Raw genomic sequence first — 70,260 nt, forward strand, 5'->3', positions numbered from 1 at the left:
CTAACATTGATTGCATTGTACTTGTGTGTTCATATTATGTAACGGTGGCAGAGCTGATTCCGATTGGATGACATATAGTCATGGTTCATTCTGGTAAGTTACATTTGATTTCCTCACGATTGTGGAGATGAGGCATTTACAAGTAACCTCATAATCCGTTGATAAATAAAGGAAGGTAGGTTGAGTTGATCCCTTTGGCGTGGCTAAGAGTTTGGGGGCATATTGATTTGCTATCATTGACTGCATTGTTTTATTGGTTCTTACTTGATACTTGATAAGTGGTTTGAGTCTGGTGTCCATTGCGGGTGTGTGTTGATTGAGTCTAATCGGTAAATTACTAGTATGTTAAAGTAAGGAGGAAAAAGGCAAGAATTAGTGGTCTCACTGAGTGTCGGTTGATAGAAGGGTTGAGGTTTGTCCTTATAAATTTTCGAGGTTAAATTGGTTCAGGAGTCTGTCTCGAAAATAACTGTTGTTGTCCGTTAGTCCTTACCTTCTAGTGTTGCATTGATATGATGATGGAATACGAGCATGTTTATGTCAGAACTGTGTAAGTATAGGTACGATGTAAGAAGGTGTTTGACTGTACCCATCTGTTTATTATGTTTGATTTTATATCGCGTTGCGTGAACTAATCTTAGTCGCCCTGTGATGCTTACCAGTACATGTGGTGTACTGATACTACTCTTGCTACATCCTTTGTGGGGTGTAGATGTGTTTCAGGTTATTGCTTGAAGGTTTCATTTAGTTGCAGTGGTGAAGATCTTCCTACAGCTTCTGTGTATCTCGCTCCAAGGCAGAAGTTGTGTCATTTTACTTTAAGTCTATTCCTATGTATTGTAGAAGCTCTTGTACACGTCTAGACTAGGTCCCGGGAAGTTGTAATTTTTCTAAATTTTAAAGAAAGGTAGTTATGTTTCATACTTACTATTCATTATGGTCTGTTGCATTTTGTCAAATGATTTCATTAATGGGTTGGTTGGTGAGGGTTCGCCTACTAGGAGATAATCAGGCAGGTGCCCGCACGATCTGTAATTTGGGTCTTGGCATCAATATCCTCTTTCTCATTTTCTTTCTTACTCTCGCATATCTTTAGAACATTGTACCTTTTTAGCTAACATTACAGGTCACACAGAACCTTCATCATATGCTCAGGCTATTCTTGATCCAAATTGGCGACAAGCCATGAATGCAGATTTAGAAGCATTAACACAAAATAAGACTTGGAGCTTAGTTCCACTCCCTGCTGGTCAGAAACCCATCGGATGCAAATGGGTCTATAAAATCAAATACTAATCAGATGGAATGATTGAGCATTATAAGGCTCATCTTGTCGCATAGGGATATACTCAGATAGAGGGAATCTATTATCAAGAAACTTTTTCTCCTACAGCAAAACTCACGACACTTTGTTGTCTTCTTACAGTTATTTATGCTAGGAATTGCTTCACCCATCAATTGGATGTCCAAAATGCATTTCTTCGCGGAGCCCTACATGAAGAGGTGTATATGGAACCTCCACCAGGTCTTTGCCGACAAGGGGAGAACACTGTTTGTCAGCTTCACAAATCCCTTTATGGCCTTATACAAGCATCGAGAAATTGGTTTCTCACTTTTTCAGAAGCTATTCATAAGGCTGGTTATCAACAATCAAAGGATGATTATTCCCTTTTCACCAAGGCCAAAGGTACATTATTCACAGTACTCCTTATCTATGTTGACGACATACTTCTCACGGGAAATGATCTTCAAGAAATTGTACGCATCAAAAGGTTTCTTCTCAGACGCTTCCGCATTAAAGATCTTGGAGACTTGAAATATTTGTTAGGTATTGAGTTTTCTCATTCAAAGAAAGGCATCTTTATGTCTCGGAGAAAATATGCAATAGACATTTTGCAAGATTCAGGAATCCTTGGAGCAAGGCCCGAAAAGTTTCCAATGGAACAAAATTTGAAGCTAACTTCTACGGATGGAATTCTACTCAATGATCCAACTAAATATAGAAGATCAGTTGGCAGATTGATTTATCTCACCGTCATAAGGCCTGACATTGTCTATTCTATTTGAACACTTAGTCAATTCATGCATGAGACTAGGAAACCTCATTGGGATGCTGCTGTGCAGATGCTCAAATATACGAAGGGTACTCCAGGTCCAGGTTTGTTATTCCCTTCCTTGAACAATCTTATTTTAAAGGCCTTTTGTGATTCAGATTGGGGTAGTTGTCGAGCCACAAGGAGGTCTGTCACAGGATACTGCATTTTTCCTGGAAATTCACTTATCTCATGGAAATCGAAGAAACAATTAGTTGTTTCCAGATCATCAGCAGAGGCAGAGTATCGAGCTATGGCAAACACTTGTTTGGAGCTCACATGGTTATGCTATATACTTCAAGACTTAAGGGTCTCACATGCAACTCCCGCAAAATTATTTTGTGACAATCAAGCTGCCTTACATATTGCGGCGAATCCAGTCTTTCATGAGTGAACAAAACATATTGAAATAGACTGTCACATAGTTCGAGAGAAGCTGCAAGCAAAGATGATAATTCCTTCATATGTTCCAACGCGCTTTCAATTAGCAGACATCTTTACAAAGGCTTTGGGAAAAGATCAATTTGTGACATTGCGCAACAAGTTGGGATTTCATGATATTCCCTCTCCAACTTGAAGGGGAATGTTGAGAAACATATCTTCTACATATATTCTTGTATATTTAGGTTCCATATTTGTAGATCGAATCCCACTAATTGGGGATCACGATTTTAGTTGCCTTAAAGATAGGCTAGATTGATTTGTATCATCTTGTATATAGTCAATCATCTGCGAATAAAATATACACTTCACCTAAATATATTATATTTCTCGTAAAGGTTGTTAACTAAAAATAACAAAACAAAGACAACACTTATATTTGAATCAACTGAACCCCAAACTTTGAACGCGGAGCCTAAATTTATATGTAAAAAATTATTAAAATTGCAATAAATAATAGATATGAACCCCTAGCTTTAAAAATATAATGAGTTCAATGCTAAAAATCTATAGATTGAACCCATAAAATTTAAATCCTGGATCTGCCTCTGAAGTGGACATGCAGGACAAAATTTGTAAGTTTGTTACTTTATATTAATACTTCATTAATTAACAAGTGGATGTTAGCACTATAATTCTTGATTCTGAAAGTGACATGGGGAAATCGATGGAGTACCAGGTGGAGAAAAAACGATAAAAGAGTAAAATGAGGACCAGTATTGAGGTGTTTTAAGAAAATCTAACCTTATAGTTCTTATTTTCTTTATCAATGATTGTCAATGACATCTCAAGATTAAGGAGGGATAAGGAAGCGAGGGTGGAGCATGTTCTGAGGGAAGGAAATGGCGCAGATTTTTTAACTATGTTTTTTATTTTGCAGGTGATCAGCATTTTAATAGTTTCAATTCACTTCCAAGGAAAGCAAGACAAATTTTGAATATAGAGAAAGCACAGATGCCATATGTTAGAATCAGACAAGCCAAGGATCATCAAATTCCTGGAGATTAGCAAGAACTTATGATGGATGCAGCAGCAATAAATCTGCATATCAGGAGCTATGAGCAGCAATATTCACATGAATGAAAACATTTTTGGCAGGGTTACAATGGTGGTATTAGCATTTCACATGCTCATTCTAATGTAACTCTTCTAAAGATAGTTTTCAGTCAAGGAAACGTAAGAACATGGCAACAAACTTATGATGGCACATGATCAATATTTCTGCAATACATTATCCATGAGCAGCAATGCACACTTGAAGGGAAATATTTTTGGTAGGGTTACACTTGTGGTATTAGCATGTTTACATGTTCATTCTATTGTAATTCTTCTAAAGATAATTTCCATTCAAGAAACTGAAGAACATGGCAACCAAACCACACTGATAGAGCATGGAGATAGTCACTCAACATGACAAACTGCTGGAAGAATTCTACTCCATCCTTGAAGCCTGAATTTTAATTCACTAGACTTTTGAGCCATAGCACCTGGTGAGAGCTTGTAGGTGTTTGAGATGGGATAAAGTCAAGGCCTGAGGATCTGCGGTAGACAAGCTTTTATGCATTCTTTATGTTTGGTTTCCACAATCACTAGTTTTATGACTGGTTTTTGTTTTTCTTTTCTTTTTTTTTCATTGTTTGTACAGAATTTTTTTATTTTTAATAAATCACTACCAAACAATTGTTTGGTGGTTTTGCTTAAAAAAAAAAAATCATTTCTTATTTTCTTAACAGGCCATTTAATTAGATTCTCTTCTCCATCAACGTTTACAGTGCAAAGTGGGATCTTTCTTTGGGTAAAACTCCGCAAAGATCGTACTAAACGTCAGAGACACTTGCTAATAATTTTGCCTCGAGAATATTGTATTATCACCATTATTAAAGGTGAGACTGCGTAATTAAATTTAATCTAATTGTGAGTACTATATCAAGCATGCATGTCACATCAACATGTTGAAAGAAAACCTTTTGACATTAACATTCATTCTGCTGTTGATTCTTTTTTCTTGCTTGATAATATATTATTAATAGTACTTGAGTCAGTACTTAGGAGATTTTTTCCTACGATTACTGTTACAAATCGGGACTCATATTATACGTTATTCCATTTGAGCCTCGCAAAAACACATCCAATACATCTGATAAACAAAAAATCTTCAGATTCTTGAAGCAGCACTGTGTTTAATATAAATGTATCAGAACTTTCTTTGTAGGGAGACATATATACACCATTTTTTAGGATTAAATGATGCACTATATAAGAGTATCTAATTAGAAAAATGGTAGTTTTATCATAAAATGAAGAAATATGGGAAATTATTCATGACGGGCATGTAACTTGCAGCACAATAGTTTACATTCTTGTTTGGATGGTTGTTACCTATTGTATTGTATTTGTTAGTTTAAATACAATGTTTGTTTTGATTGTTACTTTAATTTTGTTGTATTGTATAGTTAAATCTATGGTTACGTAACGACGAAAAGTCCAATTTTATGTAACGACTAATTTGGTGTTATTTCGTCGTTGCCTTATTTATTTTTTATCATTTTGTCTTTATTTATTATCTAATAATCATATTTTATCTTTTATCATATTTTTTTTATGATAACTTTACACTGTATTTTGCTTTTCTGGTATGTTTATCCTTCAAATTGTTGATGTCAAACATTATGTAACGACATGAAACGATACAATCTATCCAAGCATTATACTCATCAAAATAATACAATACAATAAAATATAATACAACACAATACGAAAATTAGCATAACATTTGAAAGCACGGGAAAAGCAAGTGTTACATGTTGGAATCCCAGGAAGTCTTCTCCCAAAGTAAAATGGGCAATTCGCAGGAATGCCCTTATTTTGGGGTGATCATTAATTTTTGCCCATTAAATTGGTAGTCTTTAATATTTGCCCTTCGCTTAATACCATGAGGTTTGGGGTTCGAATCCCGGCTCATTCAAAAAAAAAATCGCAAGACAGAGTTTGTAGCAAGTTAGGCCTCTGGCAGAGTTTTGAATGCAAAACTCTACATCAGGCAGAGGTTATGCCTACAGGTACCTCAGGCAGAGTTTGCAGCTAGAGTTTTGTATGCCTGCAAGTAGAGTTGGCATTCAAAATTCTATCTGAGGCATGCAAAACTCTACCTTGTGAATTCCAACTTATGCCTTGCGATTTTTTTTTTTTTAATTTTTGACTGAGCGAGTGTTCGAACCTGGAACCAAGGGGCTTCTAGCGAAGAGCAAAACTTAAAGACCATAAATTTAAGGGGCAAAACTTAAAGACCAGTGCTTTTGAAGGGCAATCCAAAAAAAATGAAGTAAAATGACACAAAAACAAATTCAATGAATTGCAAATTATGATTTCAGACACCTATTAGCCCAGCCCAACAGGCTTTTCATAATTTTCTCATAATCATAAGGATACATAGGATTGCAGGCCTGCACTCAAATTCTGATTTTGGATCCACAAACGCTACAACATGAAGGTCTTGTTCTATGGCCCAACTCTTGCAGGCCCAAGTAATAATAAGGGAAAAAACCTAAGTAGACAATAATATAAAAATATTTAGATATTGTTAACATATAAATGCAGTAATAAACATTTAGTAGCAGTTTAGTTAAGAGTTGTATAATAAAGCAACTTCCTATGTATAAGGAAACCTCCATATGTTCCTACTTTGTTGCTAGCATCTTCAAAAACAGTTACAGTCAAACCTCTTTATAATGGCAACGTTTGTCCGAAAATTTCATGGCTGCTATAGTGAGGTGTTGTTATGTATGTATACTGGCATTTCATGTTTAGATCGCATTTAGCTGTTATAAACAAAAATATGCAAAAAGTATTTTTTTTTTTCTGTACTCTTTATGTTATAAACGAAAACAAATACTTGTTAATTTTAAAATCTCAATTGATTTTCTTATTTTATTAATAAAAATTGAAAAGACTAAATACTCATAAATCCATAACTAGTTGTATTCTACCGATAAAAAATTAAAATCTAAGGAACATATGCATTTAAAATTAATTAATTAATATTTCAAGTTTAACGTAAAAATTATATAATTGTAGGTTGTTTCGTAAGTTTTAGTCTCTTAGTCATAATATAACGCTTGAATTGACGAAGATTTTTTTTCAAACTTTTAGTAAAAGGAAATTCAATAGCTTTCCCTTAAAGACTAGCTGTCTAAGAGCTTTTTTTAAAATCAAGCAATATATAATATTATTAAAATATCTCCAAATCTAATTCAATCAGCTCTTTGAAGAGCCAAATTGAGATTTTTCTGAGGGCGGAAACAGAAATATACATATAGCTTCTATTCCTATCTAAGAGTTTAACATACGACATACTCTTTTATTTCACCCCAAGTAGCATTAGGTTGAGGCTCTTCATCAGCAATTTTGCTGTCACCTTCTGCATTCGATGTCTCTTGTTCTTCTACTCCAATGACTTGTGCAATGGTCTCTTCATCAGTATAAGTTTCAAGGATTGGATGTGTTGTATCAAACTCCATATAAATGGTAGCATCCTATGTTTTTTTTTTTTTTTTTCGCAAAAGACAGCATCCTATGCTTGATTAGTGTTATGAGATGGGATTTGTGCTATATATATTTTTTTAATTTAGATATATGTAATTAAAATTTATCATATGCATGACATTAATAATGATTAATATAAATATTTTAACATTTTGCAGAGGCGGATGCAGGATTTAAATTCTAGGGGTTCGACCTTAAGATTTTTAGTATTGAACCCATTATATCTTTAAAGTTATGGGTTCAAATCTTCTATTTATTAGAATTTTCATAATTTCTTACACATCAATGTATACTCCGCATCGAAAGTTAGGGGTTCAATTGAACCCCCATTTATTATGCTAGATACGCCCCTGATATTTTGTATATATAATATATTTCCTACAAAATATTATTACACAATATTTGAGTATGACTGTTATAGATAATTAACTCTACAAAGAGTGTACCGCTATAATGAGTGTCATTGATGCTATGGGTAGAATACTGTCATAGAGAAGTAAAATATAACATAAAAAATCGGTTCCGGAGAAATCAAGTCGTTATAGTGAAATGTTGTTATAACGAAGGACAATTATAGAGAGATTTGACTGTACATCTAATTTCAATACTATTACTTCTTCGTCCTTATTAAATGCATAATAGGTATACAAAGCTTTATAATATACTCCATATAAAAAGAAAATTTTGATCTTATTTATATTGTATAAACGTATGATAAGTAATATTTTAAGCATATGCATGGTTGTAGTTAAAAAATGTACACAATATTGAGAATACACATGGCTGTAACTTTTTTGATTATATAAATATCATATAAGTAATGTTTTAAAATTAAATTTATATCAGAAATAAACTTATATAAAATATATATCATGAATATGTGAATTCTTTTGTAACTGCTTTTGATATCTTATATACATTTTATTATAACTTGTATAATAAAATTTATATACCTCGTATATTTTTGTATACATTTCATTAAACCATGTATACATTTCATATACCACGTATAATTTTATCATACCTTACAACAACAACAACAACAACAACATACCCAGTGAAATCTCACAAAGTGAGAATTTTATTATACCTTGTATAATTTTGTGTGTGCTCCAAATAATATTTATATATGCAATTATACCTGATATAATAATTATCTTTCAGATATGTTGTTTTGAAATATATTAGCTAGATAAAAAATTTAATAAATATTATTTTTAAAAAATTTCATAATTATTTTAACGTAAGTCAATATATGTTTTTCTAACCTTAGCCTTGCCTAAATCCTTGAAAACTCTCAACAACCAATACGGAAAAATGAAAATGAATAAGAACATGTAGTAGTAGTAGTTGAGGGGTGTATAAGAAAGAGAAGTGAGAAATGATATAATAGAGATGGGTTTATCCCTTAAAGAAGGGAGATAAATGATGATAATAAAAATGAGTAAATATTATTGAATCCCTAATAATTTAGGGGGATTCTTTTTCGTATAATATTTTCCTAAATATGGTATAAGGGTATAAAATCTGTTATTTTTGAAGAACTTTAAAAGTTATGCTATTTATGTGTCTAACTTTAAAAGCTTGTCTTATCGTATAATTTGCTCTAATAAATTTGTAGGAAAAATTACAACCCAATACCTTTAGGTGATCTAGTTTATAATATACATATCAATGTATATGTTTTGTTTATTTGGGCTACCGCCGATAATTAAGTTTGGCCTTAACTTGTCCACATTTGGAGCCACTAATGCTCCCACTAAATACTAGCTTAGCTACCTCCTGTCCGTATAATTGGCCTTTCAAAGTTTTGTGTACTTTTTAAAATATATTTGTCTGAAGTATCGTTAATCTCTTTTCTTAAGTATTTCGCTCTTGGTATCCCATTAATTAAGGCAGTAGGGTGAATTTTAAAAAATAAAATAGGATACTATTTGGTATATGAGGAGCAACTCATACAATTTTAGCACTATCGTGAAAGTTGACATCCATGTTTATATCAATTTTCAAAGATATTACCACTAGAATCTGAAAAGTTTACTTATCCAATTTAATATCAAAGAATATGTAATAACAATACGATACATTGCCCCTAACGTTGGACTTCTCGAATCGAATTCGGATTTAATCGATCCTAATACGAGTATCGGACACAAGATAAGAAATAAAAAATATATATATAATACATTCTTAGTTGAAACTACCTTGAGGAAAAAGAATGGTAGTTTAAGAACAAAAAGGGAAATTTATAAAATTCTAATATATTTCTATGGTTAGTGACTTAGCTATTACTATTTCTTTGGTTTTATTTACTCCATCTGTTTTTATCTGTTTGTCTTACTTTCTATTTTTGATTTGTTTAAAATATAATGTCTTTTTCTTAATTTGGTAATTGTTTAATTCCAACATTCCACAAGCATGTTTAAGAGCACAAGAACAAAGGGTATTTGGTACTTCACGCATATCTTTAGTTTAATACTATAAAATTCAAAAAAATTATTTACTTTTTTAAATTTTGTACCCAGTCAATTGAGAAAAACAAATTAAATAGGAGGAAGTATATATATGATATGATAGTGTTTGATCGGATATAAAGAAGATAGAGAGACTTTAAACATATACCAAAAGTAATCTTTGAGGTCTTGTACATATATAACATGATTTTTCTATGGTTACAAGAGCACGCTATTGATGATAAAATAAATATGATAGTGTTTGATTGGAAATAAAGAAGATAGAAAGACTTTAAACATATACCAAAAGTAATCTTTGAGGTCTTGTACATATATAATGTTTCTATGGTTATAAGAGCAAGTTATTGATGGTAAAATAACAAGCTTAAAGTTAATTCGAAGCTTCCATATATAAATATTGTCTTTTTTTTTCTTTCTTACCGGACTAAAATAAAGCATGTCATATCAAATATGCATGGAACATATAGAATATAATTCTTGAAAACTTATCCTAAATTAAATTAACTTTAGAAGTAAATCACCATTCCACCCTAGGTACTTCTTTTTAAGTCCTTTATATTGGAGATCAATTAATAGTGAAAAAGAAATGTGAAAGAAGGTATGGTACGCCATCGGAAACTAATCTTCTAGCTTATATACGTCGAAATGGTCTAAAGGGTCTTTTTAATTAAGTTACAGCCAACGTCTTTATCAAACTAGATTGATTTAACGTTATATTACACATAATTAAGCATAATTATGCTCATCCAAAACCTCATTTTCATCAGTTGGGGTCCATATTTGAAACATATATAATGTGAAAGAATACAAGGTGGGGTTGGCCGTCTTTTTGGTTGATTCTAACAAAAGGTTGCTTTCCTTATGTCTATAAGCTATTGGCTTGACCTCAATTTTGAAATATATGAGCTAGTTAATTATTCTTTAATCAGATAAAATTGTGGAAACTAATTAATAGCATATTGTGTCTGTCATTATCTGTATGTTCTTGTATTAGTTCCTCAAAAACATCGACATTATTCATCGATGAAATCCACGTTAATGCTTTGTCCATTGTCAAAGCACTACTTTTAGTTTTAGTAGAGGGAGAATAGGGTTTTGGGGATAACTAAATACAGAATATTTCATTACTATTGTCTTGACCAGAAATTCACTAATTTGAACATGTTCCTAATCCTAATTTCTGTCTTCTAGTTGCTTCCATTTTTTAGCCGAACTACTTGTTTCATATTTAGTAAATATCAACAAAAGAATTAATGTTGTACCCTTAAAAGTAGACTAGTAGTACTATTTATCTTGGTTCTAGCTTTCTCTAAATTTAATTGCATTGTTGGATTATATTATACTATCAGAAACAATAAGGCCATGACAAAGAAGAAAGATCGAAACAAAATCGAAACAAACGTACAAGTGCCGAATTTTATGATTGGTTACGTCTAGTCATGGAATATAATCTTTACGAACATTGATTTTTAATATTTCTCTGGTAACTTAATCAGTGTACACAAAATTTATGATTTTTTGGTGTCATAATTCATTTCAAATGGCTTTTAAGTTTTAACATTTGAATGATTCCACCAAGAAACCTGTGACTAAGTCGTCATCATTTGGATGGGATTCTCCATTTACACTATTACAAAGAGTGATATATTGAATTAATAATGAGTTACAATTTTGTGCTTTGACAATATAAGAGATCATTACATAATAAGATTACCTAATTAAAAGATAATTATTTATAACTACTATATTTTATAAGCATTAGCTAACAAGGTAATTAACCTGTAAAAGAGGTTAAGTTACATTGATGGAGTAACTTAAATTAAAATTGAAGTATTGTTGATTGATTGTTTTATTTTGAAAAGAGCAAAGAGGGAATTATTGGGTACCCATTTATTTCAACTCTTGTAATGTAAACTCGCGCGGAAAATATGAAGTAGAAGAAAGGAATATACCATCAAATATTGTGGCGGGATAAATAAGATTTTTTAATTTCTAATTAGTGTCTCCAATTCGACTCTTGACATAGAAAATTTTTTGGAGCCATAAAGCGAATGCCCGACACTGAGTGAGAAATTAAAAAAAAAAAGGTAATACACTATATTAATATTAGTGCTAGAGAGAATGTGGAACTAACTAATAGTCGCGCCACAATTATTACTGCTTGAATTTGATTAGTCAGAATTCAAATACTACTTCATTGTGATATTTTGCCACATTATTTGCTGGGTCACATCAAGAGGCACTGGCCCTAATAAGATAATTCTTTTTGATTATTTCTTCTAGGGTGAGATGTCTTTCACACTAAGAACTGATCCAAAATTTTGTTTTACTTTTATGTACTACTACTAGTTTTGGTGCTTTCTTCTTACCATTTTTTCTCTCTTGGTCTTAGAGCCAGTTTGAATGGGCTTAAAATAAGTAGTTTATAAACTGGAAATAGCTTATAAGTCAAAATAAGAACCCGTTTGGATTGGTTTATAAGTTGCTTATAAACTGTTTTCAGTTTTTTTGAGTGTTTGGCTGGCCAGCTTAAAGTCATTTTGTGCATAAAATAAGCCCAAAAAAATAGTTGGACCCATTTGGCTTAGCTTTTGTCTAAAGCAGCTTATAAGCTGAAACAGCTTATAAGCCAAAAAAAAAAGTTAGCCTATCCCAATTTTTTTTTTTTGGCTTATAAGCTGTTTCCAGCTTATAGGCTGTTTATTTTAAGCCCATCCAAACAGGCTCTAAATAAGTTGGGGTAGGCTAACTTATTTTTTTTTACTTGTAAATTGTTTTCAGCTTATAAGCTAAACCAAACGGACCCAATTATTTTTTTGGGCTTATTTTATGCACAAAATGACTTTAAGTTGGCCAACCAAACACTCAAAAAAACTAAAAACAGCTTATAAGTAACTTATAAGCCAATCCAAACGGGCTCTAATTCTCCCTAGGTATGTGATAATCAAGTTTTTTCTCTCATTTGCGCCAACAATTAGGATATCGCTTTTTGAATTATGATGCTATATTAATCATAATCATCATAATACTTAATAGTCATAATTAAGAAGAAGACACACACATACATGCACCCTTCGGAAAGGAATGTACTTTTCTGTTTTCCCATTTTCTTAAAGTTTTCCCTTTTTGGGTAAATTTTAGTCAATTTTGATTCTTTCCCTCAGATTTCTGTTTTCTTTTTTTAGTTTAAATTTAATACACTGATGAAGTAAACAATATATTTATACAACCAATTTATTTATAATATAATTACAAGTTATTTTATGATAAATATAAATAATCTATTAGTGACGGGATAAAAATGATAATTGAATTGCTATCACTGTTTAAAACATTAATACTATAAAAATATTTTTATATTGTGTTAGTATATATACTTTAATCTTTTTTGTTTTATTTGTTGGTCCTGCGGGAAAGAGGGTGGGTGGGGCACTATATAGAGGGGCGAAAGGGAGCTAATTAAGGCCTTATTGGTTTTTAATAAGATTAAAACGTCTGAATTTAAATACGCATTTGAATATTAAAATTTGTATTAAGATACAGTCGTCTAAATCTAAATATTAAAATGCTATATCAAGGTAAGAATATTAAATAATCAAAATTGTTTGTTTTCTCAACATCTAAACGTATAAAAGTTGTCTTCATTCAAAAATTACTACTAATATAAATCCATATAAAATACTTGGTATCTAATACTATATCAATAAATAAATATGTACAAAAATTATATGGTGGTGGTGGTGGTGATGCCTAAAGTTGGTGGTTGGGGGTGGTGATGGTGATGCCTAAAGCTGGTGGTAGTGTTGGATGATGGTGGTAGTTATGGTTAAGTAGTAGCTAGTAGTGATGGTGACTGACATTAGTGATTATGTTGGTGGTAGAAGATTGTAATTAATAGCAGTTGTGACTAGTAATTATGATAGATGATAGTGATAGCTAATCGTTGACATCAGATACCGGTGGTTGGCGGTATACAGTGATGGCTGATGGTGGTGATTGTCGTTGTTGTGGTAATTGTAGTTTGTGTTGATGATTATAAATTGTGGTTAGTGGTGGTGCAAATAATTCATGTGGTGATTGGTGAGGGTGGTGGCTAAGGATGGTGGTTGCGAGTGGCAGCTGGTGGTAGCTAATAATGGTTTGTGGCGAGGGTCAACAGTGAAAGTTGAGGGGGTAATGGTGAAATGTCATATTTACATATATCTTTGGATGTGTAACATCTTAATGATATTAAGACTTTGTAATATATCTTAATCATTCATATCCATTAACTGGTCATAATTTTTTTTTTAGAAAAAAAAATTAATGATTAAGATTTGAATTATGAAAATTCAAACTAAAAAACACACTTAATAATTAAGATTTGAATTATTAAGATTCAGACATTCACTAAATGCAAACAAATGAGACCTACATGGGTCTTAGGCAGTAGGGTGATTTACAAGAATGACCATGGAGTTGGGTGATCTTGAATCTTTGACCTCGCTTGCTTCATAAGCAAACATTCAAGTTTAACAAATTAATTTTGACCTTGAATATTTTGCCCATGGACAAGCTGTGGTCAAAAGTTATAGATCACCTATTTCTGATATCATTGAGTGTAATTTCCTGTAATATCAAGAATCTGAATTAATCGAGCCGGTGGATTTCAGTTAACTTATTGTTATTGAAAAAGAAAGCAGGTTAATGATTAATTGTAGTCGCAAAACGAAATTGTACAAAGTTAGGGGCCTTTCCACATCAATTGTCTCTACATCCACACTATATATATTAGTATAAGCCAAATAAGAAGACCACGGTTCCTAAGTTATTAATGTGCCAACAAGAGAGGGAATAGAGGAGAGAGTTCCCTGGTTCTTTGTCTCTCTCTACTCATAGCATATTCCTAGATTTAAGTAAATCCTTCAACCCCTTTTGCACCAACAACTAAACAAAAAGTTGGGAAATAACAAAGCAGAGTTTCTGAAAGCTAGCAGAGGAAAAAACAGACAAAATCTGATAATTGTTTCACCATTTATTGTTTGTTTCTAAATGTCAAATATATCAGGAGAAGAAGGCAGTTTCTCTTCAGGAAACACTGGAGAAGAATCCCATAAATTGCACACTTCAAATAACAATATTTCCTCTGTTACCGCTAGCAATGGTTCCAGCTCACAATCCCAACTGCATCAGAATAAGCCACCAGCTAAGAAGAAGAGAAATCTTCCTGGGAATCCTGGTAAAATACAATTATATGTACATCCAATTATTTGTGTTCTGTTGACTTTAGAACGGCAGATTCTTTCTTCAGTTTTGCTTCTTAAGTATTTTTTTCTAACAATTTCATGATCATATGTCAAACCGTAAAAGGTACATATTATATTAATGTTGCAGCTTAATTAGTTCAATTTGAATCTTGAATAGTACTTCTATGGATAATTAGTACTGTGTTTAATTTAACATGAAGTAGTGTTTTGATTCTTGAAATTGAACTAGCGAGCTTTAGTTAATTTATGTTAAGCACATTGAAGCTGCACAGATATACTGATGAATTATAACATTAATTGGTTTTCTGTGATCTAATGTGAACGTATAAGTAGAAACGTAACATATATTACTACGTACAAGAAATAGCTTAGCGTCATGATGGTGGTATCCTTGACTCTAAGCTCGTTTTAAATAGAGAAATCCTCGTCTTTCAAATGGGTCAATAATTGCTTGCAACTGTAACGAAATCCACTTTTTTCATTTTTCTTTTTTGGTGACCCACACGCCACTTAGAGAGATATATGTCTATGAGTAGTACGTGCACTTTCTAATCATTCGAGAAAATTTACTCCTCGTGGAATATTCGTTAATATCTAAATTGATTGTTTAATGTTCAAGAATTACAGAATCCAGTAATTTTTTTGTCGTGAATATCTAAACTGGTTATTTATTCTTCCAGAATTCTAGAATCCAATAATTTTTTATCGTGAATATCTGAGCTGGTTGTTTGTCGTTCAAAATTTCTAAAATTTAGTACTTCTTGGTCGTAAATATTTGAATTGGTTGTTTGTTGTTCAAAATTTTTAGAATCTAGTACTTCTTGATCATGAATATCTTAAGTCGTTGTTTGTTGTTCAAGAATTCTATTCAATGTGTGTAATTGATCGATTGATTCTCTTCTCGAAACTGTCCAGATCCTAATGCAGAAGTCATCGCGTTATCACCAACAACCCTTATGGCGACAAACAGATTCGTCTGTGAGATTTGCAACAAGGGATTCCAAAGGGACCAGAATTTGCAGTTGCATAGGAGGGGACACAATCTCCCTTGGAAGCTCAGGCAAAGAACAACGACCGAAGTGAGGAAACGCGTTTATATATGTCCAGAGCCAACTTGCGTGCACCACAATCCAGCTCGTGCATTGGGTGATCTTACTGGTATTAAGAAGCATTATAGCCGCAAACATGGAGAAAAGAAATGGAAATGTGATAAATGTTCCAAGAAGTATGCTGTGCAATCTGACTGGAAGGCTCACCAGAAGACTTGTGGAACAAGAGAATATAAATGTGACTGTGGTACCATTTTCTCCAGGTTAGTCTGTCTTCTCATATAATTCTTCAGTCATTTCTTAACTATGAACTAAAATGGAAAGCATTTCATGTTGATCCAACATTGTTACCTGCTAAAATGATCAACTACCTAGCTACTATGGTTTTGCTTAATAGATATATAATGCATTTATTCCTGTATATACAGAAAATATGCTTAATGATCTTAAGATCTTAAATGGTATCATTCTTGAGGGAGTTGCTCTAGTCATGACAAGTTTAACTTCTATATTGTAAAAGAACTTACACTATTATATGTATCACTACATGTAATTTGTTTGTTTATCGTGTAGGGTATAGGTGATGCTAGTTATCTGACAAATAAGACAGCAATCTAGCTACTGTTACATTTTAAATTATAATGATAAATGTATAAAATTATTTCCCATGACCTTTCTATAACGGCACCCGCATGTAACAGCATCTCTCTATACCAACTAAGATTTTTCGGAACCGATTTTTTATGTTATATTTTACTTCTGTATAACAGCATTTCACCTATAACAGCAACAGTCAACTTTATAGCAGTACGCTCTTTATAAAATTACCCCTCATATAACAGCTATCTTCTTTTTTTGGTAATATAATAATTAACCATCTTTATAAAAATAGAATATCTATGATTACCAATAATAAGAGTGGAAATTTTGACCAAATATTTGATCATTTAGTACACTATTTATGACAAAAAATATCATATGAATATATATATTTCATCATTAAATGATTTTCCTTCATTATACAAAGTGTGATTAAGCTTAGAATTTGACAATTAAAAATGAAAATTAGATTTTATGCATCTTTTTTGCCTATAACAGCGAAATATTATTTAAATGTCAATGCTGTTATAGGTGTATAACAGTCATTCTCTATAACAGCTGAAAAATTTCGGACCCAACCATGCTGTTATAGAGAGGTTTGACTGTATATAAAAGTTAAATCGTTTGTTTAATGATATGGGAGGTTTATTGATGTGCAGGAGGGACAGCTTTATCACCCATAGAGCTTTTTGTGATGCCTTGGCTGAAGAAAACAACAAACTGAACCAAGGGCTAATGAACAACATGGAACCCCATTCAAGTGGCCAAATGAATGACCTCATGTCATCCAATGCCTCCTTGGGATTATCCGAATTCAATAACTTTGATCCCAAAAACCCACTAAAATCACTCCCTCAAGAATTTCTTCCCATTCCATTCAAGTCCATGAACAATAATGTGGCTCAAGGTGGCATGTTCTCGACCCCTTCAGGTAGTTGTGTGACCATCTCATCTAAAAATTAAAACTTCGTTTCAGAACATTTTTATTTTTAAGTATGTTTTCAACACAGGTAATCTCTTTGGCAGCCCAAGAAGCGTAGCTTCATCATCCTCAGGGCTTCAACTTAGCTCCAATATCCCATCAAATTTCAATTATCTACAAGACAATGGCGAAAATGGGTCGGCTCAAGGGCAAGGCCAACTTTCTGGATCAACAGTTCCAATGTCAGCAACTGCGCTTTTGCAAAAAGCGGCCCAAATGGGGGCAACTGCTAGTAGCAGCATTAATTCCCCAATGATGCAAAAGAGTTTCGTAACAAGTGCAATGGCTGGTCCAGCTACTATAACAAGACCAACGCCATATGTTGGTCCCTCTCCCTATGAGAATTTCCAAACACAAGCAGATAATAACAATCATCATCCGCCAAATTTCGCAGCAGTGATGAGTGACATGGGAATTTACAGTGGGATACTAATGAGCGACGAACAAAACAATGGTGGATTTATCAAGAACGGAACGGAACATGATCACGAGAACAATAATACAAATAATAGCTCTAGTGGAAGAAGTCATGTGATGGGAATCAGGAACCAGACAGTGTTAGGGCAAAATGGAAATGACATGTTGACAGTTGATTTCTTAGGAGTTGGAGGAACTTCAAGGCCACCTATTAGTTTGCACGAGCAACAACAGCACCAAAGGATGCAAGCTGCTGCTATAAATCCCTTCCATCAACAGAATGTTAATTTGCATGGAAATGAAAAGCCCATATGGGATGTTTGATTTAGCACAAATGTTACAGCATATTGAAATCCAGTATTACACCAAATCAATGATGCTACAGTACGCTTTTATACATCATTTAATCATAGTTAAATTACACTCCCTCTGTCCCATTTTATGTGACACTCTTTCCTTTTTAGTTAGTTCAAAAAAGCATGACAACTTTTTTATATTTAGTAAGTATTAATTTATCTTTAAACTTCTTATTTTACTCTTAATGAAATGATTATCTATAGTTTATTTTGCACCGCAAGTTTCAAAAGTTTCCTTTCATTCTTGAACTATGTGCCCAGTTAAACATCTTTACATAAATTGGGAGGGATACTACTCCTATATTACTAAAACTTTAATTTGTAACTTTTGAGGTTAAATTGTAAGGTTTGGTGTAGATGCCGAATGACGAGTCTCAACAACCTGTAGACCATTACAAATCCATACGTTTAATTTCTCAGTGTATTATATTTTTCTTACCTGGAAATTAATATTTAGTATTAAAGTGCATGCATGATAGAATTTAATTTGTAGAAAACAGACTAGATATATATATTTCCCTTCCTTGTAGTTACTTGGGTGGCGGATCTAGAAATTATAAGTCAGTGGGTGCTTCACTGATTTTGGTATATATATAAATGATCATAAAAATTAAACATGGTGCTCGTGATCACTTTATGTACATTTTAAAATATATTTATGCATACATAATACAATTTCAAGCTCAATGGGTGTTTCAGCACCCATAATGAGTGCAGTAAATTAAACCAGTAATCAGTTCGGTTTTGTTTCTACTAGAATTTGAACATTTTGGTCTCTTATTAATTTCATCCTAGCTACCTCATTGAACGATAGGTTGCGATCCCAAAAATAAGAGTGTTTATTCTTAATATTTTTTTTATTTTTTTATTTTCCTTTTTCCCATTCTTCTCTTTTGTTCTTTCCTATTGCAATCTAGCAGTGGTCACTCCAAGCACAACCTTCTCTGCTGAAGTTGATTAAGAAAATTCGAAGAGAAAATACAGTTTTAGTGGAAATTGAACACTACAATTTTATTTTATTTTTAAAAAATCGTTTCGAATTTAATTTGTATTCCCATATTAATCAGGGTCAATGCATGGACGTCGTTGGTGCTTGACATTAATGGAGTTTGACCTACCTACCTATTCAAGTAACCATATATAACGGGTCGGTGCCTATCTTCCTTACTGATTTTGACTGCTTGACAAGCATGTCTTGTACGAAGTAAGAAAATTTCATTATTTGTCACTGTAATAATTGCATCTTGATTAAGAGAGCTACTTGCATGAATACTCACAAATGAAGAGTCATGATTTTTGTATATTGGATTGCTAATGTCTAAATCATTTTCAAAGAGCTAAATTTGTAGCAGCGAAAACAACGAAAAATCTGAAAGGAAAAGAGAACTTTTGAACAATTGAACAATACATGCAAATTTTATTATAAAAAAAATACATGCAAATTTTGTCATTCGGCCAGAACTTGTGAACAATTTAACAAGATAGGTAGAATGAAGATAGTTCATAATCTTACTAGTTTGTCAAAATTTGTGAACAATAGAACAACACAAGCAAGGTATGTTACGTTCATCAAACAACACTTGTGAAAACTTTTTTTTAATAATCAGATTGAGAGATTTCAATATTCATGGAGGGCTGCTGGGATAGGGAATGCAAAAATAAACTGTCTATAGCCTATACAAAAAATTCAACTAACATAGCCATTGTCATGGTTATACTTAGTTCTAATTGATGGCAATTGCCATTTATCTTACAAAGTTAATCCTTTCACTCCACGACTCCACCAGGTAACTGAGAGTAGTAAAATGAAGTACTCATGTGGAGGACCTAATTTTTTTTTCTTTTTGCATAATTCGTTAAACGGGGACAATATTTAAACTGACCTTAAAAAATCCTATATATTTCGGCAAATCACCCCAATTTAATAACCAAAGCTTTATCCATAACAAATCAAACTCATTAACCAAATGTTGTTGAATCCAATAACAATAAAGTGGCACGCACAAGAGGGAGTGAATGAAAATTGTAGTAATAAGAGAGTAGACAAAAACGTGTATCCCCGATGAGTTACCAAATTGGTCATTATTTGGGCTTATTCCTAGTAGGAGAGATAAGTCGGAAAAGTCAGAAATTTTCACCAGTTATCTCTTTTTGAGATAATTATTTAATAAATGATCCATTTTTTTTTTTCATTTCTATTTCAATTTATTATCATTTAGATCACAATTTAAAAAACTGAGAATCTTATAAGAAAACGTTACGAGTCTAAGATTTTGTTTGAGACTTTTGTCTGTACTGTTAAGAAATATATGAACCAAAGACTCAAATCTAACTGTATCCAAAAGGATAACTTTTAAAAGGCTATCATATCTGCACAACCTTATAAGAATAGAAACAAAATGTAAATGGTATACTGGAAAACGGATATTTGCCTAAATGAGCCAAGATAAGTTACCCAAGCCCAAATAGCCCAAAATATCTAGCCCGTTATCTAACCAATATGGGCCATATCTACCCAAAGCCCATTTAGACCAACATATAAAACCCTAACCCTAATTGTTGTAAACAGCACCTATATATAGTGTTCAATAACTCAATAACCTCATTACCTTTGTTCTCTTCTCCACTTGTGTCTATTTGTGTGTATTTTTTCTTTATGTTTATAATATTATTTTGTTTTTTATGTTTGTGAAATAAAAATGGATGTATGAGTAGGCTATGATGATCAAATCTACCTATTTGCTGAAATCTGTGATTAATACATTTAACCAATGGATCCTTCTGAGCCTACTTTTTTTTTTTTTTCTTTTATTTATTTAATAGTTTTTTAAATTTCTTTTATGAACCATTGAAGGGATGATATCCGATTCAGGAAAGTACACGTGTCGACCAAAAAATCATTCAGACTACAATTATCTGATCAATGGTTCAACTCCTTTATTTTTGTCCCAACTATTGATCTGTTTTTTTTTTGTTTTTTTTACACTGATTTGTACACTAGATATATTTTAGTAGATTTCGAATTTGATTTTAACTACCAGGAATGTGATAAACCAGAACAAGATTTATCATTTTTTTATTACTAAAAAGTAGCAACACATAAATGTTATCTAGTTGAGTACTACGTTCTTACATGTTAACCTTCCTAGATAGGGGCACATCCAAAGTTTGATTAGTTACAACTTTTAAAATTAATAGCAATAATTTAAAAAAAAATATATGTTTAGATCTAATGTTTAATGAAATTTCAGTATTTTTTTCAGTATTAACTTAGGAAAACAATATTGAATGTTTCTTTTTGTTTATGATCATATTTGATTGTAGTATCCCCTGTGTGTCCCGGTACAATTTGGATTTTGAATGTTAATTTTGGACATGAAATATTTTGATTAAAATTTACCTATGTGAAAATTACTTAAAAAGTACTACCATAAGCTACAATAATTGACAATTCAAAATATTTAAAAGCCGTGAAGAAATTATGAACAAAGAAAAATTTGTTTGAATCTTGAAATTCGGAAGGTGTACATAAATTGGGATGGATGGAGTATTGTTATTAGAGAAGCTTGTGATTGGGGGTTTTTTTTTGGGGGGCTCTATTTATAATATGACTTTGATATTTGTTTTTGTGAAATAAAAAGGATGGATGATTAGGCAATGATGCTCAAATCTACCTATTTCCTGAATTCTGTGATTAATACATCTAACCAATGGATCCTCTGAGCCTACTCATATAATTTTTGTTTCTTTTATTATTATTTTTAGTATTTTTTTAATTCTTTAATTTTCCATTGTTTTGAACCATTGAAGGGATGATATCCGATTCAGGAAAGTTCATATGTCGACTAAAATCATTCAGACTACAATTATCTGATCAATGGTTTAGCTCATTTCTTTTTATATTTTAGCTTTGGTTTCTTTCCTCTTTTTACAAAAAAAGAATTTACTACATTTTGGTGCCTTGATTTTTCATGGATTGGTAAACTTGTAAATGTTGAGTATTATTTTAGAGATTTTTATCGACAAAGTTGTGTCTAGGATAGGATTTACGCACACCTTACACATATATTAGACATTTTCAAGAATGTTGTGAAGTTGAAGATATCAATTGCAATAAATCTTTATGCTCGGATGTTACTAGTAGGCGGAATTCTACCTACTTAATTCCACCTAGTAGGAACATCCAAGGATCATGATTTATTATGTGGTAAAAATCATTCAGATTACAATTATCTGATCAGTGGTTCAGCTCCTTTCTCTTATTTTTGAACCAAGCAATATTGGTACTCCTTTTTTAGTTGTTTGGTTTCCATATATTTTGTGAACTTGTGAATGTCAAGTAGAACTTCGAACTTGCTTCAATTCGCAGATACTCAAATTCTAGGAATGTGAGAACCGATCAAGATTATTAGCATTAATACAGAGTTGTATCCAATAATGCACAGATCGTCTTGTAGTTAGCATATCAAGATGTTTTGACTACAATCATTTTAGTGACATAATATTACCATTGGAGATAACCAAGATATTTTATTACTCTCTGTCCTTCTCGACGTTGAATTTTGAACCACAATTTGAGATATAATTTTTCACCAAAATTGATATGAGAAGTTTAACTTTAGTGTGAATTTAAAAGAATTAGGCTTAATGCATATGCACAATATATGAAGATTAAAATGATGTTATTTTGTGAATAAATGATGGTGAATGTTCATGTTTCACTACACTGAAGCAAGTTCACTACTTTAAGTTTTAAGGCTTATTATAGCCTTTTGTTTAGCTGTAATGAGACCAAAATCTTGTATGAGATAAACTCAGTATCTCATTACATTTAACATATACTTTGAAGAGGTAAATTTTTGGGAATCCACCATCTTTTTTTTCTCTGAGACGGAACTATTCTTTTGGATTCACCAGTTGTATTTGTTGTTCCATGACAGAACATTCTGTCAAGCCGGATAGACTTGATTTTATTGAATTTGAAATTTAAGTTGTAGAAGATAACTAAAAAATGATATCATCAGTAAAATTTTATAAAAATTGAACTCTTAAAATATGCTTCAAACTTTAAATATTATATTTCAAGGTCGAGATTGAAATAATTGGTTAGTTTGATGAACTGACACTTGAAATAATCTAAAAATATTATGTCAAATCTCAATCATGACCAAATTTCCTGGATTCTCGCCGAAAATCTCATGTTGCATGCGGACAAGAGGGAACTATATTTGTTTAGGACCAAATCTTTACTTTGTCTCAAAATTAATGAGCGAAGGTTCAAATTGGACATCGATTCAACTTCAAAATAGTAAATGATCCTCTTCTGACAATTGTATAAAGGCTTAATATCTAGATGGACTCTTAAACTTGACATGTTTTGTAAGATAGGCATATAAACTTATAAGGTGATCAGATAGACACTTAAACTTACTCATAGTGTATTTTTCAAGTTTTTCAGTTGTTTTGAAAACAAAAACTATATTTTTCAAACACTCACAATTTTCATGGCCAAAAATCCCTAAATATATCACAAAATATTTTTTTTAAAATGCAAAAATAAGGCAAACGCATATACATGAGATTATAAATGTGCACTTAAACTAATAAATACTCGCTAATCGTAATTTTGCAGCTTTCAATTAATTCGGATTTTTTTTTACACTTGAATAATTAAAAAATAATAACTTTAACCAATAAAAATCCTTAAAAAAAGAAATTTCAAATTAAGAAATTTCTAAGTTCAGCATTTCAAGTGTAAAAGAAATTTCAAATTAAGAAACTGTAAAGCCGAGAAGAAAATCCTTAAAAAAAAGAAATTTCTTAATTTGAAATTTCTTTTTTAAGGATTTTTATTGGTTAAAGTTATTGTTTTTTAATTATTCAAGTGTAAAAAAAAACCGAGTTAATTGAAAGCTGCAAAATTGCGATTAGCGAGTATTTATTGGTTTAAGTGCACATTTATAGTCTCATGTATATGCGTTTGCCTTATTTTTGCATTTTAAAAAAAATATTTTGTGATATATTTAGGGCTTGTTTGGCCATGAAAATTGTGAGTGTTTGAAAAATATAGTTTTTGTTTTCAAAACAACTGAAAAACTTGAAAAATACACTTTGAGTAAGTTTAAGTGTCTATCTGGTCACCTTATAAGTTTATATGTTTATCTTACAAAACATGTCAAGTTTAAGGGTCCATCTGGGGTATTAAGCCTTGTATAAACCAATCCCTGCAAACAATCGTTGTCAAACATAATACTAGTAAACTTCAAGTTGTCAATTATGAAGAACCAATCCCCGTTACATTGAATTTTCAGATTGTTTGAAACGGAATAAGCTTGAGATTGTTTATACTTATAATAAGAGCCTCAACCGAATGTGTAGAAGATCAGTTTAAATGTGACCCTTATAACTGTTGAGTGTTGTTTCGGTTTATGATATATCTCTTTCCCCTGTAAAAATGGAGCTTGGGTTTTTTGAGCTGGATTTTCTTTCATGTAGCATACAGAATCTGGACCTATACATGCCCTTTTAGTGTCTGTAAAAGGCAGTTATCTTTCCTCCCACTTCTGCTCCACCAATTGCTGGTAAGACTCCGGCATAGGTCGCCCTAGGCGTAGCTGAATGCACACATGAACAATATTTGGTGCTGCCTCTGTGATTAATTTCTCCGCTTCTTCAGCAACTTTTATCGCGTCCCTGGAAATTAACAAGCATTCCAAGTAAAATCAATGAAAGAATTGTATGAAAGAACACAGAGAACTGATGCCTCATGTAATTGAACTACTTTTAAGCAAAGCGTTTTGAGTAGTTCTACCTAATGAATAGATCAGGAGGCATAGAAACTTCCACTTGAAGTAAAACCTGTCCTTGCAGTAGATGTGGAGTCACACGCTCAACAATCATCTTCTGAAAACCAATAAAAAGTATCTCATGTCAACATGTGGTAGCTTGGTGATCATTACAAAGCAGTAACGGACGGGATGGAAATGGAAGGAAATTAAGTTGCTAGATGGAAAGTGTATCTTTGGTGATTGTTTCATCTCACTAAGACCGTCTAAGAAGTAAAATGGTTACTCATAGATTACATATGTAACAATAGAAGGTGAATTAGGATTACTAAAGTGCACCAAGGGATCCAAGAGAGTCAAATACGCAGCCTCATGCACAGGTTTCCATTATCAAAAGGAAAAATGCCAAACCAACCTTCACTACGGCTAAATGAACCAAAAAGAAGATCTAGAAAACGAGAGAGATACCTGAGGAAAGCTTGTAGATAAAATGTTGCAAACTATATTTTCAATGTCTGCTTGCTCCATCGAAGGGTCTTCAGTATCATCCATTGTGTTAGCACTTCCCTGTTGAATGTGTATAGTAGATGGTTCTACAAGTTGGAAGGAACAATGTTAGCCAGCAACAACAATCAAAAGAAAGTTAATCTGTAAGTGCTGACAATATCTTTTCATGATGACACGACTGCAATGCATATCCCCGCAAATCACGAGCTAATGGTAAACTGAGACAACTTGATATATACATATCCCACGGCTTAAGGTCCCTCAACTACCCCCACTGAACACCAAGAAAAAGTGAAAAAACTAACCATGTTCGGCATTCCGGGTTTTGCAACCATTATCTTTTTTCTCTTTTAAGGTTGTCATTTGTTCAACATTTCGTAAACTACTATAAGCAATTCTAGTGCCTAAATTAACACATGCAGATGTGAAAAAAGTCAACAGTACCTATATGTACAAAGACTTCAGCTATTTCGGGATGTGACCGCTGGATTTCACGGCTAACGTTTTCTCCGATTTCATGTGCAGCACTCACACTAGAGAAGGGGTCAACCTGCATATAGGAAGTGCACTTTAAATCTGCCGGACATCCTCACGGATAAATAAATTTTGTTAGGGGAATATCCCTATGATGAACTAATTAACATGACATGCAAACTACCTCAACTATAACATCAAGATAGAGATATGAACCAGCCCTCCTTCCTCTCAGGTGACTGCAACCCTGCAGAGGTCAAAAAAGATATTTAGTCATTGATGTCATTCTCAAATAAACCGAAAACATCATCATCAACAAAGAGGTAAGCACGAGGAACATGTACTTAGTGCACAAAAACAAGAAGAGGTTCCGTTATACATTTAAGTTTCCCAAACATTCGTTGTAGCATACAAGATAAAAAAGAGTTAAGCACATGGAATATTGTGATACAGGAGAATTTAGTCCGCAAGCAATTGAACATACTCTGGAACAGTGTCAGTGCTATTGAAATGGAGTACTCCAAACTTTAACACATGTTTCTCACATATCTCGTAAGCATACATGATTAGGTGCTTGTATTCAATTATTGCTGCTTTCTAATACCAATATAAATTGACATCAACTATCAATCAGGTAAAATGCTGCTTGATCACAAAAGGAACTGCAATGAACAGTGTTTTTTTCTACTAGGACAATCCTTTTTTTTTTTTTTTTTTTTTTTTTTTTTGGATAAGGTAAGGTTTTATTTAAAAACAGGATGATACGGCGATAGTACACAGAAAATGCAAGCTAGATAACATTAGGAACCTAAGCAGTATAGCATGTCATCTAAATTCATAACAACATTTCGATCTTTCCAATAGTACATGTTGTGCAAACAACTGTATTCTACTAGGACAATCCTTAATTTGATGCGCTTAGATAAGGGCTTCATAAATCTCATGTCGATTGAGTTGACCCTGAAAACTCTTTCTTAGTTCTCTATAATTTTAACATATTCCTATGAGACCCTGCCTGACATCCTCAAGAATACCACCCCACCCCCCGGTTCTTCCCTTCTCTAGAGTAAGATAAAAATACACTTATAGTCGAGCAAATATCAAATTTTAGTTTTTGGTCTTTGAATACTCAAAGTCTAATTAAATGTGAAACAATGTCTACTCTAATTTAAGACAGAAACAAAACCCCACTCCCAACCCCTTTCTTTTTCCATCTTGGCAGGACCTCCGAGTAAAGACATACTAAGATTATCTTGCACTTGTTAGAATCAGGATGGAATCCCGACCAAGCATCTTCTTTCCTGATTCATACTCTACCCTACCTTTGGCACTGTACATCATCAAATCAGTTCCATAACTGGGATTAAAACCATTAAGGGGTAAATAAGTAACACAGGGTGACAAGTAGGTGGGACTTGGGAGAAGGGAATTTCTGACAACAGTATCAACATCAAAAGACACAAACTAAGTTGAAAGTATTATATGAATCATCAAAAAAGTATTATATGAATAATAGTCAAGGAATAAAAATAACATCGACTTCCTAGCAGGAGAATGACTTGCCTTAACTCCGTCAACTTGTAGAATTGTGCGCTTGAAAGGCTCCAGGGTATGCGAAGGAATAGCAGCATCAACCAATTCCAAGACACTATAATTTTAGAAATGAGTAAAATATGAGACAAAGGATTGACACAATGGTCAAGTTAAAGCAGATGAGATAACATTAATCTTCGAAACGCTATTTTAAAAATTGGCAACCAATCGACCACGTATTAAGGATATCCACAAACTTGCAAATGGTGAGTTGAAAATCTTTCTAGAGTGTCTAGTTCAAAAATAAATTAAGGCCAGCTGACCAAAAGATAACCACTAGTACATCTAATATCAACATTACATGTAAATTTATCCTCAACTCAAGGACAACCACTTCAACAATTTAGTACCAACTGAAGCTCAAAGGGCAGATGGATCCAACTTTCTATAACAAAAACACATTCTTCTCAGTAGCTAATGAAAGCATATTCAGAGACTTGACAAATCATACACCCACCCCCAACAACAATCCTTAGCCTTAGAAACTACTCCAACAGAAGGGGTGAAGATATTTTTGTTGTTCACGTGCCCAACCAGCAATGGAGGGATGAAGGGTTTAGTATATCATCCATTTCTGTCTTCAAACAAAGGCTCAGATCTATACAAATTTTACAAACGAAGAAGATGATCAGGAAGGAAAATTCAAAATAGCTCAGTAATTGAAAGACATGCCTCTGATATCCAGTTTCAAGTCCAGCTTTCATGATCATGCCTGCAACAACAAGCCCAGCAAGTGGATCCAGGATCCTCACACCAAGGATAGAACCACCTAATTTCATGAAAAAATCAACTTAAAAGGTGAGACATCTTCTAATCAACCACATCCAAAGCTCATTGAGTTGATAAGCTAATACCGACTTATTTCAATTCAAAGGCTTGTTTCACTTATACAAGCTTTTAGACGAAACACTGACTATCACTAGCTGACTTGGATTGGATATTTAAAATATATAACTTAATTGTCCATAAAACGATCATAAACTTCACACTTGAGCTTTTTGGTCGTGGAGGTCTTTTCTTCCCTTTACAGGGATAGACTTAACACTAAAGCTTTTTTTACCCCTTACGTCCTGCTGCAGATTCATTTCGAGCATCTGAGAGATGCTTTATCCTTATAAAAGAGCTCTGTCAAGATTTCAGCACTCTCTCTGGATTAGTACGTAAATTAAAGAAGTCTCAATAGATATCTCTGAAATTGAGGAAGAAGAATGCACAGGTTATATAACATTGTTAGTTTGCAGCTTGATCATTTCCGTGTGAAATATCTGGTACCTCTAGTTTCCGTTCTTTTAAGGTGCTGACTGAGAAGACCACAAGAAGGGTTAAGAGCTTGGAAACAAGGCTGGAAGATCACAAAAAGGATTGCCTTTAAGAGCTTGATCATCTCCCTGTGAAATATCTGGTACCTAGTTTCCGATCATGCTGTTGGGTGCATGTCAGATCCTCCAAAAGTAGTGCATTTTTGGAGGATCCGACACTGGTGCAGCAGCAATTTTGGAAAGTCCGAGCAACATAGGTTAAGCCAAATTATTCAGGTGGCCACAAATGGAGGAGGACCTAGGGGGTGCAAAGGTTCGTAGCACTACACATTGTACCAGTAGAAAAGCAATTAATTTTAGTTGCAGGATTTTCCTCTTACTGCAATAGTCATTGGGGGTGCTAATTTCAGTAAAGCTTCTAACCTTTAATAAGACATGGATCATCTTATCCAGAGAGTGCATTTTTGCAGAAAACCCGGATTTGTCTAAGAATAACTGCTTTAACCGCAGTACTGAGTTGGTAGTGCCAAGTGCCCTCTCTTTTTGGGTAGAACACACCTCCTCCCATCTTTGTTTGTTTCCAGCACGTTTAGGCTCATATTCAGTCCAAGGAAAGTTTGAAATGTTTTTCCAAAAAGGCTGGAGGATTATCTGGTTCAACATTTCTACATGAGAGTGCTCAGATATGTCTGTCTTATTGCTAACATGCAAAAGAAAGTCCCAACTTTGGATAGATTGAAAGAATAGGCGATTGTTCAGACTGCTACAATATACCAAGCAACATGAGTACCCTTTCTCCAAGAGAGTGAGGGAGAGAGATAACATTATGTCCCTAAACTTGTAGTCTTAAGTTCGACCTTTCTTTATCTGCTTAGAGACAATCTATAGTGAGAAACAACAGAAGGATTAGGCAGATATCACAAGCCACAGAATTTCTCATGGCTTGATATTGTATGTAAAGTCCAAAATGTTGACATGAAATGGCAGTCAATTCTCAAATGTGAGGAAGTGGGAGCTTATTTCAGTCGGAATATGATCCTCGAATTTTTATTCCTATTAGATCCGTGTAAACACCAGAGGACACAATAATCTCTTTAGCGTTTCAATAAGGGTGGTACTTAGGAGTTAGGTCAGCTTGCCCCCCACCTCAATGAATCAACTGCCAACCTGTCCACAAACCACAAGTACAGCTTATCAAGATGACCCTGCCCACCAAGGCTGTACATACAATATCTTGACATTTGGGTACAAGTACCATTATTAGAGTTTAAAATCGTATTGCACACCTCCCCAGGACCAAAGCTTTTAGATTAAGAACTAACGAAGGGCAAAAATGCCAACTAGGTTATTGAGATGAATCAATAGACCAAGTTCATGATCTAGATTCCTCCTATAAATAAACATAATGGTACAGAACAAAAGGGAAGAATTTCACCACCAGAATAAAGTTCAATCTGTCAATCATACTAGCTTTGAAAATATAAAATGCTCTTGACAACCATGATAGAAATCATTATGTACTCTTTTATAGTCAGAAGGAGTATATATTATTGCATGTCAAAGTGCACGACAGGAAAAAGTTATTTCTGCCCTATAACTAAAGATAGTTATTACAAACATAAATATACTTTATCCAAAAAGATAACACGATATCATGAATATAAAACTCATGAACTATTCTAGGCCAAACTAACAGTAGTACTCCACAATACATATTAGCATTTCATGCTTAAAGGCGAGCCAGTACACACATTCTGTTTAGTCCTCAATGATACAATTAGACAAATCAAATGGTTAACACTCTTGTGCTAAGAGAAAATATTTAAACTCTAGCCATAATTAGGTAAAATTTTAGTATAAAGGTCATTACCAACCCCTATGAGAGCAACAACGGAGGATACTGCATCGGCACGATGATGCCAAGCATTGGCTTTCATTAGCCCACTGCCAACCCTGTCTCCCGCTCTTTTTGTTATCCAGTATAATCTACAAGAGAAAAAGAATTGAACATAAATATAGGAACATGCTCACAATAAAGGAACTAGTTTTCCTAGAAAAGATAAACCAAGGAAATTTGTAGAAGCGTATTCTACAGATGCCATGCCAGTACTACCTGAGCATCTGACATAAAGTATAGCAGCTTCACTATTTGCTTTTATAATCAACACAAAGCAACTGTCTTTCACAACAATAAAATCAATACAAAGAAACTGTTTTCAAAAAAATAAAACTGCTTGACAAACTCGTGATCCCACCTGTACATAATACAGCTCAGCAAACATCCTCCTTGAGTACCAAAAAGGTAATATTTATTTGGATATATACACACACAGTGTGTGATACACAAACTTCCTTGAAAATAGGAGAATGATAGAAAAAATGTACTAAAACAACGGAAATCCTGTGAATTGTCCGTTTCTTCTTACTTCTACAGTACTACTGGAAGGTCCATATAAGTCTTTTAATGCTAAAGGGAAGCAAAAATCTTCTCAGACAGTACGTTCCAGAAATCACTACACAGATAGCTTAAGAGAAACCTCACAAACGTATGGTCAATCACCACTCTTTGGCGCTAGTATAGAATGAAAATGATGCACGGTCAGTATTCCACTGGAACTCTGCGTATCTTTTTTTATTTAAATATACTACTATTTAAACATATACCTTTTTGACAGGAATAACCTCACCACATCATACAGCAAGGGAACAATTAAATACTGTAATGGTTGTTACCAATCTCAAAAAAGGATATGAAAGGGAACAAGTTCTTTTATTTTTTCTGATTGAACGTGAAAATGACTCTTACCCTTCTTTAACAGCTATAGAGAAAATAGTCACATTCAGAGCAAGGATAGGATGATCCATATCAAACCCATGGTGATGTCCGCTATGATGATGCTCATGCTGGTGCAGATGAGTCATTGACTGATTAACAACTTCAGGCGCTGCAGACCATAATCCCTGCAATAAATGTCTCAAAAATTTTAAAACAATGGAGTACATGGACTTCTAGATAAATTGACTACTAACAATAGATACACACCAGCAAAACATCTAAAGCATGCCATCCAATACCTCCAGCAGTAGCCAACAGCATACCAGAAATTCCAAGAGCTCCAAGAGTCTCAAATTTACCATGTCCTGTCCATAATAAAAGTAAAGTCAGTTGCAAAAGCAGAAGCATGATTTGATCAGATAACACAGTGGTTTTAATAAGTAATCTGGTAAGAAACCAAATACTGTTGCCAAATTTACAATAAGACAGCACTGGGCAATTAGATTTGGAAGAAGCACATAAGAAGTAAGGAAAACAGAAAATCAACAGGGTAGAGGAAAAAAGGCATCTGAACAGTAAATCTGCAGGAAAATGGTTAGACAGGACTGTCTTTAACCCAAGGAAGATCCATTAGGTCACATAAGAGGTCTATGCATCAATTAGTACTCAATTCTTCCGACTTATATGATATTATTTCTACTTTGGGAGGGCTCAAACTGTTTGACTATATTTCACTAATCAGTAACATTATAGCATACAACTTTTAAAACTTTCAAAAGTTCAAATTTATTTACTATTGATTTAAACTTTAATATGATGTTTTCTCTATCAAACTAACTTACAAACCATCACTTTGATGGTTCTTTTCTACTACTAATATAATATATAATATTTTAAACTCCGCACCAATCAAATGTGCCAAACAAAATATAAACGGAAGGAAAACATGTTTCTAGGGCCATCTGCCTTTCACTAGGTTGTAAGGTTGAAGGAGCCGACAGTGATAAGATTCATATTCATTGATAAATATAGAAGATATGATATAAGATTCATATCTTGTCAGCTCTATTACAATATCCTATATTGATTACATTTAATCAAATCACCCGTGGGAACAAACCCTGTCCTCTGTTAACTAAATCTAATTAGGTTGGCAGCTATTACGCCCACCTATTACACAAGTAACGCAAGAACAAAATCAAAAGGTAAAACCATGTAGACAAAGTGATGTAAGATCAAAAAGAGTAAAGTGTAGATACAAATCAAAAGTGACCATAAGGATGTTCTTTGTCCTTGGGAACCCTTGCAGCTTTAAACGACAGCAACGCCACACCACTCAGAACCTACAAAGACCAGAACCAAACGTTAGAAACTAATGTTTACAAAGTCAATTCAACATCACTCTAACCTCCAGTGCAGGAGCAGATACAAGTGTTACGTAGCAGGTCCATCCGAACCCACTAGGCCACTACATTCAACTCAACTTCTATATACACAGTTAAAATTTTGTCCAGTTATTTATATGGACAGACCAAATAAAGTAAAGAGATAATGGTAAAAAAAACACCTGAAGTAGCACTTTTTGCGAGTTTCCTACCTGAACTATCAGGTGTTTGCGTTTCCTACATGAATTATCACCAACTATTTAACCTCAAAGCTAACTAGACCAAGTGTATGAATACAATCGCCAAAAGGCGAGTGACAACTTAATTTTCCCATAAAATTTCGTCCACATGGCAGCTGACTCATTAACTTCGAGGAGTGTTTTGATAAATAGTAGGTGATAGTTCAGGTAGGAAACTCGCAAAAAAGTGATACTTCAAGAGTATTTTTGACCATCATCTCTAAATTAAGATATCTTTCAATTATATAATTATGTTAAAAAAATAAAAAAAATCTAGGCACTGTATTGGGTAAAAACCGGAGAAGGCAGGTGGTCGTATCAAGCATTGACATGTGGCAATGGGCAACAGATCAGGTGTGAGCCAGCAAGTGAAAGGTACTGGGCAAGCATCTGAGGCCGGCCAAGGATCTATTCAGCCCACAGCCCCGGAGACGGAGGCCGTAAGGATCTGGGGAAGCATGTCAGTCTACCGGTCATGTGTGAGTAAGCCCGGCAGACAGCCGCCACGGGAGATCCCGGGACTCCCTCCAGTCTTTATTACGCATTAAAGCACACATTTAATATTTGTAATTAAGACGGCGTGATTCATGGATCATGCACCACGCACCTCAGCTATAAATAGAGAGCTACATTCTCAATTGTAACACAGTCTGAATTCAACAAGCACAACTAATATACTTAGTTTCTTTCTTAAGATTACTTGTTCATCATAAAGCCCTTAAGCTGACTCAAACTCACAGCACTATCAGGATCCAGGCTACTTTGTTCTTAATATCCTTAAATCATTTCCTTTTAGTTTTACCTTTCCTGTTTCTTGCATGTTGTCTTTGTAATTTGGTCATATTGATCCACGTGTCCATAATCATGTATACAAATTCAACTGTACCTTTTTACGGGCAAACAAACACACTTAAATCTCTCCTTAAACAAAACTCTATAAACGACTGCATTGTGGAGTTCATTTTGTAGACTAAGGACCCGTTTGGCCATGAGAATTTTCACTTTTTTCTCCTAACACCTAAAACCTTGTTTTCACTTTTACTTTTGACTTTCAATACATTCAAACAACCAAATATTATAACCAAACACAACTCCAACTTCAAAATTCCAAATAAAGTGAAAAATATTTGGTTTTCATGGCCAAACGCCTAGACTAGATAGGTTATACGTACCACATCGGAGATAGAATGAGCAGCATCAGCAATAATAGCAGTGCTTCCACATACATAACCTGTAAATGCTTTACTAACGGCGAGGCTGACGTCAGCAGCGAGACCTAAACGGAATATCCTCTCTCCGTCTTTACCGGAACGGAGGTCGTGATGATCATGATGTGAATGGCCTGTATTATGCCATCTCTTATGAAACATGAAGCTCGGATTGGCGACACGTGTAGCTGAATAATCATCATGATCGTTGGATTGGAAATTAGGAGGAGTGAAATCGTAATTTTGTCTTGATATTGAGTAGGTTTTTCGTATTCGGTTTAGATTGCTTCTTGTGATGAATTTAGCTACCATGTTTTGGAGGTTATTCAATTGAAGTTTCCGATGAAAAACGAAAGAAAAAGGGATGTCAAAATTCACGTCAAGAAGGTAACTGAATTTAAGCAGAGTTGTAATTAGTTAATTACTAATTTTTGTTGTTGAAATGATTAGTAGTTTGCATGTGCAATGGAGAGAATCAGATACTTCGTCGTTGTACCAGACAACCAGTCGACCCTTTTTCTATCGTATGTTTTTTTTCTTTAAACATTTTGTATTGATGGAGCATGGGAAAAAGCCAAATAGCGGAGAGAGTTAAAAAGGCTTACACTTATGAATTGGAAATTACTCTATGTTTCAATTCGCACCGTTCGAATTTTTAGATTCAAACTTTTAAATTTTGACAGTGAATTTGGACGTAAAAGCTTTAAGATTTTTAAAATTCTAAGTAAAAAAATAACAATTTAAAATGTTTAAAAGGTATATAAAAAAATCCCGATTCACTTGGTTGACTCTCGAATTCCCAAAGGTGCTACATAAATTAGAACAGAGGCTATAGATTGCAAATATTTTTCACTTTATTTGAGATTTATGAAGTTAGGAGTTGAAGATGGAATTATATTTGGTTATAATTTTTGTGAAGGAGAGAATAAAGCACTTTATTTGAAATTTATGAACATGAAGCCAGAAAACAAGTATGGGGCATTTTTTCAAATGTGGAATCATCTACGAGTTGGATTTGAAAATTTTATAATCAAACAGTGGTTTCAACAAAGTGAAAAAATATTTCAAAAAAAAAAAAAGTAAATAATTCCACAAACGGCTCCTAAGCTTCCTAAAACTTCCAAGTTGTTCCTCTGAGACGTTAATTCTAACTAAGATCACTAACTTACTACTTCTTTTGCCGATAACAACTATACTATTAATAGTAGTAGTATAATAACTAATTATTTTGAATTTCTTAAAGTCTGAATCAAGACAAAGTTAACCCTTGACCAGGACATAATATTTCTTGTCTTTTCAAAGTCCTTTGCATGAATAAAGTCACTCAATTACAAAAAAATCTTCACTTCTACTGAACCTACTAGGATGTGATTGCAAGTGAACTGAATTCCTATTCTCTACTTTGCTGTTGACAGGTATCAACTGAGAAAGAGAATGAAGTGATGTAACACGCTGACATTACAAGTTTACAACCATCTCACGTTGCAAATCCCCTCTAAGAACGTCCTACTCTAATGTAAACACTAACGAATTTCTTGTCAAAAGAATTAAACGGCCATCCGTTTGAAGGTTATCTTCTACTGTCACCCCACCTTCTATTCCCACCATCGTCAGGACCACGATAACCAGAATAATAACCAGGATTAGGAGGTCTGTAGTTGTCTCTCATATTCATCCGAGGTTCTTGATAATTCCATCTTGCTACGTGTTCCTGACGCCTAACAGGACTATTATCAGGACTCCAAGATTCAAATCCCGCTTCCTCCACATAGTTGTTTCCTCTCCATGCAGCCTGTTGTAATCCAGGTTCTACATGCCCGGCAACACGTGCATTATAATGGTTAGGAATGGAATTTTCTTGATAACCCCGATTTAAAGAAGATCCCGGCATAGTCCCCCACATATGTTCAGCTGCGAAGCCAGGTTGTGACTGTGTTTGTAGTTGTGGCCTTGGTTGTGTATGTGATACTGCCATTTGCGGCGAATGTAGACTTATAGTTCTTTGTTGTTGTACATTAGCTATAGGCATTGGCGAAGATCTAATATTACCATAAGTTTCACCTTGGATTCTTGTGGCGGCTGCTGCTGCTGCAGTGGCACTGTGTAGATTGTATTCCGTCGTTCCAAAGGGAGAGTAATTATTTCTATTTATTGCTGGTTCCGAGGCAGATAATTGTGAATGCATAGGATTTGCAGGGACTGTCTGGTTTATACTAGGATTTAGTGGAGATGGTCGATGATCTTTTCCTAAAGTCCCTGCAGCTGCTTGAAGCAGTGCTAACTGTTGGGCCAACTGTGGCGTGACGGGCATCTGCTGTGGTGCCAACATCGTGGTGGATTCCTGTGAACGGACCGTGGCAAATTGGGGTCCACCATTTGCTTCTCGAACCGCCATTACACTTCTCTGAGAGAAAGGGTTCTTTGCAAAGTTCTGTACCGATCCGCTCTGCACAAAAAAATAAAAATGTTAGCAGACCCATTTCAGAAAAGCACTAAGATGTCAAGAAGAGGTTATAGCACAACAACCCGTGCTATTAATTTTTTTTTACTTTTTTTTTACCGTGAATATATTAACAACGTTTATATTAGGGGGAACCTCAAACTATAGCGGAGATTCTCAATGTACAGTGCTAACCAGAAAGACAACTTGTATTTTACCACCGTGATTCAGAGTGTAGTCTTTCATTTGCTTAATGATTATTTTATTTATTTGTCTATGTTCCTCATTATATTAATTTGTTAAAAACCTACCAAGAAAATAGAAGACGGTCCAGAAAAAGTAAACGAGAAGAAGTAACTCCAAAGTGAAATTAAAAAAGAAAGAAAGATGAGATAGATGAGAGGAGACAACCGAGGAAAAGAAAGCCCCGCCCATATTCCATAATACTTAAAATCTGTACAAAATGTGACTAAATAACGCACCGTTCCAGGATCACTGGAAGGAGTGGGGGATGGAAGAGAAACTTCAACTTTCTTCTCAGCATTTCTGCCTAAATCTGTTTGACTGCTCAGTTTAATCATCCCATCTGCTTTGATAATATCAAGCAGCTGTACAGTTTGCTCACTGGACAAGTTTCCAGCTTGGCCAGAAGTTAAAGCATAAACCAACTCTGGATTCTTTAGCAATACAGCAAGCAACTCTACATCTGGTTCTGCTGTAATTGCAATGCCATTTGACGTACTGGCTAGTGCAGCTTCAGTTTCTTTAACTGTTTCAGCACCTTCAGCGTCTGGTAATTGCTGGATAGGGATTTCTGGGGTTAATGTGTCATCAGGGTCCATTTCACGGTCCCAAGGTTCCTTGGGGTTCAATGGAATATCCTGGAATATCCTGTAAATGGTTTCCCTCTCTCGACGGATTCTGTTATTCTGAATATCAACTTCTTTACTCTCACTCCCAGCACAAACCTTCCATGTATCGCTGAGCTGCACCTCTGCATCAAACGTAAAAGGTTGGAAAAGGCTAACTGCAGAACTGAAAAGAAATCCAACTATTGCTTTGGTATGATGTCCCAACAAGATGCTAGCTACTTTTGATGATTCAAGTTAGTTATACCAAAAGGCAACATTTACCACTTAGATATGTTGTTTAAACAGTTATTTGCAACTCCGTACACAGTAAGACTACTGAAATGTAAAATAACTGGCGATCAGAATCAGAGCTATTCTTTTTAATCCTTAACATGAACTTTTACATCCTGGATTTTCTACACATATCGCAAGCCGTGAACTGAAAGAAGGGAAGGGGGGAAGAAGGGCCAGAATTATATAGTGTCAATGTTGAATATTTGGACCCAATGGCACACCGTGAACTGGTCAAGACCTTGAGCTACATAAAAGAGTTGCTACTTCTCACCCCTACCTCGTTCTCAGCCAAAATAAATAAATAATAAACAAATCATATGACAATCCAACATAAAAAATACAGCCATGTCCGCACCACTTATTAATAGTTGGAAAACTTGCTTGTTTTCCCTGTCCACAGATGTGGAGCTCAACTAGAAACGACCAATCCAATATCAAATTACAATCAACCCACTTCTTTGTTAAGCTTCAAAGTTGGAGGCTTCATGGAATCATATTTTGTAGAAAGCATGGAAAAGCTTGCGGAATGTTGGAATTGCTGCCTATATGCATAGAAGACGGATTGCATTTGGCCTTCGGAAACGTGCATCTACAAGCAGCAGTATACATATTACTTCCGTTTATGAGCTTCTTTACACCTTTTCTTAGCTACAATGTGCTGTTGTTGCTTGTGGTTCATTCGTTCTTTTACTTATACTCTTATCTTATCAATTTATGTTCTGTTTAGCCATAAGAAAGAACTTATTATCTGTGGCAACCCGTTTTTCGTCTTGTTTAGTCCCATGACTGGCACCCAGGGGGGAAAGTGGGTTGGGGTTAGTCATCCTCTGCAGTTCAACAAATCCCACATATCCTGCTTTCTAATATGATCTTTTGATATCTAACCAGTAAATAAAAAGTGCAAAGAATCAACAAAGTTAGAAGCTTCTCAGTGAATTATTACATAACATTTTGGCTTAAATACATAGACAGCCCATAAACTTGTCAGCAAATTCCATTTAGACACTCGAACTAAGGCTTGTTCCAATTGAGCACCTGAATACATAATAAGGCTTGTTCCAATTGAGCACCTGAACACATAATAAAGTGTTTCTATTAGACACTTACGGTTCAAATTTTGAAGAAAAAAATTGTGTATATTCTCAAGCGTCTATTAGGTAGTTAAATTAATCACATAAAATATGTCATATTCTTTAGTATACACATCAGCCTCAATTGAAATAAGCCTGAGGTTTTACGCGTTATGAGGCAAATGCATATAACTAAAGGAGGTAACATATTTTAAGTGTTTAACTTATTTACGTAATGGACACTTGAGAAGACGCACAGAGATTTTTTTAAAAATTTGAACGTTGTCTAATAGGAACACTTCATTATGTGTTTAGGTGCTCAATTGGAACAACCCGTAGCTCCAGTGTCAAAATGAAATTTACCAGCGTATAAGGGATGTCTATGTTTTAAGCCTAACATTTTCATCATCCCAAAATCTTCACTCATGCCAACTGTGATTGGTTGTTTCATTTCTTTTCTTACAATAGCAAGAGCTGATGAAAGTGAACAGTCAATTGACAACAGTATAGGCAGCTATAGGAAGAGCAGGCACCTACTTTGTTCACGCCTTACAAGAGAAAATCTTCTTTTCTAAGGTGTACTTTGTACAAAGAAAGTGTTCTCCATGAAAATATTTTTTGCGAAGTCGGGTCATCATTTTCTAGATCTCTCCAATGTTTGGAAAATTGTTAGACATGGTAGTCGTGCAATGTGCAAGGCATGAAAATAGTGTTTGGACGATATTTTTAAGAATTAAATATTGAAATAATATCTAACTGTTGATTGAAGTGGTAGAATAGTTGTAAAGAAAAATGAATTCATCTTGCATAAGAAATTTTCCACTATTGAAGGTAATTAAACACTAGAAAATATTTTCCTTGACAAAAACATTTTTTATGGATATACTTCCCGTCAATGCCAAAATACACCTAGATCTTAAGCCATTTTTTTGACAAAAAAATCTAACAAGACAAAAAACTACAAAAAATAGGAACACACATATGGTTTCATTAATGTATCGTGCCAAACTAGTCAGTGTTTTTCTCTTTGAGAAAGTACCAACAATTATATATATCAAAAAACTGCACTTAACTTAATGCAGTCAAAGTTTAATCACAAAAGGTTATGGACAGATCTCCTATTCCTTAGGTTCATAAGGATCCTATAACATCTAGAAAGGATTCATGAACTTCCACATATTCATGTTTACACCAAAAATAAAATAACAAAACTAGTTTCAGTGTTAGACCAAACTAAAATTCTGATATAATAACATCCTGCGATAATATTCCATTCTCTAAGAATTCTGCAGGATACTGTGTAAATATGGTAAGGGCTGATAATAGTGTGTAGATTTAACTAGAAGCAAGTAAAATTCTTAACATGGAAAGGGTATCACAGTAGAAAATGGTTTACTTTCATCTTTTTGGTGTAAAGCATTTTCCGCAATTTTAAAACAACCAAAGACCGCAGAGAAGAATATAGCGCACACTCCATACCTAATATCGAGCCTTTCGTAAAAAGTTTATGCCTACGAAGAGCTAAAAGTATAAAAATTATGGGATACAGTATACTCCCACTTAATTTAACGTGTTCTTGCCTCTCAAACTGATCATTTATGAAAGCACGCTATATGCAGTTAAAAGTAAATATCATGTTAAATCAGAAAATAGACTAATATCCTCCCAAGACAGGCCTCCCACAAATGTACCATTAACTTTTACTCCACTGCTTCTTTCTCTGATTATTCCTCTCCGCTATATTTTAAGCATAATATGGTACTTTTCCTCCGGGTCAGGGAAAAAATTTCCCCTTGATTGCAAGTAGGATTTCCTTAACAATGCAAAGGCACACTTGTCAATCAACTACTCCACAGAAAAGCCATAATTTCCAAGAGATTTTCAAAATACTACACAAATACAAAATGGAAAAAGTTGCTTAGTAGGATTAAAAAAATCTAGACGTCACTCATAAGATGCCCAATTGATAGTTTAACAATGGAAAACCAACTGTCCGCTTCAGAGATATTTCTATAGTTGAGCTTGTTTTACTAGGCAACACCCATATTTCCCGGTAAATAATCCTAGAATAATGAATTTATGGAAGACAACAGAAACCTGATCGTCTTTAGCTCAACTACCGCACAAATAGAATTAGAGAGCAAAGCTCAAAAAAAAAAAATGTTTTCCTTTTTTTGGACAAGTTGGAGACCAATGCTAACCATCTTTTGTGGTAAGTTAGATACCAAGGCTGAGTTGCTAACTACTACAATTAGAGACGATGTCACAGTTGAATCTTGTGTATTAATATATAGAGAAAGCAAAAAGAAGAACGAAGGGAGTAGTGGTGAAGAAATTGAGCAATAATATTAGACAAGATAGGTGAGATTGTTTTTGATCTGATTTCACTGAACTTGGAAGCAAACCTAGGGTCTAAGGAATAGGATATTAAATAAGTGATTAACTAATGTTCTGCCTTTTCAACCGATTAAAAAAACTAACGTTCCTCCTTTTTCTGAAATCTATAGATTAACAAGAACGGCCTTTCAGCAAAAAACAACAGCAAATTTACCTGGTGGTTTCCGCCAAGCGATCTGCATTCTCTTGCACCTTTTCCATGGAGGTTCTTCTACGTCAAAACTCAACTTGGGATTACTTTCCAGCTGATTGGACCTTTTAGAGGCAACACTATTGGGCTTTTCAAATTCATCAGCTTTAGGCCGATCTTGCAATTTTGGAGCTCCATGCAAGATATTATCAACTTTAGGCCGATCTTGCAATTTTAGAGCTCCATGCAAGATATCATCAACTTTAGGCCGATCTTGCAACTTAGAAGCTCCATGCAAGATGTCATCAACTTTAGGCCGATCTTGCAATTTTGGAGCTCCATGCAAGATATCATCAACTTTAGGCCGATCTTGCAATTTTGGAGCTCCATGCAAGCTACCCTCTTGCGGAGAGGTAATTCCATTTGGAGCTTGAGGCTTCACCCGAGAATTGTCATCATTATTAGCTTTCCCATACTTACTCTTCATAAACTGAGCACGTAGTTTTGCTTTCTGGATATCATCTGCTGAAAGTGGGCGGCCTTGAGTTGCAGGTGCTGGTCGTCCTAGGCTCCTTCCTGTTGTTCTTTGGCTTGGTTGTTCCATTAGCTGAACTTTTCTGCGCTCTCGATTTTCTGAAGTGGCTAAGGCATTCAATGATATGCAAGTTATAAGAAAGCAGAAAAAGAGAGAAGAACATAGCTATTTTCCCTAGACTCTACCATGATCAGATCTATTTGATGATTATGTCGTATTGAAATTTCTGAATACTCATTATATCAAAGCATGGAAATAAATGAGAAATATAAACTTCTTCCAATGACGGTTTATTGTCCATGGAATGAGGAGCCATCATTCAATCGAGATGAATGAAGACCTCACATGCTCATTGTCAAAAATACGGACAAAGGAATTAACTATAGGGGAATCTCCAAGGATACTAGACGCCAAAGGTCCTGTATTAAGCCTCCTGTTAGAATCATCTGAAGATGCCGTAAGCAATTTAACTGGCTGTGGAGAATCCAACTTCCTGAAAGAGAGGTGTGCTTAGAAATTCGTCAACATAACAAAAAGCAAGGCAGTAAGAACACAACAGACCTCGAATTCTCTGAAGTCCCACAGAGGTTCGCATGAGCTTCTTCCTAGAAGACCAAACGGAAGGAAAATGATTAAGTACCAATAGAGAACTCAGCACCTTCTTAACCAAATTTGTTTAAGTTTGCAATAAACTTACAATGTTCTCAACTTTCGAGTTCCATATTTCATCGCCCACAACTTCACTAATGCTGCAAACAACAATACATGTGTTGATAAATGAGAAAAGTCGGTCAGGTGTTTGAGGCACAACCTAAGCTTACCTCTGTTGCAAAAGCAACTCATCCTGCACATCACTAGTCGATTTAATCCCATTACGTTTCTTCATAGCCTGGCTCTTTGCAAACATTTTGCTCCATCTTGCAAGCAAAATTCTTGCCCTGTTTGAGACGTCTGATCTTCAAATCAGATGAATGAGATCCAAAACACTGATGGAGCTAAAGAAGGATTTCTCTCTCTCTCAACCCCACCACCCCTTCCCCAAAAAATATACGAGTATGGTGCAGTACAGAAGTCAGCTATCATGATATACAGTATAAACCCCACCCAACTAGTAGATTAAATTATTAGTGGCTGATACAAATAATTGTTGTTGTTGTTGCCGTTATTGATACAAATAAAAGAAACTGCAATCACATATATTTTAGTGTCTTCTTATCTAACACATTTTATAATACTGATGCAGTCTAGAAATATACATATTTCTTCCATGAAGCTTTACAATTGTCTCTCAGAATATGATCAGTTGAAGTATGAAATCAGGATCTTAAAAAACTTTACACATCGGAAGTCCAAAACTCATATGAAATAATGAAATATCTAATTGAATGTACTGCCAATGCAGAAGTTGCCAAAAACAGTGTCCTTATTTGACAGCAAAAACAGAAAAGATCATCTGAGATAATGAAACACTGAAAATAATTACATTGCCAGTACAGTGATTTCCGAAAGTAATGTCCTAATATGACATGCGTTATTGGCATATTTCTTAAGAGCAGCACTATGTAATGTGTGATTCACTAAGTAAATAGTTCAGTAGAAATGCTTCAGTGCAAGTATAAAATGCTGCGCTGACTTTGTTTGACTCTTTTCCTATATATCTAACTTAGTTTCAGGAACCTCTGTAATAGGCTGCACAATATCAATAATGCCCAAGTTCCAGACAAGCTACCAGAAAGATATAAGCCGTGGAAATGAGTAGTTCATTTTTTATAAGTCCTTCTCAGCACAGAGATACCTAAAGATAAAATAAGGAACCATCGTTTATGATGACAACACACCTGGAGTCCGATAAAATCGCAGTCTGTTAACACTCTGCAGTATAGCAGACATGTGTACAGGAAACGCTTTGTGTAGAGGAAGATGGCATAGTACCTGATAACCAACCAACCATTAGAATAACAATATTGTTGCAGAAAAATTAATATTATGGGCCAATAATCTAACATGAAGGGATCAATATAGACCTTCAAGATGATATGAAGAAGACTGGTTTGCTCTTCGACAGCTGCTTGACTCAACCATGTAGCCAGAATCATTACACCCCCTTTAGTTAAAAACCTACATATATGTTACGAATAAAACAAATTATATCCGAAAAGGAGTAAATTAGTATATAACTAAAATTCAACGACCATAAATCTCAAGTACCAAAATAGTACAGAGGGATTTTGTACTTCCAAGATCCAGTCCATCAACTTAATCTGGCCAGAGAAGGTTTCTTCCTTTCTCATTAAAGTAAAGATATTATCAACAAAACGCTTATCCGTCTCCTCTATGCCAGTTAGGACCTCATCCTGTGTAGAACAAGATGGCCCATCCTCTGTACAGGTTGGAGCCACACTGTCTAAGGGAACTGGCTCTGTTTGTGAACTAGGATCAGAACTCAATGGGATCGCACAGGGCCCTTCAATAGGTGCATTGGATATGCTAGCCTTCTCTCTAGACAACCTCAGGAACTTTCTGACTCTTGTACGCTGAGCTGTAAAGAAGTCCCGAACCTGCAAATGCAGATATGGTATTCAAACAAGCTGTGTGAAGTTTTCAGAAGATGAAATCAAAGAATGCACAGATCTATATCATCTTCCAGCTTAAATTGCACCCAGGAAAGCCACTGAATGTCTATGCAGAGGGATTCAGGAATCTGTCCATACCCGTACCGCCAGAAAAAGTGAAGAAGAGAAAGGGAACGTATATGTAAGGAGCTACATCATACATAAAAAGGTGCACACTTCCATAACAGCCAGTTCTCAAAAGCCATAGTGTGATCCTAATATCCAAAATAGCAAAACTGAAAAAGAAAGATGGTGCAACTAATATGCAAATGTCACCAACATATGCTCCTTTCGAAGTTTTTAAAGGGTGACAATCCAAGGAAAAAGATAAATCTTTTGAACATTTTATCTTTTTAACAATCATAACTCATGAGCATAGGAGTATAATACACCATTGCATGAAACAAATGTGAGATACTGAGATTTACGAGTCAAACCACTGTTCTTATTGATCTATGACCCTAACTCAATTTCCAGCCAAGGAATCCAATCACATATGAAATAATCGACATTCACAAATGTAGAGATGTTTTAAACAACATTACAGCCAGGTAGAATGGGGAAAGGATTACTAGAAACAGAGAAAAAGAACACACCTGTGTGACTGTGACACCAAAACGAGCACAAATTTCGCGGGTTTCTTTCTTGTTGATTGCGTCTTTGACAGAGAAAACAGACTGCATATACTTTATCGCCTTGGGGTTTAGGAGATCCCGTGGCCTTTTGCCTGCAAAAGAGGATGTTAAACTATCAGAATACAAATGGAATCAGAGTAGCTCGCACAAAAATTTAAGAAGTCAAGAACATCATTACGCTAATAATCAAAAAGACGCATTACATGCGATTTGGATCACAAGGTCACCTTGTAAGAAAAAACAATGACAGTAGCAACTGGATTCACTTAGATCATTAAGCAAGTTCCCGTGAAACATCAGGACAAGTAATTCTGGTACATATAGCAATGTTGTAGAAGGCAACAAAAGCAAGTAAACTACTACCAAAGCAAATAAGATAAAATGAAAGAACCTCCCAACATAAGCAAATATACCTCATGTAGTACAATCAATATGCAAAGAATGATATAGAGCAACAAATGAGCATATCAATATGACCTACTGTCTTTTCATTCTAAGAAAGGATCCAAGTCGATTAAATTATTTCTTGACTAAATTAAAGCCAAGGAGACTTACCAATTTTAATTGAAAGAGCTCCGGCAGCCTGCACAGGGGAAGAAAAATGAATGAGCAATCAGCAGAGATAAGTTCGTAAATCACCCAATGTAATGAGATGAGGCTTGATAACTGTGTTCTCTCTATGAACACAAATCTAAGAGTAGAAATATTAACTCACACTAGGAATCTCATTTTTATGAAATTATAAAATCATGTATTATGGTTGTATTTACAAGCACCCCAGATCTTAATTTTTCTGAATGTAAATGTATGTCAAAGGCAGCTATTGTTTTTTCTGTCCTTCTGGATAAAAGAAGCTATACAACACGCTAGTGCTCGACTCAAAAAGAAAATGGATAAAGACTGCTAATCTCAAGTTATTTATTAATCCTTCAATTGTACAACCACAAATAGTATGTTACTTATGACCAACTCAAAATCATTACCATTTCTGTTGAACGAATCTAATTCGCGATACAACTCAATGAACTCCTCAACTTTAATCAATGCTAGTTCTTACATTACCTAACACAAATCACTTACAAGCAACGTTCTTTCTATTAGCAGTCTCCCGCCCAAACATTGACCATAAGAAGCAAATTCAGAATTTTAATACCGTCTTCAAATGCACACTACAGAGTTAACAATGGGAAATTTTCAAAAATATACAACCACGTAACCATATTTTCAGTTTATACAATATTATACAACATTACACCTGGGGGGAAAGCATTATACATAATGTATCAACCTCCTATAAAAGGTGTTTTATACACAAATATGGGCTAAACAGGGTAACAAACTCAAAATATGGCTACGTGGCGTAAATATTATCTCGCAGTAGACATAGAGCGCAAACAGAAATAAGTAACTCAATAAGTACTTAAATAATAAAATTTCAAAAAAAAAAAAAAAAGATAAGGAAAACGAACCATCTCTTGAGAAAGAGGATTGACGCCAGTGAGATTGCATTGATGCAAAACGATGTTTTCAAGCTGATCAATCTGTTTAAAAAACAGTTCCTTTTGCGAGTCAAACAAGCTCATAAACGACGTCGTAGTAGGACTGGTTGACAAAGCCAGTTGTAATTGATTCTCCATTGTAGACTCCGCCAACAATCAAAATTCGAAGCAGCAGATCGAATCAATTCACATATCAGAAACAACAGCCAATTCCATGAGGATTAAGTCTAGGGTTTGTAAATGAGGGTGATTAGTTAGTTAGTTGTTTGGATAAAAATCAAGAAAAGAATGGGGGGAAAGAGGAACACGAGAGAGTTTGCGTCCCTCACCTGTTTGATGAAAAGGCAAAGAGGGACGTAGATAGATTAAAAATAAAAATAAAAAGGTTGCAAATTGGGAATTTGGAGAGATGAAATTGGGGAGTTTTAAAGTAGAGAACCCAAGGGGTCTTAAAGGCTGCCAGCGTTTTTGGACAGGTTGGGTGCAGATGTCAACTTTTGGGGACTTTCTTTTCGGGACATTTAATTATAAGTGGCTTTTAAGTTTTAAAATTGAACGGAGGTGATTCAAGTTTTAATTATTGAGTAGAGATGACTAAATTTAATTAGTGATTAAGGGGCTTTGAGCTTGCCCAATAATTTCATTTTTGACACTTTGGCCCTCTATTTTATTTTTAATACTTTGCCCTTAAGTTTTATTTTTAACACTTTGACCCTAAACTTTACTTTTAATACTTTGCCCCAAAGTTTTATTTTTAACACTTTGACCCATCCACTATAAACCCTAAAATACAAAAATCGGGGAAAAAAAATCCTCTTCACCGCCATTTCCTCCATTTTTGTTCTTTCCATCTGTTCTTCATGCTGCTTTCTTCTTCTTCTTAGTCCGCCCCTGCTTTCTTCTTCTTCTTCTTCTTCATCCGCCATTGCTCAAGAAAAAAAAATCATCCGATTTTATAATTTTTTGATTGAATGTCGTTGGTGTAGCACTGGCATTACTTCATAAGTGTTTTCGGGTCCATTGGTAAGTTAAACAATATTGTTTCTTTCAATTGTTCATCTGGGTATAGTTGCCTTATTTGCTGATTTTCCCAGATTCGTAGTTACAGCAATATAGTTGTTGCAACAAGTTCTAAAGCTTCTGTGTAAGAGCTTCTGAACTTTTTGCATCGGTTGTTGTAGTCCTAGTGTTTCTGCAAGAGTTGTTGATAAATTATGAAGTTGTTGCAACAGATTTACTAATCTGTTGCAACAATTACAAAAAATGTGAATAAATAATTTACAACAGTTGTTGTACTTTATGCAATAACTGTGAAATCTGTTGGAGAGCTCCTAATCTTTCCAACAACTGAGTTACTTGTTGCAACAAGTATGATACTTGCTGCATCAATTACAACAGTTGTTGGACATATTTTACAGTTGTTGGATGAAACAGAGATTGAAGTTGTCTCCAACAAATAAGTGAGTTGTTGCAACTAGTAACCTACTTGTTGCAACAAGTATGTTATTTGTTTCAATAAGTCACTTAGTTGTTGCATTTTGTTATGAAAGAGACAAAAACTGAAGTTGTCTCCAACAAGTAATCAAGTAGTTGGAACGGTTTACATACTTGTTGCAATAAGTATGCTAGTTGTTCTAACAATTCATATAATTGTTCCATTTTGTTATGAAACAGAGAGAGAGACTGAAGCTGTCTCCGACAAATAAGTGAGTTGTTGCAACTAGTAACCTACTTGTTGCAACAAGTCATTTATTTGTTCCAACAAGTCACTTAGTTGTTGCATTTTGTTATCAAACAGTCAAACTGAAGCTGTCTCCAACAAGTTACCAAGTAGTTGGAACAAGTTACATACTTGTTGCCACAAGTACGTTAGTTGTTCCAACAAGTCATATAGTTGTTCCATTTTGATATGAAACAAAGAAAAAACTGAAGCTATCTCCAACAAATAAGCGAGCTGTTGCAACTAGTAACCTACTTGTTGCAACAAGTCAGTTATTTGTTCCAAAAAGTCATTTAAAGTTGTGATTAAGTTAACTAATTTTGGTTCAAAATTACAGAAAAAAACCATTCAACTATGAACTTAATCATAAATTTAAGTGGCCTTTGGGCTTGGGGTGGTCAAAGCTGTCACCTAGAGTAATTTCAACACTTGACATTCAAGCATTGTAATTACTAGTTGTGACAACTTTGAACATCCAAGCTCAAAGGCCGCTCAAAGTTATGATTAAGTTAACTAATTTGGGTCCAAAATTACAGGAAAAAACCACTCAATTATGAACTTAATCATAAATTTAAGTGGTCTTTGACTTGCGCTGGTCATGACTGATTTTCTTAAAACAAAATATCTTCAAGCACCATTAATGGAGGACTCAATAATAGTAGGTATTGATTGCCATGGTGAATGGATCGAGGTGAACAATCGATATATTTGTCAATGGAAGGGTAGTCACATGTTAGAGACGATAGCGATGACTGTCCCAAGAGATGTTGAGTTTGATGATTTTGTGAACTTAATCATTAACTATTGTGAATTAACTTGTGAACCGAAAGACCTTGTCATCACTTACATGCATAGCTCTTTTGAAAAGCAGAGGGTCTTGCCTTTTAAGATAACCGATCAGAGTCGTTTGCGTACTTATTTGAAAGATGTAGCTAGGCCCATTTTAAGGGTATGCATGGTTGGAAGCCCGGTCGAGAACCATAATTTAGCTCAAGACCAACAAGATGTATTAAATGATAAATTGAAAGGGGTGGATATGGATATTCCAGATAATAGAAGTGCGAAGTCCGATGGAAGTGGGGGTGAGCCGATCCCTATACCCGAACTTGCGAGTAATACACTGTGTGCTGCACAATCTTCACAGTCCAGCCATGTTCAAGATGATGAAACAGGTTTTTATAAAGGAATGTCATTCAATTCGCGAAGTGTGTATTGCTTTAGATGTGAACATCTGAAGTGCAAGTGGTGGCCAAGGGATGTGAAGATTTTAAGTTCTAGCAAACACGGAAGAAGGTGGACAAAGAGGGCTATGCGGAAAAACAAATGCTCCTTATGCAAAACAGTTGGCCACAAAAAAACAACATGTCCAAGCCGAAATACTCCATAGTTGTAGGTTGCATTGTGTTGTAATAATAGTTATCTGTTGGATCTTTATGACATTTTAATGTTATTATTTCTTAACATGGTAAGTTATATTCTTGGTGATTATGAACTTGGTTTATATGATATGTTGTTCGTGTTCAAATCACTAATGTAAATATTCTTGTTAATAAATTGTTGTACAGTTTCCAACAAGTAATGAATTTGTTGCAACAGCTCTGTAACTTGTTGGGTTTTATCGAACAAGTAACAGGACTTGTTGCAGCAACTAGTAAGTCGTTGAACATATTACAAAAAATCGGAGTTTTTAAGCAGATGCAACTAAGTTATATGTTGGGTTTTTTCTAACAAGTGGAGTGACTGAAGTTTTAATTAGGGATAAGGCATCATTACCCCCCTCACCTAGTAGCGTTTTTGCTACGACACACCTTACCTAATTTTTGGTCCTATCACCCCCCTAAACTATTTAAAACCGTAATATTTTACCCCCTTAAGGTTGACGTGGCAAGGAGAGCGTGTTTCACTCTCTTTGAGAGAGTGAGAAACATAAAAAACGGGAAAACTTAATTTTTTTCTTAAAAATCCGTATTTTCTTAAAATATGAATATAAATCTAGTTTTCCACATTTTAAAAAAATAATTAATTTTTTCAAAATTTTATAAAAAGTCAGTTTTTTTTCAAATTTTGACAAGAAAAACACTTTTTTCGGATTTTATTTGAAAAATAAAAGTGTTCTAAGAAAATGAAATAATCAAGCTTTCCATATTTTTAACAAATCCATTTTTCCATATTTTAAAAAAAAAATCATGTTTTCAGTTTTTTTATTTTATTTTTTTAAAAGGGTTTAAATTTATTTTTTAAAAGAAAATTCAGTTTTTTTAATTTGCGTTTTCATTTTTTTTTTAAAAAAAAAATGGGTTTTAAAAATAAAATTTTAGAAAAATCAGTTTTTTATTTTTTTATTCTTAAAAATTGACACGTAAGCTGAAATTTTTATTTAGTGATAAACAATGGAAATCAAACAAGTAGAGTGACTTGTTACAGAAAATGGGTAACTTGTTGCGTCTTATCCAGCAAGAGTAAGGACTTGTTCAGCAACTTACTCAGTTTGCTGCAACAGATACTACACTTGTTGCAACAGATACTAAACTTGCTCCAACAGATACTATATCTGTTGCAACAGATACTACTTGATTCACCCACATTTAGTGATCAATAAAGGGAATCGGCCACATTTAGTGATAAACAGTTGAAATCAATAAAGGATGCATATACAAAGATTTTACTCATTTTTTAATACCGACTAAAATCATCGTCCGGTCAACGAGCTTGAAGTTTAATTAATTTTATATTCCTACAAAGCATGTGCTATAGTATTCCAAATTCATAATAAAAAACTGATTTTGATTGGAAATTGATGGTCAATAGAACATTCTTAAATTTGTCCCTGAGGCGAGAAACTCATCAAATTTTCATGTTTCATGGTGGATTCATGATCCAAACATGTTATCATGATAAAAGAACGTGTGAAAACGTTACTTTAATATTTCTTGTTGATCCCCAATGTTTTTCACCTTTTTCCACAAGCTAAGCTCTCAAAATCTCAAAAAATAATGAAGTGTTTGAACCAGATTTTCCTTTATAACATAGCCGGGATGAATCTGGTATATTTGCAATTGCTGGAACAGACGAATCTACATTTAATTATTTTACTTTTAATTGTCCAAGACACATTAAATGGACTAGAAATTGGACGAAATCAGTTTCCACGAGTCACAAATATTATATGTACCTAATTATGCGGTCAAAATCATTTTGACCGCATATGCATAAAATGAGGGGATCGAGTTTTTTATTTTTTCTAAATGTGTTAGTTATGCAGAATACGTCCAAAACCAGGACAAATCTCCTCAGATGTAACACCTTGATTTTTATAATTTTATTATGTATATTTAAATGATCCTGTTTTTGTAGTAAATATTTTTATAACTTCTGTTGAATTTAAATTTTGTTTGAACAAGAAAAAAAAATTGTTATGTCTTGTTGGATCTTTGAAACCCATTTAGTTTTGATTCATTTGATGAAAAGAGTGCTAACTTTCTATCCATCTAAGATAAGCCCTTAGTAGCAAGACACATTTTTTTTTTTTATCTTTCATAACTCACTTTCTTCATCTCCAACCCTCCATTGGAGATCTCTCAATCCACATAAGTGTTATTCTTCAACTATCATCAAGATCATAATTTTGTTGCATGAAAATAGTTTTGGAAAAAGTTTTAACTATATATGTACTAGATGGCCCGAGCCCGTGCTGAGCACGGGCATTTGTTCAATGTTGTTATACAAAAGTGGTCTGACTTTCGCAAGGTGCTTCTTTATTCATTTAGTAGGAGTTTAACCAAAAAAAAAAGGAACCAGTACCATCAAGTTAAATATTACTCATAACATAATATCCTTCATATTGTGCGGAACAAAGTTATACTATTACATTGCCAAGCTTGCTACAAAGAGAAAAGCTGTGAAATTCTTGATGTTCTTGGTGTAAGGGGGTACAATCTTGATTCAAGCAGCTGTAGTTGGCTGTAGAAATTGCATTTGGGTATTTACTGGAAAAAAAGAAGAGAAAGCATACAAAGTTAGATAAGAATTGCTACAGGTTACAACTAATACAATCAAACTATAATGCAATGTTTAAGGTTTACCATCAATCTTTGAAAGAGTTGGAATAAAAGTTCAAAATCGTGCAGCAGTTTGAGGATTCTATTAGCAAACCATAAGAGTTGTCCAAATTAAAAAGACTGAAGTTAATGCACCTTTTCACACTGGATAATAACCACCAACATTACAAAGGTCAAGAATGAAACCAAGTGGATTAACAAGCTTATGCGCGCATAAATTTTTGTAGATAATTACAAAGATTGTATTATGTTGAATGCTGATTGTGGTTTAGAAGAGCAAAAACTAATTGTGGAATTTGGTTATTTGAAATAATGAAAAACAAGTGCAATAAACAAAGAAAAATAGCACAAATTACTTCCAAACCAGAGAGCTCAACCAGATTCAAATAGAACAAAGATGGAAACTTTGAAAGAACGATGATCAAATCCTTATTGTTACCAGATATAGTGCAATAAAGAAAGAAAGATTGTAGGAAAATCAATGAGCTTCGTCAATCAAGTTTGTTCAATGGTCGTAAGCTTATTAATCTGACCCAAATTCTCTCCATTTCGACAATTTTTACTTCACGATAGGCAAAATAGGATTTGTACAAATAATATGAAAGAGGAAAGCTTATGATTGCAATTATAATCATATTGAATGTCGTACACACTTATCACCATTCTCTTTAAATTCTAAATATTGTTGCTTTAACAAACTACTCTCACTTTAAAATAATAAAAGCATTTTGAAGGGAAGAACAAAGGTATTACTATAAATTATCTTATAAATTTGTACCCGAGTCTAGTTTGTCAATGATGCCCAATAAAAGTGACGTGTTGGTCTAGATGATCTAATAAATTTGTTTACCATATTCTAGCTCGCAAATGATGCCCAGTAAAAGCGCACTCCTTGGTCCCTCCTTTCAACAAACTGCTCGCTTATGTAGATTATATGGTAGACACAATCATTTGAAAAGAGAACTTCACCAAAAAAAAGTAGATGTAAGTTCTTGCACAAAAAGGGTATATTGAGAAACATAGTAAAATCATACAGAATAGAAAATAAATGGAAGCAACTACACCAAATGAACTCGGAGATATGTGTTACAAGAGACATAAGGGAAAACCAAATAAGAGTGCGCAGATAATTTCAGCCTATAATAGTAATAGGAAAGTTACCAATTTTGGTTGGATGGTTCACTTTGTCTGCAGCTTGTTAGAAAGATCAAATGTGGCGGGAAGTTTTTTCAGAATGCAATTCAGCTCACAAAATGGTGAAGAATTACTCGTTGACTTCAGAAAATAAGTTAAATGTTCAACTACCTACAAATTGAAGCTAATGAGCAGGTGAAATTCGATTTTGAATCAGGAGTATAACAAGTAATTGTAGCATTGTTTTGGTATTTTGGACCACTTATTACCCCAGATAGTCGTAAAATAAAGGAAATTAGTCTAACTAACATCGATCGAAATTTACTATGATCTATATACTTCTTAGCTTCCACAACAAACAACAATTCATGGAAGTTTCTTATACCAATCGCCTAGATTTATAAACTAGTCTTAAAATAATGCCGAATTTTATACTGTCCTTTCCTCAAGCACATCTTATACTTGCTTATACTGATTTAAACTCTTCTACATGAACTTTATTTTTCATGTAAACAGTCCATGTCATAAATTTCCAGTCAGTGTAACACCCCGTATCTTACAACAAAGGTTAGGCTCGTATCGTTAGAGTTTCAGAGGAAACTCGAAGGTTTGAACGTTTTGCGAAAGTGGTCGAGGGGCCTACTTTGGGCAACCATAACCCATTGATTAGTTGAGAATTTTGAAACGGTTCCTAATGAAAGTTGTAGAACATGGAAGTACCTTTCCAGGCATATAAGGATCAGGCCAATCAGAGATCGGAGCAAGGAGATATGATCCTCGAAATGTGGCTAATAGTAAGGTGCTTAAGATTCGATGGAATCGCCTAAGTTTTTTATAGGTCCTTCTTCCATCCCGATTTCGTGAAAATCCATTGGGAATTTGAGAAATCTTAAAACATAAAAGTTGTAGATATTTGAAATACCTTTCCAACGATATATTATGGAGCCAAAACAGAGCCCTGTGGTAGAAGTTATGGCCATGGATGTTCAAAGACGGCCGTCAATGCACAAGGACGGCCCATCAACTTACACCGTCAAGTTGCACAACCAGTGCAGACCCTCGGAAACTCTTCTGATTTTTTGAAGGACGGTCACAACCGTCAAGTGAACCGTCAATATACGGTGACAGCAAAAAGTATAAATAGGGCCCTTCAGCCTAGGAAATCAGTTTTCATAATCCATTAAGCCCTAGAATGAAGTTTCTCTTCTCCAAACAATACAAGGCTCTAAGGTAAGCGTCTCAAACACTTCCAAGTCAAAGTTAGCATAATATTACGTAACCTAATTAGGGAATCATTGTTCTTAAACTAGAGTTTTCAAGAAAACCCACGTTCAAGGTTTAAGACACAGTTTTAGGGATTCTTCTCAAGTTCAGACTTATAGATACAAGTTTTGGAGCATATACAGGTATATGTGGCTAACTATCTACGTTAGGGAATGTTCACGATTCTCCCTAAGCCTCATTCTTCATACTTATCAGTAAATTGCCTCAGAATATAGTTTAGCCCTAGTTTCTTGAATAGTTGTAGAACTGCTATCTCCTAGGGTTATAGTTTCAAAATTCATTCATGGTGATCGTTTTGAATATCATGAACTCAGTACGTAATCATTATAGACTTGTGTATTGACATCACATGATTGTCTCAGTCAGTGTATAATCAGTTATTGGCTTAAGCTCTATAATAAAAAATAGTTATTATGCTATCAGCTATAGCCCAGTCTCAGTCTTGTAAATTATTTAATATTGAACACATGTATCTGTATTTTTGGGCCCTAGGCCACAGTTTATGCATATGTATTGCTTGGGCCTGAGGTCATAGTTTATGCATACGTATTGCTTGGGCCTGAGGCCACAGTTTTTGTGCACATTTATTTGGGCCCTAGGCCACAGTTTATATTTACAGCTATACAGGTCATTCTTCATTCAGAACATGGAGTACCTCAAAACCTTGCCTTCCTGTTTAGTTCAGTTTCAGTACTTATATTTCTTCTTTCAGTTGCTTTACATACCAGTACAATTCAAATGTGTTGATGTCCCTTTTATTTGCTTGGGGGAGATGCAGGCAACGATATACAGGTTGACGATCCAGCTAGCTAGGACTGCTCGTATCAGCTGCTTAGTGAGCCCCAGTTTCTTCGGGGCGTTATCCTGCTTTCAGTCTTTTCAGTTTTAGAAAGTTATCTTTCTAGTATTCTTTAGAGGCTTCATAGACATAGTCCAGTCAGTCAGATATTAGAAAACTTTGATGTGTTAGCTTTGTTGGCATTGATTTCAGATGTTTTAGACTTAAACAGTATTTTTCGCATTTTAATATATTTTAGCCAGACTTTTTAGTAGATCAGCATGTCTTAGTCTTATTTCCTTATTTTAGCATATTTTGATTCAGCCAGCCTATGGGTTCGCTCGGTCATATGCAGTTAGGCACCGAGTGTCATGTTACACCTAGGCCATGGTTGGGGCGTGACAGTCAGTGATACTCATCTTGTGCATGTAGGTGCAATATATTTACATGAACAAGGAAGTGGTTGTTATTTTGTCATCATAAATGACCAAAATGAATAAAAGATTAAAAGTATATTTGGTTTGTGGATCACTCGGAAAGCATTTGACTCTGAGCTGTATAAAGAAGTAGTTGGCTAAATAATTGTATTAGTTCCAAAGAATGATTAGGAAAACTCTGCAAAATATATGAAGTTTGGTAAAATAGAAAGAACATAGCAAAAATGAGGCGCCCATGTTTGTCTTAAAACACAAACTTATCAGTTAACTGGATTAAGACTGGATCTCTTAGCTTTGATCATAATAAATTGAACAATCACGGGAAGGTACAATTTTTTCTATATTTTTTTTCTCTTGCTGGAGTATCTACAAAAGCATCATATTTTACTGCATTTTGCATAATGCGAAAGTACTATCCAGGTGTAAGCCTTTCCAATCGAATTTCTGGAAGGCAGGAAATCTTAAATCCTCTGCCTTGACACTACACCTTATCTGTTTTACCACTACTTCATCCTCGATAAATACTTAACACTTAAAATTCAATAACAGGAAGTATCTAAGAAGAGAAGTGTGCAAAGTTTCTTTCCATCATGAAAACTATAGCTTGAATAAAGCTCTTCGCTTTCTATTATCATACCTTTTTCATAAGATAGACACCAATCTGCTGGCAAGTAATAAGGAAAATGGAACCAGATACCTATGAGACAAAGGTTGAATGAGTTAAAATCAACTCGTACTTTTATCATGTACAAAAATTGTTGCAAGCAAAAAAAGTCAAACAAAGGAAAGAAACAACACTTGGAGCATGGCATAAGCTTTTTCCGTTTGCTTTAATAATTATACGACATGTGATTCAACTATCATAAAGCAACTCAGTGGCAAGTGGTTCTAGCTGGACCGTAACCTGGCAAAGGGTTAGGTCTAATTTGGATGCCCATTTAGGAGGTGCCAAGTAGACCCCATCATCGATTTGAGATTTTTTTTTTTTCATTTAGTGAGCAACTAAAGTTTTCATTACATAAATTTACCATCTGACCTATTAGGAATAATCAAGTCAGCAATTTAACCTCTCTTCGAAAATAAATGGCTGAGGTGGTAAAATAATCACACAGAAATTTGCATACATAATATCGAAATCCGTTATATCCAATGAATACACTTGATTGTTTGTCTATCATGTAAACAATACTATGCCTGGTCATCTGCCTCCTGAGCTTCATACCTCAGAATTTATCTACTATATACACATAATACAATTAGACAGTAACAGACTTTACCAACAGAGTTAAGTGTTTGACAAACTAAGTAGAAAAGGCATACCTGCAAACTCCAAAAAGAAACAACATTCAAAACATGAGTTATAGAAACACACGAATCCATAAAATATAGGAAAATCAACGGAATAGCTCTGGTTCAGCGCAATCTAATCAATTCACAGATATACGAAAGAAATTAGCTCCTAAACTTTATTCCAAGATAAGAAAAATCCAAACTTCTCACAATATGTAACATTAGACAGCTGTTGTAGAGTTTAGTTAAAGAAAGTGGTAGCCTATCTCTTCGCATCAATGGCTTCTACCAGTTAAAACCAATCATTTAGGCTATATGGATTTACATTATCATGAACTCATACAAAAACATCCTACCTGAGCCTATGTGGAATTCTCTTTTCGTTTGATTAATTGTCAAGTAATGCCACTACATTACCTGGAAGAAATATACTGACAGCATTTCCATTGTTAGATACAATTCTAACAACCAAAAGCTCCTCAGGACGTGGATTTGATTAAAGACAGCAAATTCGAGGGATAATTGATCCGACTTTTGCCAAAAGAGTACTCGTTTCTTCCAGCCTTAAAACTCTATGTTTAATATCTTTGATTCTTTAATTGACCAATTTTATACCGTTAATATATTAGTGTAAAGATTATTTTATTTATAAGCCAATCGACTTTCAGCAACTTTCAGCAACTACCAGTTGTATATTTAACAAGTAATGTATAACACAAGCTTTAAGCTTTGCTTGGGATATTTCTGACCTTTTTGGTGTATTAAAGTCTCAAAATTCCATCTATATAATGAAGTAACGTTTGTTTTACTACACCAAAATCTCAACCCAAAAAGCTAGGGGTAATGATAATGTAGTAAGCCTGAAACACACAGACAAAAGCCTAAGTCCTTCATTTTTGTGTGTGTAATATAAGGAAGAAGCATAAAGGTGCACCTGCAAGTGTATATGTTCAAAAGATAATTGTTTTTATAGGAGCAAAAAAAAAAATTGTGTTTAGATGTATGTGTAAACTTAGAGGTAAAAGTACCTGGGAATCAACATATTTTGTTGCTTACAAGTCATACACTGAAAGTTTCTTTTCATTGAACTTCTCACTTCTTGTTTACAGTTTGGACATAGTAAAACATAGCAACTTTTGAGTTTATTTGGAAGTGATACTTTTGTCCCAGTGGAGAAGGAATGCCCCTGCGTTAAAAGAAAATGAGACTAATCATTATAGGGATGTACAGGCAGAAATTATGAATTATGTGAATAGAAATTTTACTAACGTCCTGCTGTGATTGAACATTTGTAGTTGGCACTATTTGTTCATCCACTGAAACACTGATAAGAGATCCAAATTCAGACGTGCTCCTCAGACTGAAAGAAGCAAGCATTTCTCTGTTTTTCGCGACCCTATTCGAGGGAAAAATTAAAATACTTTAGAATAATAATAATCAGGAAGAAGCAAGCACAATATAGGCTGGAGTAATGTGATACCATGTGTGCAGCTGTAGGCATTGGAAATAAGGTGGATCAATCTGTATTGTTGTGTTAAATTTTGTTGTCAACGATGTACCTAAATTTATTACATGATCTTTTATTTAACAAAGTACAAAGTAATGTACCTATATTAATTGCAATAATATTTTATTTAAGAAATACAAATTTATGTTCCTGTTTTATCTTACCATTGTACTTGGATACCCCAATACACCTGGCAAAGATGATAGGTCGTTCTTGGAATTACCTAAGGAGTTTCCTGCCTTCGTCCTCAATAATAGCCTCTTCCCACAATGCGAAGGTGAAAGTTTGTTTGCTGATTACATTAAAATGGTAAATATGTCGTATAGTTTTAATTGTAAAACAATAAGGATGCTGAAAAGTTTGCAAATGCACTTACTCGGTATTGTTGAGAATGAGTTCTTGCAATTTTTTCTGCACTTTTGTAACAAACCTTGGTGGGAAGCAACTGACAATAATTGCGAGTACATCTATTGGCAAAACAATTTGTATTCAATAAATGAATGTGTGAAAAGATAAACTGACTGAAAGTGCAAGAGGGGGGGGGGGGGGGTGAATTATAAATTTTTCGATCGGTTAGTCGACTAGGTTGAATCGGTAGTCGACCGTTTGCTCAGTGAATGCTAAAGTAAAGTACAGAAGATAAATGACACAAGTATTTTATATTGGTTCAGATTCAATGTAAATCCTAGTCCAGTCCCCTTGGGTTGCAAGGGTGTTCTCTGCAGCTCTTTGTTAAAGGTTTGGTACAATGGAGGTTTGAATGGAGTTCCTACGTCTGCACTCAAATCACTCTTAGTCTTTTTGATACAAAGCCTCACAAGCTATATTATAACTCTCCTTTCTTTTTTTCTTACACTATAAATCACCCAGACATATAATGTTCATGAAAAGTAAAGCAGAGCACTAAGGTAATGAGACTAAGCATAACTTGTGTTTTTGTGAAGCAGCCCTTTTATAGCTGTTTAGGCTCTTCACGCAGAGAAATCAACCCGAGGGATTTGATCCTTCGAAAAAGGAATTAGTGATCCTATTTCCAAGAATAAGGCTGGAGTTGTTGGTTCTTTTCTTGTGCGATGAGGCTGCATTAATCAGTCATCAAGATCGTTACATGCCTAGAATATTCCTTCTTTAATGCGCAGATATCCTTTCCTTCCTTGAACTGATTTTGTACTGCTGGAGCGTATCTTGTCAGCCACCACAATATTTGTAATATCGCAGTGTTCAATTGTAGGGCTGGAAAGTTTTCACTGAGGTAAACTTGTGTAAGCCCATCTCGTCTGATCAGTTGGCTTGTCCTTGCAAGCTCCCCCTGAACAGTTCACTCTTTTAAGCCCATCTCGTTTGGGCTGCCTTGTGGGCTCTTTTATTCCTTGTGCAATTCAATTATTATAGCTGCACAAATAAAATTGTCATCATAAAAACTTGACACTAACAATCTCCCCCTTTTTGAGGATGACAATTTTAAATGAGATGTAGTCAACTTCCCTGTGGCGGATGCTCCCCCTGAATAGGTGGAGGCTCCCCCTGATTAGCTTGATCAGTTGACTGTCTATTTCTCCCCCTTTGGCATCACTCAAAAAATAGACACATAAACAGAAAGAGTAAACCAAGGTGCAATACAAAAACATACAACACAGATAATAGATAGGCTTAGAACATTAGTAAGATGCTGAACCAATCAGCACAAAAAAGAGTAAACCAAAGTGCAACACAAAAACATACGACCTTAGGGTCCACAAAAAAACATTGTTTAAACAGACCAAAAAATAACCAGATTTAAAAGAACTACTCTGGCGTCGGAACACGGGACGACGAAGGAAATAAGCCAAGGTATTCACTATAGCATCCTTCATTTCAGTCAACGGAGTAGTGAGCCGTTCAGGCATGGCACCAACACCGGCTTGAAGCTTGGCGGAAAATTTGACAGCTTCTTTTATCACAGCATCCAGTTTAACCCGCAGCTTAGAGACATCAGTACCCGTTTCCTTAGTCGTATCGCGAATTTTCTCAACTTGAAACAGAGTGGATGCCATTAAGTCTTTGATGGACTCAATCTTCGCATCCATAGAGGAAAGTTTGGAGAGAAGGTCTGCATAACATTCAGCAGAGACGACAGGAGGATCGGATTTTTTTTGATTTGGTGGAGGGACCAGGTTGAGAGGCATCATAGACCTCCTTTAGCACCCAAGGTTCATTGCTCAAGACATACCCCATGCTACCAAACGCCCTAGAGTTGTAACACTTCTTAACGAGAGTAATGGGATAGTCGACTAAGTAAATTTTGTGGACTTCAAGTATGCGAGAGATGAGCATGCCATATGGGAGGCTAGAAGTATTTGACGCACACTCAATCATGTAGTTGATGACTATGGAGGACAGATTGATTTTCTTCTTGGAGAGAAGACAAAAAGCAAAGACGGCATCACATTGGGAGATAGTAGAGTAGGACCCAGCACGAGGAACAATAGTAGTCGCAACCATATGAGCTAACACACGAGCCTCAAAAGAGATGCTAGACGGACCAATTTGAGCAGGGACAGAGGTGGAATTTGAAAGGGTTTTCTTAACATCATCAAAGGAAACCTCAAGAAATTCAGGCCAGGAATTTTTTGAAAGTTCGGAAAACCCAGAACAGGTGCAACCAAGAATAGAATCAAGAACAGAGCAATTTAATACAATTTGGGTACCAAGGACCATGGTTTCGAGTTCATTAGCCTTAGAGGACCGGAGGTTTGCATAAAACATACGAACAGGGGTTTCATACACATGAGGAGGGGTTGTGAAAAAAATTTCCCAACCTTGATAGACAAATAAGTGTTTTATCTTACAACACAGAGAAAGCATATGGTCAAGATCAACAATCCTACCAGATACAACGGTTTTATCTTCAAGAGACGAGAAGAGTTCTTGATGGTGGTCATCCCAATTTTTTTTTGCGAAGATCAAGGGGTTTATCAGTGATGGTTTTGAGTTTCTTGGAGGAGGTTGAGCATGCAGCATCAGTAAAAGCTCGCTTGCCAAGATTGCAAATTGGAACGGAGTCAGAGGCGTCAGAGGAAGAGGAGTCGCCGGAGTGTGAGTCATAAGGAGTAGGAGAGAGGCTCTTACCAATTTCCTTTAGCCTGGAACTTTGGCGGGTGGAGAGAAGGTGGGTTTTCTGAGTTTTCGCCATTGAAGAGACAAGACACGGACAAGAGGGTTTGGCGGGGAAGGGTAAGGAAGAAGACGAAAAGGGGAAAGGGAAAAGATTTTATGGGGATATGTAGGAAAAGAGAAAAGATTTTATGGGGAAGGTAAAAAAGTAAAACATGGGAAGATGGGACGGTCATAATGGGAATGAAAATACAATTTATGGCAAGGATTTTGAGCAGCCAAAAATTATGGCACGGATTACCAAAAAAAAATTAGACAGATTTATCAATAATTCCCAAGGATCTTCTTAGCATGCAGAAACGTTCTTCAAGGAGAGGTTTAGTAAAAATATCAGCAAGTTGGTTTTCAATGTTTACAAAAACTATTTCAAAATCTCCTTGAGCAACCTGATTTCTGATAAAATGATGCTTAATATCTATATGCTTGGCCCTAGAATGATGCACAGGATTTTTGGACAGACATATAGCACTAGAATTATCACAGAAAATTTTTATTGGTTTAAAAGACAAGTCAGAATCACTTAGTTGATAAGACATCCAGATTAACTGTGTGCAACATTGACCAACAGCAATGTATTCAGCCTCAGTGGTAGAAAGAGAGAGACTGATCCCTGTTTTTTACTATTCCAGGAAATAAGAGATTTTCCGAGAAGCTGGCAAGTACCACTGGTACTTTTTCTATCATCTTTATCACCTGCAAAGTTTGCATCTGAAAAACCTTCAAGTGTAACATCGTTGGTGTTAGGATATCATAAACCATAGTTAGCTGTTCCATGAAGGTATCTAATAATACACTTAACAACAGTAAGATGAGATTCCTTTGGAGCAGCTTGGAATCTAGCACACCTGCACACACTAAACATAATATCTGGTCGACTAGCAGTTAGGTAAAGCAACGATCCAATCATACCGCGATACTTAGTTTCATCAACAGGTTTTCCTGTCTCATCCTTATCAAGAGTACAAGTAGGACTCATTGGAGTTCCCATAGCTTTTGAGTCAGACATTCCAAATTTTTGAACGAGTTCCTTGGCATACTTTTCTTGGCATATAAATATTCCACTGTCAGTTTGATGAATTTGTAGTCCCAAGAAGAATTTTAATTCTCCCATCATACTTATTTCAAACTCGTTTTGCATAAGATCAGAGAATTCCTTGCACATAGAAGGGTTAGAGCTTCCAAAATAATATCATCAACATATATCTGTATATTGAGATTCCCTAAGGAGGATCGTTTAATAAAAAGAGTTGTATCAATCTTTCCTCGGAAAAAGCCGTGACTTACCAAGAAGCCGTGACTTACCAAGAATGAACTTAAGCGATCATACCATGCCCTAGGGGCTTTTTTAAGACCATATAAAGCTTTACTTAATTTTAAAACGTGATAGGGAAATTGTAAATTTTCAAAACCTAGCGGCTGTTTGACATACACTTCTTCTTCAATGAACCCATTTAGAAAAGCACTTTTGACATCCATTTGAAAAAGTTTGAATTTTTTAAAAGAGGCATATGCAAGCAAAATTCTAATGGATTCCAACCTGGCAACAAAAGCAAAAGTTTCATCATAGTCAACTCCTTCCTGTTGTGAGTATCCTTGAGCAACAAGTCGGGCTTTGTTTTTGACTACTTCTCCGGCCTCATTTAGCTTGTTCCTATATACCCATTTTGTGCCAATGATTGAAGCATTTTCAGGTTTGGGAACTAGATTCCACACCTTGTTCTTATCAAATTGATCAAGTTCCTCTTCCATAGCTTTTACTCAGTATTCATCTTTTAAAGCATCACCAACTTTCTTTGGTTTATATTGAGAAATGAGAGCCAGATTTACATTATTTTTACTAGATGCTCTAGTTTTCCTCCCTTCATTAATGTCTCCAATAACAAATTTCTTTGGATAGTTAGGTTCGCTTGTCCATTCGTTTGGAACATTTCCAATAGTAACATCAGTCGACTGAGGTGTATCAGAAGTCGACTCACAGGATGCCTTTTCTTCAGTGGGTCTTGTAACCACTACAGTAGGTATTTGACTATCTTCTTCATGTGCAATTTTTCTTTTCTCAGCCATGTGATTAATATCATCAAATACAACATGAATAGACTCTTCAATAGATAAAGTACGTTTGTTATAAATTCTATAGGATCTACTAGTAGGAGAATAACCGAGAAATATACCTTCATCACTTCGAGGATCAAACTTGCCAAGGCTTTCCTTCCCATTATTGTGAACAAAGCACTTACATCCAAAAGGATGAAAGTAGCTAATATTTGGTTTCTTACTAGACCATAGCTCATAAGGAGTTTTCTTGAGAATTGGTCTGATTAGACATCTGTTCAAAATATGAAAAGCTGTACTTACCGCTTCGGCCCAAAAGTGATGTGGTAAGTTTGTTTCTATGATCATTGTTCTTGCCATATCTTGAAGGGTTCTGTTCTTTCGTTCAACTACACCATTTTGTTGTGGAGATCAAGGTGAGGAGAAATTGTGTGTGTACCCTTGGTCATTGCAGAATTCTTCAAAAGCTTTATTTTCAAATTCTCCTCCATGATCACTTCTAATGGAAGTGATGTAATATCCTTTCTCACGCTGAATTTTCTCACAAAAAAACTTAAAATTCTTTAGAGTATCATCTTTATGAGCAAGAAATATTACCCAGGTAAAGCGAGAAAAGTCATCTATTATAACAAATGCATACCTTTTTCCTCCAATGCTAGCAGTTCTAGTAGGACCAACTAGATCCATATGAAGTTGTTGCAAAGGCTTGGATGTAGACACAATATCTTTCGAACTAAAGGAGTTTCTAGTTTGTTTACCTTTTTGACACGAATCGCATAAATGATCTTTAGTGTAGTTGAGTTTTGGAATCCTATTACAAGATCATGTCTTGCTAGTTTTTTAATTAAGCGCATACTGGCATGACCAAGCTTCTTGTGCCACATCCACGGATCTTCTCCCATTGATGCCAGGCATATATGACCTGTAGAATTTTTGACAGAATTCAAAGTATACACATTTTTGTTTCTGCTTCCAGGAAGAATCTTTGTCCCAGAGGAGTCTTCTATGACACAACCTAATTTACTAAACTTTATCTCAAAATCAGAGTCACACATCTGACTTACACTTAAAAAGTTGTACTTAAGTCCCTTTACCAACCAAACATTTGAAATGTCACAAGAATTATCAAAAGTAATGGTACCAATACCAATTACCATTCTAGTTGAGTTGTCTCCAAAAGTTACTAATCCTCCATCAAAGTCAGCGACTGATTTGAATAGACTTTTGTTGCCTGTCATATGTCTTGAACACGCACTATCAAGATACCATTTCCCCCATTTTCTTTTCTTGTGGTGTTCCTGCAAAACATAATTTTTACTCTTGTTTAGGTACCCAAGGGTTCTTGGGTCCATGATGGTTATTGTTATATCCCGTATTTTTATACAGTGGGACATTTTAAACTAAAAGCGACAAGTTAAAAACAAGACTATTTTAAGGTACGAAGTAGAGACTTTAACTTCCGATTTCGTTTCAAGTCACAAGTTGCCCATAAAATTTCGTTTGGTATAGAAGTATTAATGAAAAATTGGGATTAAATTAACCAATATTGGATGATTAAGTGAGATTAAAAACCTAATCACATCATTAAGGAAGCCTAAGTGGCCATGTGGGCCCCACCCATGAGTTTGCCAAATATTATTGGCTAAAATCTTGGGTGGGACACATGTCCAACTTGTGGACTGCATATATAAGTGAAAATGCTGATTCATGGTTCAACTAGCTAACCATTTCACCTTCACAAGTTGAGAGAAATCAAGAGATAGAGAGAAAAGCTCTCGGCCATGGCTGGCCGAGAATGAACTCCAAGGTTTGATCAAAAAAAAAAAATTCTCCATCAATTCAACTCCTTACCAAGTGCATAAGAACGTGTAGTAGTTTTTGGAAAGAAACAAGGAGGTGTGGCATGGCAATAATGTTGAAATTCGGCCAAGGTTGAAGAGTAAATTGTAAGGTAAGAATGATCATTTTTCATGTATTGTATGATGATTTGAATGTAGAGTTTGTGCATGTTGTTGTGGTTGAAGTTGAGATGAGCCGTGAGCTTAGGTGAAGCCATGCTTGGTTTTATTTTGCATATATTGTAGATGAGTTGAATGTGTATCAACACCTATGAAAAGGAACAAAGATTGTAAGAAGTTTTTGTGTGGTTGTGTTGAGACCGTGTAGGTGTGTTGAATGGAATTGATATGTTGATTTACTTGAAGTCCTTGTGTTGTGTTAGGATGTAGTTAAACATGAGGTTGAGATGTAAAAAGAATTGGTATGTGTTGATGAAGGGAAAACAGTCCAAACCATGGACTGTTTTGGTAAAAAAGAGGGACTAACTTATCTTGAATATTGATTGTGATTGTTATAATTTCTATAAATAGGAGTAGGGATATTGCATGGTTTAAAATTGGAGTTCAAGTTGTTGTGGACTGTCGTAGAAGTTAACATGTCGTCAATATGATTCCTTGTGATTATATGAACATTGTTGCTAGACGTGTTGTTGTTGGTTGGGTGAAATTGGAAAATTTCGAGTTGTATAGTATATTGGTCGGGCTGTTTTTGAGTAATGTACAGGCTGTCCGGAATTCCCTCGTGACCTAATCGTAGTTTGATATCTTAATATAGGATAAGAGTACTACTGAGCAGCTTGTACAAATTGCGTAACGACTAAACGCTAAAGGTATGTAAAGCCTAATCCTTCCTTATTTTGGCATGTCCTAGACGTAAGTAAGAAATGATATGAGCCTTGGGGTAAACTCTACTCTCTAGTTCCAAGCATGACTTATGATTCTATTCATTCCTTAATGTTATTGTCACGAGCCTACTATATGATTGACTAACAAATGATGTATGGAAATTCCTACTCTTAAAGAATTGCATAATTAGAGTCATACTTGACTTTCAAAAGCCATATCATGTTAGATTGATACATGTATATGAATCCTGAAACGTTCCTTGCTATGGTTTGTAATAAGATTTAGAAAGAACTGAATATGATTATTATCCTGACACTTGAAAGCTGATTAGTTACTTATCTATTGAGTCTCCAAAGATGATTTGCATGTATGTGGTTGCTTATTATTCTGCTCGTGCTTACCGTTACATCCTTCACTGAGTCTCGGGCCAGGACACGTTTTCGTGCGCATATTTACTATATTACTCACCGAGTCCCTCACTAGAGGGCCGGGACACATTATATATACATGATGACATGATGATATGGGGATGGCGGCCAGGATGGCATATGATCATTATTTCACCGAGTCCCTCACTAGAGGGCTGGGACACGTATATGTACATGTTTATAATGCTATGATTTTAATTGCCGAGCCCCTCACTAGAGGGCCGGGACACGTTATATATGTTATGTACAGAATGATTATTCATCTTTGACTACTAAACTCTATATTGATATTGGTATGAGGTTGATAAATATGAATTATGTTCAAAGGTAAGTTTTATGGATTTCTGTTTGTTGCATTAGATCCTACACTCCTTGTCTCAGTATGATTCTATTTACTATATTCCACGCTTTACATGCTCAGTACATATTCCGTACTGACCCCCTTTCTTCGGGGGGCTGCGTTCATGCCCGCAGGTACAGACGCTCGTTTTGGAGATCCGCCAGCCTAGGATATCTATCCAGCTACTTTGGGAAGCTCCTTTGTTCCGGAGCCTAGCTTGTGGTATAAATCCCTTTTGTTGTATATATAGGTGTTTGTTCGGGGTACGGCGGGGCCCTGTCCCGTCATATGATTCTGTCATTACTCTTAGAGGTCTGTGGACATTTGTGTGGGTCTGTATATAGTTGTTGTTTCGTTGTATGGATATGACTTATGTTTGGGGCATACCCATTCGTAGTGGCAGCCTTGTCGGCTTGCATATATATATATATATATATATATATGTTTGGGATGTTGCGTGTAGTGGCAGCCTTGTCGGCTTGCATATATATATATATATATATATATGTTTGGGATGTTGCGTGTAGTGGCAGCCTTGTCGGCTTGCGTAGATATATATATGTTTGTTGTTGGAAATTGTAACTCCTCAGGAGACAGGTGGCTATGACATGCATATATGTGACAGCTTTAAAATAACGTCTTGCCTTTTTATACAAATAAGTTCTCGATATGCTAGTTGTAGATGATTATAGTTAACAGGTGATATGAGTGTCCGACTCGGGCACTAGTCACGGCCTACGGGGTTGGGTCGTGACAAAAGTGGTATCAGAGCGGTTCATCCTCGGAGTGTCTACAGACCGTGTCTAGTAGAGTATTGTTTATCGATGTGTTGTGCACCACATTTATAAACAGGAAGCTACAGGGCATTTAGGGTGTCATCTTTCTTTCTTATTCTAGATAGTGCGATAGAGCCGTATTATCAGGATAATTCCTCCCTAACGGATTGTTATGTTTACAGTGATGCCTCCAAAGAAGGCGACAGCCGCCTAGAAGGGCAAGGCCATAGCTGGAGAGACCAGCCAGACCCGGAGGATTACTAGGGCTTATGCCCAATCTGAGCCTGAGATTAGACTCCAGTCAGTGAGCTCCGCTACCCCGCCATTACCAGCGGAGCCTAGGGCAGCAGCAGCTGCAGATCGGGGGACGGCTCCACTGCTAGCTTCTGAGGTTCCAGCACCCGAGCCTCCGGCTCCCCAGCCAGGGGTGGAGGACAGGGCTATGAGAGACGCAGTCCAGTTATTGACCAGGTTAGTGTCGGGGCAGGCCCGCAGACACGGATTGGGAGGTGATTATGCGGACAGACATGATAGTTTGAGGGTCCGTGATTTCTTGACTTGTAACCCCCCAAAGTTCTATAGGTCAAAGCCAGCAGAGGATCCACAGGATTTTATTCGACAGATGTTGCGTACGTTGTGAATAATTAAAGCTTCTGAGACTGAGTCGGTTGAATTGGCTTCATATCGGTTGCGTGATGTAGCGGTTAATTGGAATGAGTCCTGGGAGTTGTCTAGGGGTGAGGATGCCCCTCCAGCAGTATGGGACGAGTTCGTGGAGGCCTTTCTGGGCCATTTTCTGCCTCCGGAGATGAGGCGGGCCAGAGTGGATAGATTTTTACACCTGAGACAGGATGACAGAAGTGCTCGAGATTATAGTCTCGAATTTGATTCGCTGGCTAGGTACGCGCCCACTATTGTAGCTGACATGGCTGATAGGGTACATCGTTACGTGATGGGGCTGGACAATTACTTGATTGATAGTTGTATGGCAATGGCTTCCCAGCCCGGTATGGACATTGTTCGAGTGCAGGCATATGCGCAGGGAGTTGAGGACCGACGTAGAGGGCGTCGAACTGATAGAGAGCATGATAGGGGTCAGCACAAGAGAGTTAGATCAGCTGGGTATTCTGGTGATTGAAATGTCTTTTCAAGACTAATATAAGGTAAAATTTGGGCAAGAAATTTCATTTAAGGGAGGGAGAGAGAGAGTTGTAACACCCTGAATTTTATAAATTTATTATGTGCATTTAAATGATCATGTTATTGTAGTAAATATTTTAATCACTTTTTCTTGAATTTAAATTTTGTTTAATTTTGTTTGAACAAGAAAAGAAATAAAAACTTGTCATATCTTGTTGGTTCGTTGATACACAATTAGTTTTGATCCATTTGATGAAAAGGGTACCAGACTTTCTACCCATCTAAGATAATCCCTTAGTGGAAAGACCATATTAAGCGACTATCTTCTTCTTCTTCTAACCCTCCATTGGGATCTCTCAATCCACATAAGTGTTATTCTTCAACTATCATCAAGATCATAATTTTGTTGCATAAAAATTGTGTTGGAAAAGGTTTTAACTTTATATGTATTAAAATATTAGTCTCGAAACATGATTTGAACTGCTAAAACTAAAATCGGCATCTACCTTATTCACCACTTAGAAAGACGTTCTGTTACACCTCGAAAAATTTCATGTCGTTGCCAAGTGAATAGGCTAACGCAGGGTAAG

At 35.1% G+C, this 70,260-nt stretch overlaps 3 protein-coding genes and 3 non-coding genes across 7 annotated transcripts; 4 read left to right on the top strand and 2 right to left on the bottom strand.

The window, feature by feature from the left end:
- Nucleotides 1–14,360: 14,360 nt before the first annotated feature.
- On the top strand, nt 14,361–18,319 carry LOC132611290 (zinc finger protein GAI-ASSOCIATED FACTOR 1-like). The gene is made up of 4 exons (XM_060325715.1): nt 14,361–14,768; nt 15,712–16,108; nt 17,105–17,376; nt 17,456–18,319. The coding sequence occupies exons 1-4, from the start codon at nt 14,582–14,584 to the stop codon at nt 18,166–18,168; spliced, it is 1,569 nt and encodes a 522-aa protein (XP_060181698.1). The 5' UTR covers nt 14,361–14,581; the 3' UTR covers nt 18,169–18,319.
- Nucleotides 18,320–20,909: 2,590 nt separating this feature from the next.
- Nucleotides 20,910–20,992, top strand: LOC132612489 (small nucleolar RNA R41). Its single transcript, XR_009571844.1, has one exon. It is a non-coding gene; the product is annotated as a small nucleolar RNA R41 (small nucleolar RNA).
- A 54-nt stretch (nt 20,993–21,046) lies between these two features.
- On the top strand, nt 21,047–21,126 carry LOC132612494 (small nucleolar RNA Z155). Its single transcript, XR_009571849.1, has one exon. It is a non-coding gene; the product is annotated as a small nucleolar RNA Z155 (small nucleolar RNA).
- Nucleotides 21,127–22,002: 876 nt separating this feature from the next.
- LOC132612493 (small nucleolar RNA Z155) lies at nt 22,003–22,080 on the top strand. Its single transcript, XR_009571848.1, has one exon. It is a non-coding gene; the product is annotated as a small nucleolar RNA Z155 (small nucleolar RNA).
- A 2,373-nt stretch (nt 22,081–24,453) lies between these two features.
- Nucleotides 24,454–34,992, bottom strand: LOC132609796 (metal tolerance protein 2). 2 transcript variants are annotated; one of them, XM_060323954.1, is made up of 12 exons: nt 34,391–34,992; nt 32,868–32,937; nt 31,862–31,959; nt 31,625–31,779; nt 30,689–30,804; nt 28,232–28,328; nt 27,530–27,614; nt 26,151–26,213; nt 25,937–26,042; nt 25,454–25,578; nt 25,012–25,100; nt 24,454–24,893 (listed from the first exon to the last, which is right to left on the bottom strand). In XM_060323954.1, exons 1-12 carry the CDS (start codon nt 34,736–34,738, stop codon nt 24,746–24,748), a joined length of 1,500 nt encoding a protein of 499 aa, XP_060179937.1. In that variant the 5' UTR covers nt 34,739–34,992; the 3' UTR covers nt 24,454–24,745. The 2 variants fall into 2 exon arrangements, with proteins under 2 accessions (XP_060179937.1, XP_060179936.1); XM_060323953.1 differs by having other exon boundaries at nt 25,012–25,103.
- A 679-nt stretch (nt 34,993–35,671) lies between these two features.
- Nucleotides 35,672–47,363, bottom strand: LOC132609063 (homeobox protein LUMINIDEPENDENS). Its single transcript, XM_060322893.1, has 13 exons — nt 46,860–47,363; nt 45,946–45,973; nt 45,352–45,482; nt 44,352–44,701; nt 44,168–44,261; nt 43,982–44,075; nt 42,965–43,094; nt 42,841–42,892; nt 42,705–42,748; nt 42,548–42,636; nt 41,633–42,241; nt 37,349–37,860; nt 35,672–36,872 (listed from the first exon to the last, which is right to left on the bottom strand). Exons 1-13 carry the CDS (start codon nt 47,025–47,027, stop codon nt 35,997–35,999), a joined length of 3,177 nt encoding a protein of 1,058 aa, XP_060178876.1. The 5' UTR covers nt 47,028–47,363; the 3' UTR covers nt 35,672–35,996.
- Between the last annotated feature and the right edge of the window lie 22,897 nt (nt 47,364–70,260).

This window comes from Lycium barbarum, chromosome 9 (assembly GCF_019175385.1).
Source record: "Lycium barbarum isolate Lr01 chromosome 9, ASM1917538v2, whole genome shotgun sequence".
NCBI classification, from domain to species: domain Eukaryota; kingdom Viridiplantae; phylum Streptophyta; class Magnoliopsida; order Solanales; family Solanaceae; genus Lycium; species Lycium barbarum.

Excerpts from the sequence above, each read along its gene's own strand:
- LOC132611290 (XM_060325715.1), top strand. The coding sequence starts at position 14,582 with ATGTCAAATATATCAGGAGAAGAAGGCAGTTTCTCTTCAGGAAACACT. Across the intron at positions 14,769-15,711 it reads AAATCTTCCTGGGAATCCTG|ATCCTAATGCAGAAGTCATC; the intron begins GTAAAATACAAT and ends GAAACTGTCCAG. Across the intron at positions 16,109-17,104 it reads TGTGGTACCATTTTCTCCAG|GAGGGACAGCTTTATCACCC; the intron begins GTTAGTCTGTCT and ends ATTGATGTGCAG.
- LOC132609796 (XM_060323953.1), bottom strand. The coding sequence starts at position 34,738 with ATGGTAGCTAAATTCATCACAAGAAGCAATCTAAACCGAATACGAAAA. Across the intron at positions 27,615-28,231 it reads CTTGAAACTGGATATCAGAG|TGTCTTGGAATTGGTTGATG; the intron begins GCATGTCTTTCA and ends CTAAAATTATAG. Across the intron at positions 25,104-25,453 it reads TATCTACAAGCTTTCCTCAG|AAGATGATTGTTGAGCGTGT; the intron begins GTATCTCTCTCG and ends ATTGGTTTTCAG.
- LOC132609063 (XM_060322893.1), bottom strand. The coding sequence starts at position 47,027 with ATGGAGAATCAATTACAACTGGCTTTGTCAACCAGTCCTACTACGACG. Across the intron at positions 45,483-45,945 it reads AGCTCTTTCAATTAAAATTG|GCAAAAGGCCACGGGATCTC; the intron begins GTAAGTCTCCTT and ends CCTCTTTTGCAG. Across the intron at positions 43,095-43,981 it reads GCGATTTTATCGGACTCCAG|ACGTCTCAAACAGGGCAAGA; the intron begins GTGTGTTGTCAT and ends TTTGAAGATCAG.